The sequence below is a fragment of the Nelumbo nucifera genome, chromosome 3 (genome assembly GCF_055504915.1).
Source record: "Nelumbo nucifera cultivar China Antique chromosome 3, China Antique-T2T, whole genome shotgun sequence".
In the NCBI taxonomy this organism is placed as follows: domain Eukaryota; kingdom Viridiplantae; phylum Streptophyta; class Magnoliopsida; order Proteales; family Nelumbonaceae; genus Nelumbo; species Nelumbo nucifera.
In genome coordinates this window covers 24,224,454-24,295,475 of record NC_142651.1, presented here as the reverse complement: position 1 = coordinate 24,295,475, position 71,022 = coordinate 24,224,454, and the positions used below count along the sequence as shown (strand labels likewise).

General features: G+C 42.6%; 4 protein-coding genes across 8 annotated transcripts; all 4 read left to right on the top strand.

Annotated features, from left to right (window-relative positions):
* The first annotated feature begins 11,392 nt into the window (after positions 1-11,392).
* Positions 11,393-29,400, top strand: LOC104602633 (LEAF RUST 10 DISEASE-RESISTANCE LOCUS RECEPTOR-LIKE PROTEIN KINASE-like 2.1). 4 transcript variants are annotated; one of them, XM_010266400.3, is made up of 3 exons: positions 11,394-12,326; positions 27,857-27,892; positions 28,025-29,400. In XM_010266400.3, the coding sequence occupies exons 1-3, from the start codon at positions 11,507-11,509 to the stop codon at positions 29,281-29,283; spliced, it is 2,115 nt and encodes a 704-aa protein (XP_010264702.1). In that variant the 5' UTR covers positions 11,394-11,506; the 3' UTR covers positions 29,284-29,400. The 4 variants fall into 4 exon arrangements, with proteins under 4 accessions (XP_010264709.1, XP_010264702.1, XP_088758280.1 ...); XM_088902154.1 differs by lacking the exon at positions 11,394-12,326 and adding an exon at positions 12,352-14,264; XM_010266407.3 differs by lacking the exon at positions 27,857-27,892 and having other exon boundaries at positions 11,393-12,326.
* Positions 14,271-27,850, top strand: LOC148801038 (uncharacterized). Its single transcript, XM_088902156.1, has 3 exons — positions 14,271-19,434; positions 19,507-19,937; positions 20,017-27,850. The coding sequence occupies exons 1-3, from the start codon at positions 19,302-19,304 to the stop codon at positions 20,188-20,190; spliced, it is 738 nt and encodes a 245-aa protein (XP_088758282.1). The 5' UTR covers positions 14,271-19,301; the 3' UTR covers positions 20,191-27,850.
* Positions 29,401-37,651: 8,251 nt separating the features above from the next.
* On the top strand, positions 37,652-69,033 carry LOC104602625 (LEAF RUST 10 DISEASE-RESISTANCE LOCUS RECEPTOR-LIKE PROTEIN KINASE-like 2.1). Of its 2 annotated transcripts, none has more exons than XM_088901203.1 (3): positions 37,652-38,904; positions 67,674-67,700; positions 67,800-69,033. In XM_088901203.1, exons 1-3 carry the CDS (start codon positions 38,043-38,045, stop codon positions 68,915-68,917), a joined length of 2,007 nt encoding a protein of 668 aa, XP_088757329.1. In that variant the 5' UTR covers positions 37,652-38,042; the 3' UTR covers positions 68,918-69,033. The 2 variants fall into 2 exon arrangements, with proteins under 2 accessions (XP_088757329.1, XP_010264690.2); XM_010266388.2 differs by lacking the exon at positions 37,652-38,904 and adding an exon at positions 41,794-44,293.
* On the top strand, positions 44,348-48,734 carry LOC148801037 (LEAF RUST 10 DISEASE-RESISTANCE LOCUS RECEPTOR-LIKE PROTEIN KINASE-like 1.2). Its single transcript, XM_088901204.1, has one exon. It carries the CDS (start codon positions 45,699-45,701, stop codon positions 46,539-46,541), a length of 843 nt encoding a protein of 280 aa, XP_088757330.1. The 5' UTR covers positions 44,348-45,698; the 3' UTR covers positions 46,542-48,734.
* Positions 69,034-71,022: the final 1,989 nt, after the last annotated feature.

Sequence of the window (71,022 nt, the reverse complement as noted above, 5' to 3'; positions counted from 1 at the left end):
CGAAGAATGTTGACCAACATATTGTCTAAATCTCAACTGCCTAATCAATACACAATTATTGTTATTGGGAGTTTGGCATCCTCAAAAATAATCTTAATCCTTGTCAATTTATTCACACACGGTGCACATCAGACCCCACCATCTGGGTTTCCCATTTAACACTTTTCCACATGATCTCCACTATTGTACTGTGACACCATATCATGTATCTCTTTATTTATTTATTTATTTTGCAAGTGAATGGCAAATATATTGAACTTGATCAGTTAGTACTTAGCAGAGTAATTAAACAGATGGTTATGAGATTATTTATCATGTAGGCAGAGCTGGGATTAGTCAAATAGTTTCATATGTTGGTCGAATTTGGGAATTGGTGTTGTAATTTTTCTTTTCTCTTTCTTTCTTTACAAATTTCTTTGTTTTTTTTTTTTTCTTTTTTCTGATGGGTGTGTGTGGTTTAAAGACAGATTGCTTGCTTGAGAAAACGGAAACCAAAGTTCTAGAGTCAACCTCCAACTTGGATTCTTTGTCTCCCTGTTTACTCACTGTATCTTTTTCTGTATATGTAACACAAGGTCCCCCCTCCCAAAAAAAGAGAGTGGGGAAAAAGCAGAGAAGAAAGAGCCTCTCACAGTGATACAGTTACATAGGGGCGTAGAGGGTCCTCACTTTATTTTGTATCAGAACAAAGGCTCCACTCAACTCCCCAAAATATCCTCAGCTCTTGCTTTATTTTCTCTAAAAATGAAGCTCTTAATGGCACCCGTTTTTCAATAAAGTTACAGAAAATGAAGGTGTCCTTGGTTCCTTTTTTTGAGATGGAAGCCTACATCACATATATAGACATACACATACATGATGTGATCTAAAATAAAATACATAGGGTGGCCTCACTGATGCACCCATTGGGTAATGTTTCTCTTGTCATTCATGGGGAGAGTTCTAGCAAGTAACAACTCAGTACACACTCTACAAGTACAGTTATCTAATTGTACATTTGAAAACATCTTCCTATAATTTCAACACACATATAAGGCAGGTATTCTTGATATTCAAATTCATTTTGATTTTACCAGATTTGGATATTCTCTTGTTGATTTTTTTTTCTATCATTAGCCCTTCAGCATATTACCAGATCTTATTTGAGCGGTTGCATTTGTAGCTTATTCCTTGTTAGAGGTGGAATGAGGAGTATTGGATTTAAGGTTATTGAGACGGACCTAGCAGAGTATTGTGTGGTTACTCCAGACACTGACATCTTTTGTGAGGGGGAGTTAGTAAGGAAGGATGAAGATGGGTTAGATGAATTAAGTTATGATGAAGTTAGTGGAGTCAGAAAGCAGATAGCTCAAATACAAGAACTAGTGGAACTTCCTCTGAGACACACAACTTTTGTATGGCTACCAAAAGGAATTCTTTTGATATGTCTGTCAGCAGTTATATTTAGTTATTGTTATAATTCCTCTGTGAAGGTTGATTTGGAAAGGATTGCCAAGGATACATGCAAATATGTTAGTGCTGACCTTGCAGCTTTGTGCACTGAAGTTGCTCTTAAGTGCATCAGAGAAAAGATGGATGCCCTTGATTAAAAAGACGAATCAATAGATGCTGAGATGCTCAACTCAATGCACATTACAGATGAGCACTTCAAGACTGCTCTTGGATCAAGCAATCCCTTAGCTCTTCGTTAAACAGTGAGTACAAAGCTTCCAAATAGCTTGGGATTTCTGCTTTGAGGCACTCCAGAAGTTGAGATATCTTAACCTCACTCCAGAAGGTTAAAGTACAAACGCTATCCAAAAGAATAGAAACTATTTGTTGATGATGGAATAGCTCCCAAAATGGCATTTGTGAAGCGAACATATATTGTACAAGCAAAAGAATCTATCAAATTTGAAATTAATATGTATTTATAACAAATTACAAGATTGTATTGGTTGTTACATTTATATGATCACCAACACGAATGAATGACCAATTTTGTTGGATACGTAACATGTAGCAAAGACCTGGCAACTAAGAACCCATAGAGAAATATGGCGACTTGACCAATACATATTGTGAGCTTCTGTAATAGTGTTTCAGCTTGAATTATGTGGTTCTATGTCCATTGAGTTGAACATACTCATGTTTCCATTCTGCTATGGAGCAATCCCAGTTTGCAATATAGAATAGAGTCTCATTCTTCTCCTACGATTATAAATAACACCCAATAGATGATTTCAATGTACCATCGGTGAAAGCTTGGGGAAAGTAATCCAGACAGAATGATTGGAGAGTACCTTCTCAATATCCAATGACCATTTGAAATAGCTGAATCCTAGGAGATTAAGCTTCATATGGAATAAGTGGGTTCCTTTGACAATGGGCAGTTGGGCACATTTAAATTCAATGTTCACGGGACCTCTAGGGGTAACTCCAGGGAGAGTGTTGGGGGTGGTATTTATAGAAATCATGAGGGAACCTTTCTTTTTGATATTGCCCGCTACTTTGGCTTTTGTTCAAATATGAAGGCCGTGCTGATATCCCTTCTACAAGTTGTCTTATATGCCAATGATCTCAACCTGAGATCCCTTTGGATTGAAAGTGATTCAAAGTTTGCTGTAGATATTCTAAACAAAAATTGTTCATGTCCATGGCAGGTGCTAGGCATTGTTGATCAAATTACTAAGGCCACTGAAGATTTTGAAATCAGGGTCAATCAATATTCTGAAATAAGGAAATATAGTGGTTGATTCACTCACCAACTTAGGTTGTGATGAGAGAAACGAGGGTATGTTCTATTTGAACAAGAGTTGCCTAGACAAACAAGACGTGTGTTAAAGTTTGGGGTTAAAAAAATTCTCCCCAAATCAATGGCCTTCCATATGAACATTTTCCCACAAGGGCTAGGTGAAGATCAACACAATTTTTTTGCATTTCTTCATCATAGAAGAAAATTGCAAGCTCCCCCCCTGAAGAGAAAATGCCTCAGTCACGCCTGATCAACTTCCAAACCAAGGAGAAACACAATGAATTTGTAAAGGATCAAGAAGGATCCCCAAGGGATCAGGTTTGACAGTTGAGGCTTCCTCCATTCTTTAGTTGACAAATTTACCTAGTTTTTTATAATCAAGAAAAGTTGACAATGTCTTACATGCCCTAACTAAGCATATCCCCAGCTTATCCGATGATGGATGTCCTAGTATGCGGGGGTCGAGTGACCACTGCTCTCTTCACATTTCAAGAAAAGTAACTTGAATAAAAACCTCAACCCCTTAAGAAGCAAGATTACTGCACAACTGAAAGCTATTAGAAAGCTCAACATATTTTCAACAAAGTCAATAACACCTATAACGAGGAATACTTCATCCACTTAAGATGAGCTAATCTTTTTTTTTAAGGTATTGTATTGCAAAATAAAGATAACAAATTGCCTCAACCCTTGTACAATGAGAGAATGTACATTTGGAATATACAAAAAGATCTATAAGTCAGCTAAGAAATGGTCCAACTTACAAAAAAATAAAAGTTGGACACCATTAAAAGCCCTTTGTACAATTGACCATTAACACAGAGATCCTATAACTTTGTTCAAGACTGAATATACATCATTATACATATAGATAAAAATCTGGTTGTTCCTTCACTTCCCAAGAGCCCATAGGATAGTAACAGGAAAAATCCTCCGAAGCACCTTGCCTCGAACATTAAAACCCTTGAGAGTCCACCATTGCAGAAACTGAAGGATTGAAGCAAGCACACAAAACAATTACCAAAAAGAAAACCAAGCCATTTCCCAAAGCCGATGACAAAAACTGCAGTGGATGAAGATGTAATTACAGGAGTTAGGCACTTCATTGCAGTTGTACAACCGAACTATAATATGTCAATTTCAAGAACTTTCATGAAAAGCCTTATATTTTGATTTTTTTCAAGTGGTGCATTAGATAATAAAGGAAATGAATTATATGAACTCCATTGATGCTCTATCAACATTGTATGAATAATAAAAAAAAAAGAATGATAAGCAACTACTTTACTTGTTAGTAAATTCAATCTTTGCAACACCCCCTAAGGGACCAAGCCACTATATCTGGATCCATTAGCCAACCGGTTACTAACATAGAGTCACCAACAATTAATAATCCATTAAAACCAACCTAACTGGCAATACAGTAATATTATCACTCATGCGTGGATAAACACCCACTAATACTAGAGGGCCACATATTGCTTAGGTTGTATCCATTAATGCATACCTTGACACTAATGGCTAAGGTGATAATTCTTTTTTCTAATGTACTCACATTTGGGTTCAGTAACTTTTCTTGGTTTTTCAAGACCAAGAAAGGTTCTAAGCCTTCAATCCTAAGATGTAGGGGTCAAGTGAGAGTATCTTTGTTTGTACTTTGGTTACTAATCTAGGTTATTTAAACTTCGACACCGATGGCTAGATTGGTGAAAAATTAATCTAACTTGGCCTCAGATGGGTTCCGTAAATTTTCTTGGTTTTTAGAAATCGAGAAAAGTTCTCAACCCTAAACCAAAGATATAAGGGACAAGTGACACTTACTCTCTATTCATTCAGGTTAATAATACATATAATGCGTACCTTAAGACTAATGGCCAAGGAGACAACTTTTTTTTTCATATGGCCACTTTGGTTTTCAAAAACCAAGAAAGGTTCTGAACCCTAAATCCAAAGATGTAGGGGCCAAGCGAGAGTTTCTTATTATGTGCTTTGGTTAACATTCTGAATCATGTAAACTTCGACACTGGTTGCCAGATTGATGAAATGTTGGTCTAACTTGGCCTCAAATGGGTTTGGTAAATTTTCTTGGTTTTCAAAACCAATAAAAGTTCTCAGCCCTAAACCAAAGATCTAGTCGATAAGTGACAATTTCTCTCTACTCATTTGGGTACTAATCTATATAATGCATACCTTGACACTAATGGCCAATGTGGTAATTTTTTTTTTCTGATTTAATCACATTTGGGTTCGGTAACTTTTCTTGGTTTTCAAAAACCAAGAAAGGTTCTAAGCCCTCAATCCTAAGATGTAGGGGCCAAGTGAGAGTTTATTTGTTTGTGCTTTGATTACTAATCTGAGTCATGTAAACTTCGACACCGGTGGCCAGTTTGAAAAAAAAAATTAGTCTAACTTGGCCTCATATGAGTTCAGTCCATTTAGGTTAACAATCCAAGAAAAGTTCTCAGCCCGGACAAGTGACACTTATTCTCTACCCATTTAGGTTAACAATCCATATAATGCATACCTTGACACTAACGACCAAGGTGATATTTTTTTTTTTCTGATGTAGTCATATTTGGGTTCAATAGCTTTTCTTGGTTTTCGAAAGCCAAGAAAGGTTCTGAACCCTAAATCCGAAGATGTAGGGGCCAAGTGAGAGTTTCTTTCTTTGTGCTTTTGTTACCATTTTGAGTCATGTAAACTTTGGCACTGGTTGCCAAATTGATGAAAAGTTGGTCTAACTTGGCCTCATATGGGTTCGGTAAATTTTCTTGGTTTTTAGAAACCAAGAAAAATTCTCAACCCTAAATCAAAGATCTAGACGACAGGTGACAATTTCTCTCTAATCATTTGGGTTACTAATCCGTATAATGCATACCTTGACATTAATGGCCAAGGTGATAATTTTTTTTTGATTTAGTCACATTTGGGTCCAGTAACTTTTCTTGGTTTTTGTTTGTGCTTTACTTACTAATCCGGTTCATTTAAACTTCAACACTGGTGGCCAGATTGATGAAAAATTAGTCTAACTTGGCCTCATATGGGTTCGGTAAATTTTTTTTGGTTTTGAGAAACCAAGAAAAGTTCTTAGCCCTAAACTAAAGATCTAGAGGACAAGTGACAATTACTCTCTACTCATTTGGGTTACTAATCCTTATAATGCATACCTTGACACTAATGGCCAAGGTGACAATTCTTTTTTCTGATATGACCACATTTTGGTTCAGTAACTTGATGTAGGGGCCAAGTGAGAGTTTCTTTCATTGTGCTTTGGTTACTAATCCGAGTCATGTAAACTTTGACACCGGTGGCCAAGTTGATGAAATATTAGTCTAACTTGCCCTCATATAGGTTTCATAAATTTTCTTGATTTTCAAAAACCGACAAAAGGTTCTCAGCCCTAAACCCGAGATCTATGGGACAAGTGGAAATTTCTCTCTACTCATCTGGGTTAATAATACATATAATGCATACCTTGACACTAATGGCCAAGGAGACAATTTTTTTCTAATATGGCCAGATTTGGGTTTAGTAACTTTTCTAGGTTTTCAAAAACCAAGAAAGGTTCTGAACTCTAAATCCAAAGAGGAAGGGGCCAACTGAGAGTTTCTTTATTTGTGCTTTTGTTTCTAATCATGGTTTGTTAACTTTTTTTGGTTTTCAAAACCCAAAGTTCCCAAATCTAAATCTAAACAACAGCTTGTGTAGAAATATCCCTACTAGAAATTGGTTTTTTATGCGAAGCTTGTTTATAGAGAATATGCACCTATGACCTCCTTCAAATGAAAAGCTTGTGAAGTCTTTACATTTCTCCCTACTCCTATTGGTTTTGTCTGCAACAATTAGTATTACATTAAAACCTATCTCTATAGAAACTTTTGCCCCTATTTTGAATGTATGGACTTTGATATTAACAACTTCCCTCACTGCAAGGGGGGCCGAGGGTAAAGCAAGAATCAAACCTGCATTTATAAACACAAGCCAATATCAAATGGCTCCAGATTGACTAAGTTGCATCTATCAAGGTTTAACTTGGTAAAACCTTCTTCATGGGACCTCCAATATACTATATATTTATCCCTCAAAGTAGAGCTTTTTGCAACTAATGACCAATTCCTCCCTATATCATTAATGAAAAACTATGAAAACAAACCTAGGGCATTGACCTAGTTTCTCTTAAGAATACGATCACAAACGGTAGCTAAATCTCTCTCCTTGTTAGTGAGTGCAAGACTTTCACGAAGAAACCATCCAATTAAGCCCTGTTGGTAGCCAAATCTCTCTCCTTGTTAGTGAGTGCAAGACTTTCATGAAGAAACCATCCAATTAAGCCTTGCAAGTACCCAAATCTCTCTCCTTGTTAGCTTGTGCAAGACTTTCATGAAGAAACCACTTTTTACGCCTTGCATATAGGAAGCAATGGAATGAAAGTTACCAAACCCAAAAGGATTTAATATTAGCCACTTCTCAAAAAGGGCTAATATCATGGTGGATTTCAACCTTATGCCTTTTATCACACCATCTGCAATTCTCCTCCAATCCCTTTGTGGTTTTTTAGTAACCACTATTTACTTCCTCTCCCAATCAACATTGGCAACATTTTTTTGATAGATAACATTGACAACATTGATGGTTAATTGGTTATCCTATCATCACTTTTAATGTATCCTAATGTCAATAGCGCTCCCATCAAAATATTCTTTTCGCCATCTGAAATCTATGCACCACATCATGTTAGGCTTCCTAAACTATGAGAACTAAACAATCCCTCCCCTCCAAAGCAACTTATTCACTATTTCTCCCAATAGTTTTATCAAAACACCCGAAAAGTTGTGAATGATTTTAGAGAAATAACTAAAAGTATTCGACATTCTTGAACACTCCAAAAATAAAATATATCATTATCCCTAGCTGTGAGAAAAATAGAGATATCGACATTCTTGAAGAACTCAAAAAATAAATTATATGATTAGCCCTAGCTGTGAGAAAAATAGAGATGTTGACATTATTGAAGAACTTAAAAAAAAATAACCCCAATTGTGAGAAAAATAGAGAAATCAACATTCTTGAAGAACTCAAAAAATAAATTATATGATTATCCCTAGCTGTGAAAGAGAGATGTTATTGAAACAGATGTCTCGATAGAAGGTTAGAAGAAAAACATAGTTACCTTCCCGAAGTGCTTTGTGTCTAAAAGAGCTATTTCTTGGTACTCGGTTGTACCTCTACGCAACAATTTGTAAGAATTATTATCACCATTATTATAAACATTTGAAGAGTGCTAGTTGATTTATATGTAGCAAACATAACCAAACTAATGTGTAGAGCTACAAAGCTACCACTATCGGTAATTCTGATGATAAAGCGCTTGGGGTCGAACTTTAGAAGAGAAGACTTACATCTTGTGAATCTCTTTTTTTTTTCTTTTTCCTAAATATTTGCCATCTTGTTTTAGTCTTACAAGTATCACTGTATAACTTCCAAGTTAGAAAGGAGAAGGAAAGGAGGCAATTTAATTTAAAGAAAACCCAATTGGCATAAAACCTAATTAAGGAAAGGGAATAGAATGATCTCATCGATTGTGTATATATAGTTTTATGTAGTATTATATGTACAGTAATTTCAAAAGTAAACCCATTTGAAACTAAATAATGGAGATCCAAATAAAAGAATAAGGCAGTGAAATATCATTATATTTCGTAGAGTTTTCAATCTCCTAAGAGATGAAAAAAAATAAAGGAACAAACAACCTCTTGAGTCTTTAACGTAAACAATTCCTAGACCTGTTCACGATTATTTTAACCATTATTACTGAATACATTGGAATGGAAAAACCCTAGCAGTTGAAAGCAAGGCAAATAAACCTTGAAAAGTAGCGAAGTGAGGCAGAAAAAAGAAACTGATAAAAGAGAATAAATAAATATCTTACCAGGCAGAGGTGAAGAGAAACTCCCGAGCAGAGAACCCAAGTGTGCAGACGTTCACTCGAACGAGCGATTAAGAACTAAAAGACGCAAAGAGAAGCAGAGATTCACTCTCATGAATTGAGAGCGATGGAGGGAGAGTCGAGTGATTACAGAGGAGAGAAGATTGGAGACTCGAGAGAATGAGAGATGTAGAGAGATTTGAGTGATTACAGAGTAGGGAAGAGATGGATTCTCGAGAGAGAAAAAACCATTCCCACACAGGAGGGGAAGATTTTGTTCGAAATTAATAAGGGGCAATTTTGTCATAAAAAAGGAGATACGAATTGTATCTCATACGATGCTCTCCTTTCGTATACAACTGCTCTTTTTTATATTTCTTAAAAATGTTGCCCTCTTTTAATTATTATATGAAGTATGTTTCTTTTATTGATATTAAGGGCCGAAAAGCTACCCTTATCGGCTAGAATCCCTTTCCAATATCGTTTTCATACAATAAAGTCAAATCAATTACATGGCTATATATATTCTAGGGACAACCTACTTGGAATATCCAATTCTCTTGATGACTTTTTAGGTTGGGCCTTCTGCCTGTCGTCTGTTCTCCTGCTGGCTGTCAATCCGTCCTCATTGAAAAAATAAAAAAGAAGAAATGATGTGTCATCCATGAAATTTTCGTTGGTCAAGGCACCAAATCGTGTGAATGGCTTAAGAATGCGAGGATTCTTCAGCTCCTAAGTGTGCATCGCATTAGTTTAAGTTAAGTAAAACACTCTTCCTCTCCTCTTTTCTCCTCTACTCACCTCTCCTGTCGAGACAAGACATTTCTCCTCCCCCTCTCTTCCTATCCGTCCGACGGCAATTTTACAACCATTACCGATGGCGACAAACAAAGAAAACTAGTTAGCTATCCAAAGACAGTTGACATAACTAGAGAGGCAATAAGTTCATCTCATTAAACATGTTATAGGTTGGTTGAGTAAGTTATGTTTGAAAAATGCTTTTTCGAACTGGTCTTCAATATTCACTAAAATATTTCCATATTGTAGGATTTCATGGGCAGGTCCCATGACAACATGGTTACTCTAGAGAACAGAGTGAGGGGTTTTGAGAGAATTGTTAAAGACATGGCGCAGGACCTGACGGTGTCATCAGGAAGGAAAGGTAGTACTTTTATGGTGGGTTATGAAGGATCCTCGCCAGATTGGTTGGCAAGTAATATGGGCTCTCTGATTACTCTAGTAGCAAGTTGGGCAGGGGTGGCAAAGGATGGGTTCCATTTGCAGAGAGGTCCCTTTTACCTGATTGTGGTGTTTCAGGAGTGAGGGGAAGGGACTCATCTCGGAGATGTGATGTATTTGATGCATGGCGTTCTTATGCATATGTTTCTTCAGGAAATGGGCATATCAGTTCTAGAAGAGCTCTAGGTGGTGATGATAGGTCATCTAGAGAAGAACATGACAGTGATCAGGTTGTTAACACAAGAAGTGTCTGGCAAGCATTAAAAGATGAAGCCACTCTGGAAGCAATTCGAGTAGCTGGGGAAGATAATGAAACATCATGAGTTGTTGCAAGAGTTTCTATTCCTAAATTAACTACTGAAGCTTTGGGCAATGAGATTATGGAGCAAGACCGGGACCCAATCTGGGCTTCTTGGAGCAATGTTATGGATACGCTTAATGTAGGTGATATTTGATGGTGCACGATCTAGATACTCCTAGCTAGAAGGTGATCCGAACTCCAACCGGAAGGTGAGCTGGACCGATCTGCAAAACAGTGGATCAGAGAACCCGGGTTAGCTAGCCCGGCAAGGTCGCTCCGATGCTTAAGTCAGTACTTATGCTGTGAATGCGAGCTGAATGCTTGAGAGCTTGAGTGCTAGTGATTATTCTATTCACTAACGATAAGACTCATCCTACCTCTGCCTGAATCGGAGGTAAAACGATAAACCTTATCAACATACTGCTCTCCTTAAAAAACGGAACAAAACTTATCTACATAGCCTGGAGATCTCGGAGATCTTTCGTAAGGCCCATGACTACTCTAGTATATAAAGACATGAAACCTTAAGGCAAAGGTATGTGTGATTGTTCTATTCACTAGCACTCAAGTTCTCAAGCATTCAGCTCACATTTACAGCATAAGTACTGATTTAAGCATCGGAGCGACCTTGCTGGATTAGCTACCCTATGTTCTCTGATCCACTATTTTGCAGATCGGTCCAGCTCACCACCCGATTGGAATTCGGATCGCATTTCAACTAGAAGTATCTAGATCGCACACCATCAATATTCATTCAGCATATACTAAAGTTTTATTTACAGGGAATGATTTTTTGCTTTTGAAGTCACTGTGGTGATAGTTATAAAATTGCTGCCGGGCGGATGGAGAGAGAAAGTGGGAGGAGAGATGTCTCATCTATGACAAAAAAAGGAGAGAAGGAGAGGAGTAAAATATTCATTTTACTTGACTTCAACTAACGGAGATATACGTTAACGGAGCTGAAGAATATTCTTCGCATGCTGAAACCATTCACAGATTCAGAGACGCATAAATTTCAGCTCAACCAATGGTTTGGAAGCCTGCGGCAAAGTCCATAATCCAGATCAGTATGTTGATTTAGGAAGCTCACATTCTAAATAAAAGCGGCTCTCCATTAATAAAAATTGGGATGTCTCCAACTCACACCCCAATGTTTAATTTCCTTAAAAATTTTGACTAAATCAATGTTACCAACAAAAAAAAAAAAAAGTCAACACCGTGTTTTCTCTCTCGGAGATATTATTTTCTCTTAATTCGGACCATAAAGGAGCCGGCGTCTCCATCCTCTGGATATCTCGTCCACCAAATGTCTCGGCAGGAAACTCTCCATCTTCACCTCTTTCTCCTAGCCTTGCTGTCCCTCAGCCTCCTCTTCTCCCAAACCAGATCAGCGATTATCGAAACTAAATCAACTTCGGATATCTGTCCTTCATACGTCTGCGGCGGCGTTCTCATTAAATACCCTTTCTGGTATAACGGCAGTTCGACTCCAAATCCACACTGTGGCTACCCGAGCTTCGGGCTGTCCTGCTCAGATGACAACAAAACCACACTCAAGGTGTCCACAGATACCTACAACGTCGCCGGCATCAATTATGAAACAAAGACCCTCTCCCTGATCGACGCCGACGTACTTACCGGTAATGCAATATGTCCAAGGGCAAAGCATAATGTCACCCTCACCAGCGCACCTCAATTACGCTCCAGTGACTCCACTAAAAACCTGACGTTTTTCTTTGATTGCTCCACCCACTTTTTTCTTTATCTCAGTTCTGACTACCCTTCAGTTCTAGTCTCAACTAAATACACGAATTTATCCTGCCTTGCATCCGGCGGGAACCAGACCTTGGTTTTCGAGACAGACAAGATTCCGGAGGGGCTTGATTGGCATAGGGACTGCGAGGCAAAAGTGGTTACCACGGTCATGGAGGAAGCGATTACGAATGTTTTCAGTAGGACGGATGGGTTTGCGGGGGCCTTAAGGAACGGGTTTGAGTTAGATTGGGGAGGCATTGGAGATTGCGTTGGGTGTGAGGAATCTGGTGGCTATTGTGCTTACTCTTCCAATTCTACAACGGACTTCTTCTGCTTTTGTGAGGATGGAAAGAGCGGGAATCGTTGCTCCGGTATGTTCTCTCTCTCTACTTTCTTCTAATTTTTCCGAGAGAACTTTTACTACTATTACAACTACTATATCGTTCAAATGGTAAGTAGTCCATAGGAGAATTTTTACACCCTGTAAATAGCTCTTGCAATCTTACATTGTAAATATTTTTCCATAAAATAAAATATATAAATATAGGGATATTCCCAAAGCAAGTGTAAAAATTATTCCAAAAGTGGTTAAGATTTCCCAGAGGCTTTGTATAACCGGAGAAGTGTCGTCTCTTGGAGGGAAGACACCGACAGAGGAAGAGGATCGATCTCATGGGGTATAGTCATGGTTTTATTTTTTAATTAAAACAAAGAACATTTGAAAAGTAAATGGATTGGTGGGAGGTGGAAGTTTTATCTGATGTCAGTGTAAATTGACGCAGAACCAATATTATATACTCCAACATAAATTCCTTTCCTCTTTGAATCCAAAGGATGGCATTGCTGCCCAAGTTTTTGACGCGTTCATTTATGCAATTATGCCTACACGGTTTTCTGCAATAAACCAAAAAGTCGGATACAGAGAATGGGAATGGGAATGGGAATGGGAGGTGTACAACTTTGAAACCAAGTGGATGCTGCATGCTAGACAAGTAGACATCATAGCAGTCAAGTCCACTCCTTTTTCTTACTTCTCTATTTAATACGTGGAGCACAGCTGTCGATTTTTTTACATTCCGGATTAGTGTTTCCTCCGTGCAAATCACCTACTTCAGTATATACAAATAAAATTAAAATAATTAAAAAAATAATTTTAGGTTTCAATTAAGAAATAAAAGAACAAAAAATTGTCAATGGACCATATCCTCGGGCTCGGAGAACTCACTTTTAAATCTCTGTAATCAATCGGGAACTGCTGACCACGACACGTTGCTGCTGACCACATTCATCTAGCCACACATCAGGAATATCATGTGTAGAAGAACTTGGACAGAAATACATTGTGGTCAGTCAAACCTGTCGTTCATGATAAAGGGAAAATTTGTATGTACCAGTTCAATATTCCTCACATATTCTAAATTTCTAATCTTATTTGTATGTACCAGTTCAATATCCCTCACATATTCTAATCTTATTCTCTGAGATATCGTCTTAGATGCATCCCCACCTCTTTCCTTCTTCTTACCTCGTCTTCTTCCTCCTCTTCATCTGTATAATCCACCTTCCCCAATCTTTGTGTGACGATGATTGGAGGTACTCCAACTGTAGTCAGATGACATTTAATTGTGGAAATTTCAAAGACATCGGCTATCCTTTCTGGGGAGGTGATCGACCCGACTATTGTAGTGGCCATCCCGACCTTCGGCTCCACTGCCGAGATGGTTTCGCAGAGATGGATCTGCCGGTTGGTTCTGCAGGCGATTCACTGACATTCCGTGTTCTAGAGATCAATGAATTCTCCCCTGTTCTGACGATAGCAAGACTAGACTTCCTGGATAAAACCTGCCCGGACCAACTCTATAAAACCACCACTCTCCATTTCGGTGTCTTCTTCAACTATACCGACGCCGATGTGAACCTCACCTTGTACTATAATTGCTCCTCAGATTGGTTAAATTCAATTCCACCGGGCCCTACCTTCAAATATAGTTGTTCCACCAACGGTCTGAATAGCGAATTTTATAAGTTGGTAACACCCAATTCCATCCTGCTTGATGCGAGCCAAGCTGCTGAGGAATGCAATGCAAATGTCACGGTTCCGGTTCTTGAGAGCGAAGCTAAGGGAATCGTGGCCACTCTGTCGAATCTGCCGACGATTTTGGAAAAGGGTTTTGAGGTAAGCTACAGTGGGTACAATGATCTGTGTGGGAAATGTGAGGATTCCGGTGGGCAATGCGGGTACAACTCGACTTTGTCGATGCCCATGTGTTTTTGCCCTAACCAGCCTTATTCAAATATGAGGTGCGGAGGTACGTATGAGTATGACCTTCTTTGCCTTTGTTATTGTTGCTTGCTTCGATTATAGTTTATTCGTAGTTGATAACTTACAGTACAAATAATGGTTACTTATGGTCCAGTCTACATAAACATCAATACGGACTCAATGCAAAGAAGGGTAAAACTGAATGGAGAACCTACCGTTCTGTTTTGTGTGGCTTTGAGTTGCAGAGTCCAGTCAATCGTGGGTCGTGGCTCTGCATCATTCATGTATGTAAAAGCCTGAGTTATAGCCTAAATACTGAAACATATCCTAATTTTTCAAGTTGACTTAAAACTCCTGTGTGCGTGATTTCAGAAGACGTGTGTGTTAAGTTTTTCATAATTTCAATATTGCCCTTATTTATCTCTTTGATGAAACGGATTCTTCAAATTTTGTAAGAGAATAACAGGTGGTGCACGAGCTTGGTCATAGGTTCTCTATCTCTTCCTGCAGATGGAGTCATCTTCTTCCTCCCTCATCTCTTGAACTAACATGGCCTTCCGTTCTTCTCTTGAAGGTGTCATTGACAAAAATGATTGCTGGCTTAGAGTGTACCTAATCCAACTAGAAGTGAAAAAACCATGATACTTCACTAAAGCCAAAATTGCAGAAATAGTAAAGGTGATAATACCAATGCGCATTAGTCCCTGAACCACACAGGCTCTCCATTCCAAAGAAACCCAGTAGAAAATAAACTTTCAAATTCTAAAATTTTGAACTTTGACAACTTCCAAATTAGTTGACTTTCCCAAAACCTCAAAACTATAGAAGAAGACACATTTTAACAATTTTGGAGCCTTTACTTTTGACATGCAATCAAACCCAAGAATACCCATTCTTATATGCACCATACTCTGTTTCTTCCAAAAAACAAAAACCGTCTCTTAATCCAAAATATGATTTGAGAATCAGTGATCCTTAATTAAAGGAAGAACAGAACAGTTCAGGAGTTTGACGGGTTTAAAAGTACATCTCAAACATTTTTTTCCTTTACTCCCTACTAATTATTAAAGGGTAAGAGGAAAGCTTAAAATGGAGAAAGAAATAAAAAAGACCGACCAAGAAAAGCTAGTAAGCACACAACAACGACCGCTCTAGATGCCATATAATAGCTGAGATACGAGCATCACCACGGTGTGTGGATTTGGGTGCTTATGTGTGTGAGAGAGAGATTTTTTGATAAAGGAAAGAGAATAGAAGTTAGTTAGAGTGGAAGAGAGACTAAACTCAAGCGGGTATCAGGAGACCACCTTTGGTGAGAATAGCACTTAGTGAAAGCAAATTTAAGGAGCATTGAGGTTTCTCACTTTTACTTTCTCCATTATTTATAGTTGAAATTTCTGTTTATATGTGTTCTATTCATTTGCTTATTTACTATCGAATTCTCTCTTTCTCTCTCTCTCCTTTTTTTTCTTCTTCTCTCTTCTTTCTCATTTTACCCAAGGCTACATTTGTTCATAGAAATCCTTAAGACTGTGTTTGGTTGCACTGCAAATAAATTTGCATTGATGCAAAACCATACCAGTGCAAATGATTTGAGTATAAATTCTGACCTATTTTTGTTTCAAATTTCAGTTTATTTTGTTTGATTACAATACAAATGAAGTAAATTAAGACATGAAGTAGAATAAAGTAAAATTTAAAACAAATTAAACAAGAATTTGCATTTTTTACATATGCACCCCATGCAATTTGTACTAGTGCAAATAAATTTGCACTGCAACCAAACACAGCCCTAAAGAACTTTCTTTCGTTTCTTTCTCCTTTTCTGCCAAACAGTCGTAATGACCATTGTAGATAGAGCTGTAAGTATTGCCCAAATTGGAAACTGATGCTTATTAAGGTGATCTAAATCCAATCCGCTATGGTTGAATTAGATATGGATTTGAAACAATCTTACTTTTTAACGGGTTTAAATAAGCTTATTTCGATTTGTCTTATTATTTAGGAACCAATTGATGGGTTTTAACCGATCATGCATGTATACTAAAAGACAGTGCAAATCAAATTAAAATCCGGATTTTGTCCTCATAAAATTGGTCCTAACACCCCTTACAATACTTAGTAGTTGTACATTGGAAACATCTGTGTCATACATTGGGGAGATGTTTCCAGATCTCAGAAAATTAATGATATAAAGTACTATAAATTAGCTATTTTAAATCTAAACTGTCTACAATTTCTAAAATACTCATAAGAACACAGTAAAGATAAAATGATTGAAAATTATCTGATAATACAGATTTTCTGTGTGGCGAACCTCTTATTTGGAAATCACTCAAATCACCAAAATAAAATCAAGTGCTAAAAATATACAAGCCTGTCCACAGAATTTCTGGTACAACAAGAAAACACATTTGTATGGTTAATTATTGCTATTCTTGAATCTCCCTCATATTTCACTAAGAGGTTCAGAATTATTCCCATATAAACAATGGAATTATGATTCACCAAAAGTATAAACAATGAATTGTGGATTTAAATGAAGATACATGAATATATGCTATTTTTGTTTTACTGTGTCACATGTACATGATGAGTATTCCGATATAATGCCATATTTGCATTTATCTAATCTAAACTCTTGAGTTCTGAAACATAATTTTAAATAATCTTTTTCATGTCATATTTTTTCCATTATCGGTTCTTTATTATGCTTTAGTTTTCACCAGTCCAGATTTACTCCAAAGAACCTACTATTGGAATTATACGCTGATGTGAGACCATAATCTCAGTAGCAAAGTTTTTTTGTGTAAATAAAAAAAAAAAAGTTAGTTTTTATTTGAAATTAAATCATTTCCCTGAGTTTCCCAATTTTTGGCTTAACTTGGAAAATATATTTAAGGATTTGAATCCAAAAAAAAAAAAAAACTCTTAAAACATTAAGAATAATGCCATTTCATCTAATGTTTGTTTGGTCCAATTATGGTGCATTTTGAAATTTTTACGACACTTTACATCAAAGTTTCAACAGATTACATTAAAAATGATACATGATTTATTTATAATCATTCGTTCATGATGGTGCACAATCCGGTAGGTCCTAGTTGTCAATGACCTAGCCTCTGAACGGAGCTACAGGGAACCTGAAACCAAAGGGTGAGAACATTCCGGGGGAGACCCGGTGTGGAGGCTCCGAAGCTCAAGTTAGAATCCTTCAAAGGCAAGATTAAACCAGATAGCGCAAAGTTTACATACCTTGTTCTTGGGGGGTCGGGAGCCTTTTATAACCACCTCGCGCACTCACTTCTGAGCTCTGTCAGATCGAGCATGATTATTTCTGAATTCCTGCCAGTTCGGATGTCATCCCTTCTGGCTAGGCAGAACCGCCACTGCTCCCTTTGTCAGAGCCATCTCTGTGGCTGGTGACGATGGTGGCAGGAGGCCGTTTGAAGTGCGGCTGTCAAGCGTCAGATCCCAAGTCAGTCAGGTGCGCCGCCCTCGGATACGGACTCCCTCGGTGTCAGGTGTGGTACATTCGGTCAACTTGGCGTCTGGGAGGCGAGGTGAAGTCTTGAGTTTGGATAGGGGAGTGCCCCGAACTGCCATGAGGTGGGCCAGTTCGGGTCATTGCCTTGTGAGGCTCGAGCTCTTTTGTAAGGAGCTCGGGTCTCCTAGAAGGGAGCTCGGACTACTGGTTCCTTAAATACCCGTGCCTTGGGTGCATTGTTTGTCCCGAGCTGTTTTGATTTTGCCACGTGGAGTGATTGCGAGGTCGGGCCAAATCTCCCTTCATCAATTGCCCCCCACTCCCTGCGCTAAGGGTCCTGCCTTGGCACGGGGAGTTTGCAAGGTGGCAGGTGGATTTGCCCCGTACTTTGAATTTTATTTGACTGATGGCGCGAGGTGTGTTGTCAGGGTTCCTGTCTGAATGCTGATAGACGTGACGGCGCGCGCTTTAATTCGAATTTTCAAAAAGCGCGCCGCTTGGGAGACGTGACGGCAGGCGTCTTCTCAACTTCGAGAGTTGTGCTGCTGCTGCCTTTATTGTGAGGAGACATGCGCTGACATCCCGTCAGTTTCGAAAAGACGTGCGCTGACACCCCATCCGTTTCAGGAAGACGTGTGCTAGTCACGTCTTGGTTTTGGAGGACGTGCAGTCAGCGCGACTGTGGGCCTTCGGATTGGCTTTGATCTGAGCCATCGCTTTCCAGTCACTGTGGATATAAATAGCGGGGGGGGGGGGACCCCAGTCGCTGTTACTTCTGTATCTCTCGAGCTCGCGTCCAGGTTTTCAGCTCGCGTCCAGGCTTTTCAGTTCGCGCCCAGGTCTTTTCAGTTCGCACTCCTGTGGTCTACTCCAACCTCTTTCCGGGTGAGTACTTTTCCTGGAATCCATCTTCCACTCCCCGATGTCTAGCTCGGATGGCTTAGACAGTCCTTCAAGCGGGTCTGATGCAGGTTCTACGAACCGAGTTGCGTCCCCCGATAGTTCTAGCGAGCCCGATGTAGATCTTGAGGAAGAGGTTGAACCCATAGGCCGAGGCGCCTCGGGCAGTTTGGCGTCCACCTCTCGTCGGGGTCGGACGTTAGACAAGTTTGGCCCTTCGACCATGACGCCTGAGGGACTCCAATCCCTCATAAACTATTATAACTTGCCTGGGGAGTATGCCTACTTCATCCCTTCGGGTAGCTTTCCTTGGGAACACGGTCCTGATGAGATCGTGATATTCCGGGAGCAGCTCGCTGCGGGGCTGCGATTGCCTTTCCATCCCCTCCTTGTCGAAGTTCTGAACCACTTCGTTGTGACGGTCGGCCAGCTCCACCCGAACTCCATTCGAAATTTGGTGGGGACAATCTCCCTATTTTGCGAAGAGAGCTTTCCTATAGACTTGGAGGTTTTTTCTTCCATCTTGTGCTTAAAAAGCAAGCGGGTCCCCTCCCCGGGCGTAGGCGGGCATACTACCTGTCTCCTCGTTCGGGCTTTAAGCTTTTACACGAACTCCCTAACAAGGTCCTGGCGTGGAAGCGGAACTACTTCGGGGTGCGAAGTGTGCTAAGGTGGCCGTTTCAGACCGGGTGGGGAATGGCCGCTCCCGACTCCGGCGTCACACTTGACAAAGAGACGGTGAAGGGCCTTCGACAATGGGCGCGGCTTGGGCTGAAGTGTCAACAGTATCTGACAGAGGTCAAGCTTATTGCGGCCGGCCTGAGTTCGGGTAGGTTCTTCCCCTAGCGATTTTGTCTTGCTCTCTTTTGTTTTTTTACTGATGCCGAACTTTTTTTCGTAGGTATGATGGACTCTCGAGGGACCTGTGGTGGGCACTTGTTCCAAGGCATGAAGAGGAGGAAGCGGGTTGCTAAGCGAACTCGTGCCGAGCTGCCCCAGGGTGCGGAGCCCGAGGTGCCGGATTATCCGACGGAAGATTTGGCTAGGGAGCCCGAGATGGTTCCCCCTATGCAGGAGCCGGCGGGGCCCCCTTATGCTGAGACTACTTACACAGGGGCTCCCACCTACTCCGGTGCTCCTGCTTACTCTAAGTCTGCCCATACGCAAGCTGGGCCATCAGGCTCGGGGGCCCCGGGGGACTTCAGGAGCGTGCTGTTGCCTACTCATGCTCTTCAAAGGAGTAAGGAGGCCATTTTCCCCGAGGAAGTCACGGCGTGGACCGATCTCCCTCTGCACCAAGTGGCCTGTCGTGTCGTTACCCATGCCATGGTGGTAAGTGCTCCCTTTTTTAGAGCTCTTTGGCTTTTATTCTTCTATTGGATCCTTTGATCACTTGTGTTTCTTTTGGTAGGTGAACTCTTCTATTCACGCCTTGGCGGCCCAGGTGAAAAGGAGCTCGAGGCAGGCGCGAACTACCGGAGAGGCTCTTCGCGCTGCTGAGACGACTTCGCGAGCTGTTGAAGCGTCTGCTCGTGCTGCCGAGGAGGCTGCTCGTTTTGCGCGGATTAGGCAGGCGAGGTCTTAGAGAGATGCCGAGGCCATGGGAGTGGTGGTAAAACACATGGCGGACTTGAGGCTGGATCTGCAGCATCAGGTCGAGTACCTTCAGGAGGACATCAGGGAGAGGACGCAGATCTTCTCTCAAGGCATCGAAGATGCGAAGAAGAAAGTAGTCAATGACTATATTGCTTCGCCGAGCTTCGATGATCTGATGGTGGATTCGTACAGGAGGGGTTTTAAACTAAGCCGGTGGATGATCCGGAATACGTACCCCGAGCTCGATATCAGTGCTATATCCACTTCGCGCATCACTCAGGAGATGGCCAACGCTGCGGATGGTGAACCAAATTCTGAGGGGGAGGCGGGGCCTTCGGGTATCGTTGAAGTGCCTTCTGATAATGAAGAAGTAGCCCTAGGCCTGTAAAAATGAAATGGCTTTTTTTTTTTCGAATGTACACTTCATTATATGAAATGAAATGGCTTTTCTTTTGTTTAAGTGTTGGTTGTTCTATCTCCAAACTGAGCGTTTTTTTCCAAACTGACCATTCGTCCGGTCTTCCCTGCTAGCTCGTTTTTTACCTCTACTTGGCCTTTGCCTTGTTAGCTCGGTATGTTCGGGGTACTCGCCTTGGTGGTCTATAGGTAGTACCACCTTAAGTTGACGATGTTCCATGTCCGGGGTACTCGCTTACCCTCTAAGGTTTTGAGCTTGTATGCCCCCCCGAGCGCTCCCTTTACTTTGTAGGGCCCTTCCCAATTTGGTCCAAGTTTGCCCATGCCGGGCTCGGGTTTCATGATTTTACAGAGAACCAGGTCGCCAACGCGGAAGCTCCGCTTCTTTACTCTGGCGTTGTAGTACCGAGCTACTTTTTGCTGGTAGGCCGCTGTCCGGATGTGCGCGAGGTCTCGTACCTCATCCAGTAGGTCGAGGTTGGTGCGTAATTCGTCTCCGTTTGCCTGATCGTCATACGCTTCTAGTCGTAACGTAGGTACTTCGATTTCCGCTGGGATTACCGCTTCGGTGTCGTAGGTGAGGTTGAAGGGGGTCTCTCCCGTGGCGGTTTTTTCCGTAGTTCAGTGAGCCCATAGAACGCTTGGTAGCTCATCCGCCCACAACCCTTTAGCTCGTCCGCCCACAACCCTTTAGCTCGGTCCAATCGTGCTTTCAATCCGCGGAGGATGGCTCTGTTCATTACTTCCGTTTGACCATTTGCTTGCGGGTGTGCGACCGATGTGAAGTTCTGACGGATTCCCATGTCTTGGCACCATTCTTGGAACTTAATATCCTCGAACTGCTTGCCGTTGTCGGAGATCAGTACCCGAGGTAGTCCGAAGCGACATACTATATTCTTCCAAAAGAAGTTTTGTATGTTCCGGGCTGTGATCGTTGTCAGAGGTTCAGCCTCTATCCATTTTGTGAAGTAATCTACTGCCACCACTAGGAACTTTCTTCCTCCTGTTGCTGGTGAAAAAGGCCCCAGGAGGTCGATGCCCCATTGCGCAAAGGGCCATGGACTGGTGAGGTACTTGAGGTCGGCAGCAGGCTGATGGTGTATATTGGCGTGCTTCTGACACTTATCGCATTTCCTGACGAGCTCGATTGCCTTTGCCTTCATTGTTGGCCAATAGTATCCTTGTCGGAGTGCCTTTTGGGCGAGGGCTCTGCCCCCCAGGTGTCCGCCGCACAGACCTTCATGGGTGTCACGTAGTACAAGTTCGGCTTCGGCAGGTCGCAAGCAACGCAGGTAGGGGAGCGTGTAAGATCGCCGGTACAATCATTCGTCTATTATGACGTATTTGGCTGCCTGGCGCTGCACCCTTTTGGCTGCATTGCGATCTGCGGGAGGGATCCATCTAGCAAGAAGCTCACGAGTGGGTTGATCCAGCTTGGTTTTGCTTCAAGGATGGGAGCAACCTCCTCTGCCCCACCGAGAATGCTAGGCCGAGGTAAGTCTTCTATGTACACGGTTCTCATGGTGTTGTGACTCGTGCTGGCTAACCGTGACAAGGCGTCGGCCTCAGTGTTCTCTGACCTCGGGATTTGTCTGATGAAGTGTGACTGGAAGTTGAGCAGAGCCTTCTTTACTTTTGCCAAGTATGCGATCATAACGAGCTCGCGTGCTTCGTATTCGCCCGTAACATGGTTGACCACGAGCTGAGAATCACTGTAGATGACTATGTGCTTTGCTCTTACCTTTTGCGCTAGGTTCAGCCCGGCTATCAGTGCCTCATACTCTGCCTCGTTGTTGGATGCCGCGAACTCAAAGCGTAGTGTGTATTCCAGTTTCGCGCCACCTGGGCCGCACAGGACTATTCCAGCCCCGTTGCCCTGCTGGTTCGAGGAGCCATCTACGTGAAGGATCCAGGGCTCCTCATCCCACTTCGCGCTTGGCCTAACCAGGAGAGATGCCACATTGGCTGCTACTTCACGGGGTTTAGACTCTATTGGCTTGGGAGCTCCGGGCTTGCCCGAACTGGGGATCCCGAGCTCAACCAGCCCAGAGGCTTTGAGGCTGAAAGTGCACTCGGCAATAAAATCCGCTAAGGCTTGGGCCTTAATAGCAGTTCGTGGCTTATACTGGAGGTCGTACTTGCTGAGATTGATGGCCCACTTCGTTAGCCGATCGGAAACCTCGGGCTTAAGTAAGACTTGCCTTAGGGGTTGGTCGGTCAAGACCACGACGGTGTGGGCCTGGAAATACGGGCAGAGTTTTCGAGCTGCAATTACTAGTGCATACGCTAGCTTTTCTATCTGTGGGTACCTCGCCTCTGCCCCTTGCAGGATTTTACTAACATAATAGACGGGTCGCTGGACCCGACCTGCTTCTTTTATAAGTACCGAACTGACCACCTCGTCGCTTGCTGAGAGGTACAGTTCTAAGACTTCGCCCTCCTCGGGCCTGGCCAGGGTTGGTATAGTAGCGAGGTAATTTTTTAGCTGGTCGAACGCCAGCTGGCAGTCTTGGGTCCATTCTAACCCTTTGCCTTTGATTGCCTTAAAGAAAGGTAGACAACGGTCTGCTGATTTGGACATGAAGCGGCTTAGGGCGGCTATGCGGCCGTTTAGCCTCTGAACTTATTTTACTTTTCGAGGTGGTCTCATGTCTAGGATAGCCTTTACTTTGTCCGGGTTGGCCTCAATACCGCGTCGGTTGACAATGTACCCTAGGAACTTACCCGAGGTGACACCGAAGACACACTTGTTGGGGTTTAGTTTCATGCTAAATCGACGCACAATTTGGAAAACATAATCTAAGTCTTGTATTAACTCCCGTGAGAATAGCGTCTTGACGACCATGTCATCTACATAACACTCTACTTTCGTGCCAATTAAGGGCCGAAACAGTTTATTTACAAGTCTTTGGAAGGTCACCCCAGCGTTCTTCAGTTCGAAGGGCATGACCTTGTAACAGTATAGGCCGAACTCGGTTATGAAGCTGGTTTTTTCCTCATCGGACTGGTCCATCTTGATTTGGTTATAACCCGAATAGGTGTTCAAGAAGCTTAGCAGCTCATGTCCCGAGGTCGTGTCCACTAGGCGGTCGATCCTGGGGAGGGGGAAGCAGTATTTTGGGCAAGCTCGGTTCAGGTCGGTGTAGTCGACGCACATGCGCCACCTGCCATTTGCCTTTTTCACCAGCACTGGGTTGGCCACCCAGCTCGGGTAATGAACTTCTCTTATGAAGTCTGTTGCGAGGAGCTTTTTGACCTCCTCGTCGACCACCCTCCAGCGCTCTGGGGCTAAGTTGCGTTTCTTCTGTCTAACGGGTCTGACTACAGGGTCAGTGTTAAGTTTGTGAGTTATAAGGCCAGGGTCAATACCGGGCATGTCGACTGCGGACCATGCAAAAATATCTAAATTTTGGAGTAAAAAACTCACCAATTCAGTTCGTAGAGGTTCCTCGACTGAAGCACCGATTTGTATTGTTCGAGCCGGATCCGTAGCCGAGGTTGGTATTGCGACAGTCTCCTCTGTGGGCGAAGCTCGCTCCTCGCCCTGCTCCTTGGGCTGCTCTAGTTCGAGGTCGTCGGCCGCCTTGGTCTTTCCCTGACGGGCAGCAACATAACATTTGCAGGACTCAAGTTGGTCGCCCCACGCTACCCCCACACCGAAGTCGGTAGGGAACTTCATTGTCAGATAGTAGGTGGAGACTACTACCCGCAGAATATGCGTGAATGGCTGTCCTATTATGGCATTGTATGGGGAGGGGGTCGCGACTACCAGGAAATCGTGGTTGAGTCTGACCGCACAGGGCCATGTGCCGACTTCCACTAGTACTGTTATCTTCCCGAGGGGCCTGACTTCCTCTCCGCTGAAGCCTACTAGAGGGGTATTTGAGGGCTTCAGCTCGCGTCTCTACAACTGTAGCTGCTCGAATGCTAACTTGAAGAGGATGTATGCTGAGTTTCCCGAATCCACAAGCATGCGCTTGATTTCGAAGTCGTTGATCCTTAGTTTTATGACGAGCGCGTCAACATGAGGGTAGTGGACACCTCGCGCATCGTCTTCCGTGAAGAAGATCGATTCTTCCGTCTTCAGCCTCTTTGGAGGGTTCTGTTCTTCTCGGGCTGCCTCGCGAACTAACATCCGGGCTGCTGCTGAAGTACATCCTGCCACCACCGAACCTCCCACTATCACATGGATGGTTCCTCGAACTGGCCTTTCTTCCAGAGGCTATCGTAGCAGCGCTTCGGCTGGTTTGCTGCTGGATCCGGGGATATCCTTTTTGTGCTCCCCTTGTCGACCTGCCTTATTATTATTATCATACTGTACAAAATTTCTCAAGTATCCGCGACGGATGAGTCCCTCTATCTCATCCCAGAGATTATTACACTGTTCGGTACTATGACCGTGATCTTTGTGAAAACTACAATATAGATTTTTATTCCTCTCGTTTGGATTCCCCTTCAGGCGAGGTGGCCACTTCACGTATGGGGCGTCCTTGATCGTCATCAAGATCTCAGTCCGCCTCGTGTTTAACGGCGTGTAATCCGTCCGAACTGCTGAGGGAGCTCGGGACGGCTGGCTCGGCTTCGCCTCTCGAGCTGGGTTTCTCCCGTCACTTGGGTTGGTGGGCTCACCTTCCCTTTTCCTTTTCTCGACCCCGGCTTCGGTCCGTTGGTTGATTTCTTCCTCTGTTCTCATGAACTTGTCTACGAGTTTGAGGAATTCAGCCACGGTCGCGGGCTGGCTGGCTACCATGTGCCATTTGAACTCTTTGTGCGTTACTCCTCTCTTGGCCGCGGTGAGCTGGACTGCCGGGTCTAATCGCGGTATCTGTAAGCATGCTTCATTGAACCGCTTGATGTAGCCCCGGATGGATTCTCCTTCTCTCTGGACTACCCCGAAGATGCTTTCCTCCGTTCTGGGGCATCGCTTGCTGGTGGTGAAGTGTGCTGTGAAGACCTGCACGAACTGGGTCCAGCTTCTTATTGACCCTGGGGCTAGGTTCCTGTACTAGGTGCGGGCCACCCCCTGAAGGTGGTGGTGAAGGCTATGCACATGCATGATTCACTGGCCCTAGCGAGGTGCATTTGGGATTGGAAAGCATCGACGTGGTCGTTGGGGTCAAAGGACCCATCGTACTTGTTCGAAGGTGGGAGCTTAAAGTCTCTGGGCATGGGTGCCAGGAGTTCTGATGTGAGGGGAGAAGGAACTGAGAGAATCGGGGCAGCTCTTACCTCGTCCGAGCTCGTCTCTTCCTTTCCTCTGAGCTCGGGCAGGACGCGGGTGGCAGTTCGGCGACTTCGTCGGCGCCTTCGTTGAGTGGGCCTGGTACTGGCGCTGCTGGCCTTTGTGTTGCCGAGCTCGATGGGCCCGGAATGCCGGTAGTCTGCTACTAGGGCACTGAACCGGTTCTCCGTGAGCGGGAACTCGGGCCTGGAGCGCCGAGGTGCTGACCTCGCAGGCGAGGTTCCTGTTCCGCCTGCGAGCTGTGAGGCGGGGGTGATTTTCCTCTCCCTTCAGCCTGGAGATGAGGCTTGACTGTTAGGGGGGTTCTGGAGCTGGGAGGTTTCTCCCCGGTGAGGGTTCCACCCTGAGGGGAGGCCTTAACCTGCTTCGGGGCTGGGTGCCTAGGTGGAAGCAGTGACTGGTTCAAGGGTAGTTGGGGGAACTGCTATTGATAATGATGTTGGGAGAGGTGGTGTAGTACTTGGTGCTGTTGGAGTTGATGTTGCTGGAATTGCTGCATTTGGGCCTGCATCGCCCGCATGCATTGCATCAGGTCGTCCAACTGGTTTGGGCGGGTCGCCAGGGGGACAACAGTTGGTTCAGCAAAGGTTGTTTCGATAGGGAGTGAAGGAGGGATGTTCATGGTAGGAGGGTTCACGGGCGCCACTGTTTGAGGCGCATCCAAGCTGGGGATCCCATCCACAGGAAGGGGGATGGTGAACTGTCCGATGCATACTACGGGGGCTTGGAGTCGTTCCCCGGTGGTGTTTGTCTCTGTGCCACGTCCGGCGTTGCTGGAGGAAGCCATGAGTGTTGGGGTTTCTGGAAGAAGAGGAGGTTATGAGAGTTTTAGAGGGAGGCTTTTAGAAGCGATATCTCACAGACGACGCCAATTGATGGTGCGCAATCCGGTAGGTCCTAGTTGTCAATGACCTAGCCTCTAAACGGAGCTACGGGGAACCTGAAACCAAAGGGTGAGAACGCTCCGGGGGAGACCCGGTGTGGAGGCTCCGAAGCTCAAGTTAGAATCCTTCAAAGGCAAGATGAAACCAGATAGCGCAAAGTTTGCATACCTTGTTCTTGGGGGGTCGGGAGCCTTTTATAACCACCTCGCGCACTCACTTTCGAGCTCTGTCAGATCGAGCATGATTGTTTCTGAGTTCCTGCCAGTTCGGATGTCATCCCTTCTGGCTGGGCAGAACCACCACTGCTCCCTTTGTCAGAGCCGTCTCTGCGATTGGTGACGATGGTGGCAGGTGGCGGTGGCAGGAGGTCGTTTGAAGTGCGGCTGTCAAGCGTCAGATCCCAAGTCAGTTAGGTGCGCCGCCCTCGGATACGGACTCCCTCGGTGTCAGGTGTGGTACATTCGGTCAGCTTGGCATCTGGGAGGCGAGGTGCAGGAGTGGCGAGGCGAGGTAAAGTCTTGAGTTCGGATAGGGGAGTGCCCCGAACTGCCATGAGGTGGGCCAGTTCGGGTCATTACCTTGTGAGGCTCGAGCTCTTTTGTAAGGAGCTCGGGTCTCCTAGAAGAGAGCTCGGACTGCTGGTTCCTTAAATACCCGTGCCTTAGGTGCATTGTTTGTCCCGAACTGTTTTGATTTTGCCACGTAGAGTGATTGCAAGGTCGGGCCAAATCTCCCTTCATCAGTTCACATTTCACAAGATGTATTTATCATTAAAGACTTTTAACAATGTTAAAAATCTCATTATGATGTGTTACTTTATCACTGCTTCATTTACTGGTTTACATTTGAGCTATTTTGCAGTGATTTCCATAGAATGCACACAATAAATTAAACTTGCCATCTTTGTCTTTATTGCACATTACATGCAAGTAAATGCCATAAAATAGTATTTTCCATGGAAATCATTTATTAATTTTCTACTTTACATAACCCAAGTAAAATAAATTACATATTTCCCGTTGAAATACAGTGTCTTATAGTTTGTTGATGGAATTCAATTGATCATGATGATTCGTTTCTGTTCAACTTATAATATGATGAATATATTGCAGGGAAAGCCGAACCGTGGGTGTTATTTATTGCTTTAGGTAGGTAATTAATGTTGTAACCAAAGTAGTTTCATTTTTCATTTCTCCTCAAATCCTATCGTTAGTTTCTATGTTTCTTCCTATATTGTGCATTTATTACTATCATCATCTTTTCTCCTTTTGAATTTACAGGTGTGTCAACTTGTGGATTAATTTTGGTGGTGCCAATTTTATCATTCTTCTTGAGAAGGAAATTCTTTTCAAGTAACTCAATAGGATATTGGAAAACAAACGCTGAAAGCCTAGAAGAATGCTTAAAGAATTTTGGGTCAATGGCACCAACAAGATACAAGTATTCGGATATCAAGAAAATTACAAATGTCTTCAAGGATAAACTAGGACAAGGAGGCTATGGTGGTGTCTACAAAGGAACGCTTATTGATGGCCGCTTAGTTGCCGTAAAGGTCTTAACTGAATCCAAAGGTAATGGGGAAGAATTCACAAACGAGGTTGTAAGCATTACCAGGACCTCCCATGTTAACATTGTGACTCTTCTGGGTTTTTGTATTGAGGGCCCCAAAAGAGCACTTGTTTATGAGTTCATGCCCAATGGATCTCTTGAAAAATTCATTTATGATGATGATGATGATGATGATGAAGCACTAGTAGAAAATCATCCTCGCCTTGGATTTGAGAGGTTATACCAAATAGCTCTAGGCATTGCTCGTGGGCTGGAGTATTTACACCGTGGCTGTAACACACGAATTGTACATTTTGATATAAAGCCTCATAACATTCTTTTGGATGAGGATTTTCGCCCAAAAATTTCAGATTTTGGGCTTGCGAAACTATGTCCAAGACAAGAGAGTATTCTCTCAATGACGGGTGCAAGGGGGACTGTGGGGTACATTGCACCAGAAGTATTCTCTAGAAACTTTGGAGTAGTCTCGCACAAATCAGATGTGTATAGTTACGGGATGATGGTTCTAGAAATGGTTGGGAGAAGAAAGAATGTCAGTGTAAAAGCAGATCATACAAGTGAGATTTATTTCCCACATTGGATCTACAAGCGTCTGGAAATAGAAGAGGGTTTAGGGCTGCTTGGGATTAAGAGTGATGCTGAAGAAGAAATTGCCAAGAAGATGATTTTAGTGGGATTGTGGTGTATACAGACAGATCCTGCAAAGCGACCACCAATGGATAAGGTGCTAGATATGCTGGCTAGAAGCATTGAATCCCTCCAAATTCCACCAAAGCCTTTTTTATATTCTCCTCCTAGATCACCAACAGATTCTCCCACTGTTAGAGATGAAGAAGACTCCGCCACCACTTCCATCTCAACGCCCATAATTGAAGAGATGTCAGAATCTCAAGAGATAGACTTGCTTAATTCTGTCAAGACATCAAGGTCTCACTCAAGATCTCAACATGGTTTCAGCTTAGCTATTTAGATGATTTAGGCCTATCTATATCGTCATGAATGCAATTAATTAATCCAACTGCATTCAGTTTTGTTAAAGGGCGCCATTTGTAAATTTTATGATAAAGATGGAAAAACCCTTTTCTTATATTTGTCCTAAATCTTATGTTAGTATGATTCACAACCTAAATATTGAAAAAGAAACAGAGATAAATTGTAAATGAAATTAGCAGTTTGGAGATGCGGTCATCTAGACTTGTGCACATGCAGCTATGGTTAAATAAACTTATACTTGAAAATAGGAAACCATAATTATGGGTTGATCACGTTCTATATAATACAGGCACACAGCTGGATTATAATTATGGTTTTGAAAACCGGATCGGACCGATTGAATCGGGACCGGTCAGGCAATCATTTCCGTTTCACTTTAAAACCGCTCTTGGGCCAAGAATCATTGATCTGATTAACGATCCGTTGATTCAGGTGGTTAAACAAGCCACCCGTTCAAACCAAGGTTTGAACGATTCCGTGTCTAATCCGGTTTTTACAACCTTGATTATAATAGTCTCGAAGTATTTGTTGCAGAACCCAATATTATAATAAACAAACATCGTTCATCCTGACTGTTGGACCGTTCCACTCGGAAATCGGTCATGTTCCTCAGTTTTATTTATTTTTGGGCTGCTTTCTCTAAAAAACCGTCGAATTGGTTATAAAATCATTGACCCGAATGGTCTGACCATCGAACCGTTTGACCTGAACAATGGATCATCGGTTGCCTTTCAAACTAACTTAAATTAATTTAAAACAAAAAATAAATAAATTAAAAAAATTTCATTTGTGTCCTGTTGACCTATTCAATTATTCCAAAATTAGTGACCGCAACGGCAAATAGAACCAACGGGTGGTGACCACCTCTTAGTGCAGCGGAGAAAAATTACAACCATCTTGGGCTGGATGGACTGAATGCTTTTTGCTTAAAAATTTTGGTCTATAGTACGGGAGAAAATGTGCAAAGTTGTACAAGCATTTTTTTTTTTAGTCTGGAAAAATGTGTGGGGTTCTGAACAAAACTTATATTGTTTTAGTACTCAAAAACAAAAGCCTGGAGACGTTCAATTACTATAGATCAATTAGTCTCTGTGATTTACAAGGTCATATAAAAAATCTTTGTAAATAGAATTAATTCATTATTATACAACTTAATTTCCTTGTAATAGAGTGCCTTTGGTTTCAATAAACAGATAAATGATAACATTCCTATTGCTCATGAGATACTTCACACAATGAAGAAAAAAAGGAAAAATCAGAAATGATCGATATAACAGCTTTGATTGCACAATTAAAACTGTCTTTCATTGTGTAAAACTTCCCTTTTTTCTTTCATTTTAATAAATGAATATTTTAACTTTTCTTTACACTATAGATTTCAAACCGGTTGAAGTGTATTTTAGCAAAATTACTGGGCTAAGTTGCCTATACCTTTTGCACCTTGCATGTGAAAGATAAGCCTTCTAGTAAAAGTGTTCTTCATCCTAATGCATCTCTCAATAGTGTTCCTTATTTTCCAAGGGGGCTTCATCTCTGGTTGAGGGACGAAATCATCAACTTTGAGTCGCCTTCGATAATGATTGGAAATTGTTGGAATTTCAAGCAGGCCATCTTAATGGCCTCCTAGGCTACCCATGCTTCAGTTTGATTAATTATATAAAATCCAATCTTGACAACTTTAGCATCCAAGACATGACTAAGATGGTTACGAGAAATATACACGCAGCAGTACAAGGACCACTAAGATACGAGAAGCATCAAAATTGATTTTAATGCTATCTTGGATGGGCTTTCAAATCTCGTGAAGGGAATCTATGTCTCCACCTTTTTCAAATTCCAAGAATTCCAGAAAACAATGAAGGGGCTTGATCATGAATTACTTGAAGGGGGCTCACAATATTAGTAAAAATTTTCTGATTTCAATTTTTCCAAATACCCCACAAAATGAAAGCTATTTTTTCTTTAACAAGGAGCCTTTTGCTATTTTTGTTTGACAGTCTGACCCACCAATCAAGAAGGGTTTGGTCACTATCCAACGAACTCACTAACGGGTCACAGAGGATAGCCCAAATTTGGTAGAGGAATGGGCAATACTTGAAAATATGATCTAAGTCCTCTTCCTCTCTGTAGAAGCTACAAGATCCATCAATTTCAAAACCTCTTTTCTTCAAAAGCATATTAGAAGGAAGCTTATTTTGAAAGAGAAGGAAAAGAAAAGTTTTAATCTTTGGAGGGAACTTGATGTTCCAAATGATGTCAAGCCAATTTGTAGAGTTATTTGCCCCAAGGATTGTTAAACATTTCAGCAAATAGGTTGATTTAATAGAAAAATCAATAATTCTATCTTCAAATTGTCTAGGAGATATAAATATGGATTTGATTTTTTCCATAAATCATTAGGAACAATTGCTCAAATTCTGGGTTCATCCCAACACTCACCATCAAAGTATATCAAATATGATACCATAATATTTTCATTCTCCTCATTTTCAATAGAAATTATTTCTGATAAAGGTTTGTTGGTAACCCATTTCTCTTGCCAAAAACTAATTGTTCGGCCATCCCAGTCCCCACGAAATTCCCCATCCCCATCCCCATCCTCATCCTTGCTAACAGGGATAAGATTATCCCCATCCCACAAGGATCTCCATTCCCCATAATTTTTTATAATGTTAATAATTTTGTTTTTGTTTTTTTATTTAATTTAAAAAATAAAAATAAAAATAAAATAATTAAAATTTACAATCTATTCAAAAAGATTTAAACATATTCAACCATATTTTTTAAACATTAATATATAGACGTATGTGTACATATATAACGTATACATACATATATACATATATATTAGTGGGGATCCCACGGGCAAGGATCGGGGTCCCCGCAGGGCGGGGAGTTCTCTCCCCATCCCCGCTAACGGAGATGAAAATTTCTCCATCCCCGTCTCCGTGGGGGGGAAATCATCCCCATCCCCGCCCCATTCGGGGCGGATCCCCACGGGGATTGGAGAAATAGGGAAAATTGCCATCCTTATTGGCATCTAATGTCTTTTTTCAGAAGATCTCTGGAATGAAGGATGCCTTTCCATGCCCACGAGGAACTATGTTTTGGGTTAAATATCCCAAAAAGAATTACCTTTCATATATTTTCTTTTAATGAGCTTAACCCAAAGATTATTTTCTTCATTTAATATTTTCTATCCTAATTTTGCTAGGTTTACTTAATTTACCCATTGGAGATTTCTAACTCCTAAATCCCCCCATCTTTTGGGAGTGCAAATACAATTCCATTTCATTAAGTGCAAGGGTTTCTTCCCTTCATTCTTTTTCCATAAAAATTCTCTTTTAACTCTTTCCAGCTCCCTTAAAGCATTATTTGGAATTTTAAATGACCTCATGATATATTGTGGCAGTATATTTGTAGTGGAGTTAATCAGTGTAGAGAATTTTTTTCCAATTTGCTAATTTTGGAGCATTTCTCCTTGACGAAGGCAAATGTATTATTTGTAGCTCTTTTGTTAATTAAAGGAGCACCTAGATAATTCTTTGGATCCAATTCTTTTGCAATTCTTAGCATCCTTGAAATCATTTTTTGAAGTTTAGGGTGAATATTCCTTAAAATAAAAGCTGAAGATTTGTTGAAGTTTGGGGTTTCTTCCAATGCTTTCTCATAATTTGAGAGGATTTCCTTAATTTTCATGCATGCAAGAACTATAGTATTTGAAAATATAATACAACTGTCAACAACTTATAAAATGGAAATCTTTGGACCCCTCTAAAAATTCTGCATCCAATATTATTCATACCAGAATCTGCTTTTTTTTCCAAATTCTTTCCAAGAGCCTTAGCACAGAGAACAAAAATATAAGGAGACAGAAGATCCCCTGCTTGGAATGAATTTAGCCAAAGGTCGTTTCTCCAATGGTATTCCAATATTTCTTAAAATTTCCTCATTTATGACATTCTTAGTAATTAAATTATTTTGATCCTCTACGATGCAATTATTTAAGACATTTAAATAATTGTATCCTGTTGGATGAGGACTTTAGTCCAAAATTTTCGGATTTTGGACTCGCGAAATTATGTACTCAAAAAGAGAATATTCTATCAATGACGGGTGCAAGAGGGACTGTGGGGTACATTGCACCAGAAGTATTCTCTAAAAATTTTTGGAGAAGTTTCACACAAATCGGATGTATACAATTTCGGGATGATGGTTGGGACAAGAAAGAATATCGGTGTCAAGGCAAATCATACAAGTGAGATTTATTTCCCACATTGGGTGTACAAGCGTATTGAGATTGAAGAGGATTTGGGACTGCATGGGTTCAAGTGATCAACAATGATGTTGAAGAAGAAATGACTAAGAAGATGATTTTAGTGGGATTATGGTGTATACCGACAGATCCTGCAAAGCGACCATCTATGGATGAAGTGATAAATATGCTGGTAGGAAGCATTGAATCGGTACGAATTCCTCCGAAGCCTTGTCTATATTCACCCTCCGGATCACCAACAGTTTCTCCCACCATATCTATATCTTAAATACAATTGATTAATTCTTTGAGATCAAACCCGACCCCCACAACTTCCCACAATACATCTCCGTCATCTATTGGGAATATCTCCCGATAATAAAATCAAGAATGATGATGTCATCATCGGGAGATATTCCCCAATACATGGCGGGGATATGCCATATTGACCCTCCAGATCACCAACAGCTTCTCCCACCATATCTATATCTTAAATACAATTGATTAATCCTACGAGACCAAATCAGCCCCCCATAAAACTGCCCCCACAACTTCCCACAGCACATTTCTGCCGTGTATTGAAAACATCTCCCGATAATAATATCAGAAATGATAATGTCATCATCAGGAAATGTTCTTAATACATGACAAGGATGTGCTGTGGAACGTTGTAAGAGGCAGTCTTGTAGGGGGCTGATTTGAACTCTAGTCCTGAAATTAATATAATGTAATAGGTGATATTATAGTGAAATTAATATATTTGTCCTGAATAAAATATATCCATAATTTTCATAAATTGACTTGATATATTTTGTGGGCTAATATACCATCTAAGAAAACAACTGATTCCCACCTGTTCATGAAGGTTTTCATAGTCTATTAACTCTTCACCAAATTCTTAAGGGTAAATCTCATAGGTTCTGTTCGTTTTTTGGTAAGTATTTATTTAGGTAAATGTAGTTATCTAGGTAAATTTTTTTTGGAAAATAGTTATCCGAGTAAGTATATTTATCTATGTTCTTTTATTTCTCATAATAAGATAATGACCATTTTAGCCTTAAAAATCTATTATTAAAAAGGGAATTTTTGTCCCATTCAAGTGTTGCCAACTTTTCCCTTAGTGGGAAAGTAATTTACCCACCTAAGAGATGTGTATCACTTACCCAAGTAAATAATACCCAAGAAAATAAACTTTCCTGGTCCCCACATAAATCTAAAATAAGAGCATGGGATTCTTAGTCAATGGGAACCAAAATCCCATTGACCAACTTTCCCCCTCTCAAAATCCGAAATAAGAACGCTCCCTTAAAGTACCTCCTAAGGCTCCATTTGGAAGGAGTACAAATACAAATATGTAGAGTGCAAAATCTTGTATTTTGTATTATTTTGTATGTATTTGTACTGTACATATTTGTATTTGTACTCCTTCCAAACTGAGCCTTATATGTATTTACACTATATATATTTGTATCTATACTCTTTCCAAACAAAGCATAATTAGGCTTGGTTGTAGTATTTAAAATTAGGCTACAAGTTGGTCCAAAAACCATCAAAACTCTAACAATTAGCTCCACATTTCAAATTATAAAAACCCTTGCCATGTCATTGAAGGGCTTATATGGTTGTTGCTAACATGAGACTTAATCAATGTTGGACACGAAAGAAAAGATGTTGGGTGATTGGAAAATAAAAAATGGTTTTTAGTTTATCTTACGCTCCCTCCCCCCCCCCCCACCCCCTTTCTTACACACTTATACGGTATTAATCAAATCGCATAAAAGAACATGAGATCAATTTGATATGGTTCAAAAATCATTACACCAATTTGATAAAATATTTACAAGAAACTCTTGGTTATGAAATTTACACCAATTTGATAGAAATTTATAACTTGATTGTACAAGTGGTTGGTCCCTTTAGGCTAAATTTGGTTTGAAGGAAAAGGTAGGGAAAGGAAGAGAAAGACAGGGAAACCTATACAATGTTTTTAAAGGTTTCCCTTCCTTTCCCTGCATTTTCCTTCAAACCAAACATAGCCTTAGTTCTTTTATAGGGTCTTAATTAATATTGTATAAGTTTGTAAGAAAAAAAAAACGAAAGAGGGATTGGGAGAAAGACTAAGGGAGAACAATAGAGAGAGAGAGAGAGAGAGAGAGAGAGAGGTTTTGATTTGGCTACAAACCGAATCTGAGAGAGTGGGAGAAATGGAGGGAGTGGGAAATCGAGAGATTACTATGAGAGTGAGAGAGAAGGGTGGGAGATCAAAAGACAGAGGAAGTGGGAGAGAAATTGAAAACCTATTTTCAATATGGGCTTTTTGTTGTACCCAACATGGATTCAGAGTCCCATGTTGGCAATATCCATATAAGCCTTTGATGACATGGCAAGGGTTTTTATAATTTGAATGTAGAGCCGGTTGTCAAAGTTTTGTGTTTCTAGACCAACCTGCAACCTAATTTAAAATGTACAACTAACTATGACTATAATTTTCCCTTTAAATTATATATTTCCATTTGCATTATATAAAAGAATTTTTACTTATTACACTTAATTTTTGTTTGTCTATGATATCTTTGACCCAAACTACTAAACCACCACCCAAAAAGAAAAATAGTTTGATTTCTAGGTTGACATTAAATTTTGTTTTTCATTTCCATCATTGATAAAATTATTTCTTATGTATAATACTTATTTTCGTTCAATAAAATGAATACACAATATTAGCGATATACCCAATATTTTATTTTTTATAAATATATAACATTAGATATGTGCCCAAATTTTTCTCCATCTTTTTTTTTGTGATTCTTTGTATTTTCTATATTTATAAATTGTATTATTTGACTATGACACCACTTCATTTCTAGGAAAATTTTAAATTTGGCATTCCATTTTCATCATTAATAAAAATACTCCTTATATTTCATACTTATTTATTTTATTTTTTATTATTTAATTATGACATTATTTATTAATCCATTCGATCCCAAATGGTCGAATTGCTTGCCCACCACCGGGAGGGAAAAAAATGGTTTTGTTTTCAAATTACTTTTCAAAATATTTAATTTTATAATATTAAAATTAATATTATGGATTTAATTACAATAATTTAACGATGAGAAAAAAATATTTTAAATATATGTTTTAATGAAAGAAAATATTTTTATTTCCAATTGATTTTAAATTTTATATTCCATTTCCATCATTAATAAAAACATTTCTTATTTATCATATGTATTATTGTTTAATATGTATTTTAAAAATGCTCCCAATTTTTTTATTTTTTATTTTTTTTTATTTTATCATTTAATCATAACAACAATATTCTATTTCCATCATTAATAAAAGCATTTCTTATTTATCATACTTATTATTGTTTAATATGTATGTTAAAAATGTTTCCAATTTTTTTAATTTCTAATGTTTTCATTTTATCTATTTTTGAATTTCATTATTTAATCATGGCAACATGGATTGATTAAATAGGTTGAGGTTAAACAATCAAAAAATTATTAATTTAAAAATCCACTAAACTTTTACTAAAAATAAATATTAACATAACTTAGTAAGTACTAAAAATGTGTTTCAGTTCCTCTTAAAAATCCAACTTAATAAAAACTAATAAAAATAAGAAATTTAAATATAAAATATTAATTGATAGTTTTAATAATATTGTTAGATAACTTATGAGTTGAGGACCTTAATAAATGCTAATAAAAATATTAATTGATAGTTGTAAATTACCAACAATTAATTAAAAATCCACAAGGCTCAAAGTATTGACACAGGCCAATACATCGGTAGGGTGTATAGACTCTTTCCATAACAACAAATCTGATTTTTAATTTAATACTTTTAGTTAATAAACAACAAATTTTTATTTTTATTTTAATATTAATTAAAAATAAATAAAATTATTAAATCTTTTATCCGTGCATCGTACGGGTCCCCGCTAATTTCTATAAATTGATTTAGATATTAAATCTTTTCCAAGCGACGACTTTGTGGCTTGGTGAAGGAACATATAAATATATTTGTTGTGGATATCAAATGAGCTGACAACTTTGTCATCTTATCCACACCTCTTCAAATACTCTACCATGGTTATCGGCCATGCGACTCATACTCTAGAATTATACTGTGGTTGTGGCCACATGGTCTGCAGTAAAAACTGTTCAACTTGTGGGTAGAAAGAATCTCTAAGTCAACTCTTGCATTGACGAGGACTCCACGTTTTTCTTTGTTGGGAAAAATCTTGGAAGCTGCTTGCTTAATTGCGCCAGTGCTGGCTGGCTTACTTGGTCAAACGGTTTTGTTGATGATTTGGGTTACTTATCAGAGACTCACTCATTCCTAATCTGCAACTCCTCCAACCCTTTTTCCCTCTTTCTGATCAGTCGCAGATAGATTATTATCGAAATCGAATCTCCCTTCTCTCATTCATTTGTTACATTCTGGTGATCTCCACTCATTAATGAGTAATGACGCCTCACCTCTTCCTCTTCTTCTTCATCTTTGTCATCCTCCTCCTCTCGCTTGATCTGCCACTTTCTAGGTGCGAGTATGTTGTTGATTATTCGAGATACTTCGACGACTGCAGTCAATTGTCGTTTAACTGTGGAAACATCCAAAATATAAGATACCCCTTTTGGGGAGATGAGCGACCGGATTATTGTGGCCTTCCGGGATTCAAGCTCCACTGCGATGCGGATCATCACCTTACTACCACCATAGAGATAAACTCGGTAACATACAAGGTTTCGAGCATGGATTACAAGAATCAAAATCTCAAGGTCGCCCAAGCAGATTTGTTGGATAGTATTTGTCAGAAAAAACAAAAATCTATCAACACCACCAGCCTCATTTTACCCCCATCAAGTCCTAGTAGTGAGCGTTACATGGCTCTGTTCTACGGTTGTTCCCCAAGCCCAAGCTCAGGGGTTATGGATGGTGCAACCAAGGTCAGTGTTAGTTGCCCCAGCAATGGTGATCCTGCTGAGGTTTACTATGTCCTCGATGATTCATTTGCATACGAAAATCTAGCTAGTAAATGCCAAGAAGGTAATAGTGTTATAGTCCCAATTCCCTCAATAGCTAAGGCTGAGATAGAGAAGAACTCATCGAGATTCGGCGAAATTATCAGCCAAGATGTGGATTTGAGGTGGAGTAGTAGTATTGACGTGGGATGCAGCGGATGCTTATCATACAAAGGGCAGTGCGGTTGGAATTGGGAATTGAATACATCCACCTGCTTTTGCGAGTTTGAGACTTATGAAGGGCGATGTGCTCCCCCGCACGCTGCACCGGATTCCCATTTAGATCCATCTCCGAGTCCGAGTCCGGGTACGTACCAATTTTCTGGTGCCTCTCCTGATGAGTGATGATCTCCTCTGCTTCTCTTATGTCGTACTTGTTACTTTTTGGAGCTAGGAGGAAAACATATATAGATTGTCATTTCAAGCTTAAAACTGTTGAATTTAGAAGTTTAGAATTGATAGGAATAGAGTAGGCATCACCTCACCTGTAGTGTATTTATTTTGATAAGTTCATCTATAGGGCTTAGAATATGGTCTGCAGGGAGCTAAGTTCGTCTTCATTTAAATCATTTTTCTTTGAAATATACAGCTTGTCATTCTTATTATAACAATTAATGAAGATAAAATAGCAGCAGCACATGCAGTACCGTTGTCCTAAAGAGGACTCCTCTACGAACACGATTCATGATAGTGGGGTAGGCAGCTGGATGTATCGATGGTTGATTAATAGTTTTAGTCTTCTAGAGGCCATAGTTAGGTGCTGTACTTCCACCAAATGCTAGCTAACCCACCTTACCCCGTCATTTCTTATACTTTCATCAAAATTCACGGCGGGTTTTGATTAGTCAATCCTCTTCAGGTATCATACCTTGCCGGCATTCATAGATTATTTCACGGTGTCCATGTACCCCTGCTTCCCTAACACCACTCATCTGCTATGTAGGCAGCTTATAGCACGGGCCTATGCATTTATATTTGAAGCAGCCGCCTGATCTAAATCATGATGTTGATTTGCTACGTTGAATTTGTGCTTTCCTTATTGCATTTATGCTACTGTGTTAATGAACATATTTTCCATCCATGTCGGAGATAGAGCCCTTTGTTCACGCCCACATCGATGATCTTTTTTCTTTTTTTTTTTTTTTTTGGGTAACTACTATTCTTGTGTTAGTACCATATAAATACAGTTCTCCCAGCATGTGAAAGGTAATTCTGGATTTCCACTCTTCAAGTTTGCGTTACATCGTCTCCTAGATAACATTACATTGGCTCATTTAGTTTCTTCATCTGCAGTTCTTCACCCCCAATAAGTTTGTTAACCGTCTCCTATTTCTTCTGCGAGTATTCTTACTCAGTAGCATAGAAGACTTGGCATAATTAAGTGGATGACCAGACCAGCCACAAAAGAGAGATAAACCATTTGAACAAATGGATTAGTGGTAAATACACATGGAACAATTGGGCTCGTGACCATCATCCCAATAGTCTGTACAGCAAATATTTCCAGCATCGGGAATTTGATTAAACATACCGAGGGTTGGGTTGGGATCCATTTAATTGGTTATTGGCTGGGTAACACTTGTATATATCCTAGCTAAATGGGTGTTCATCGGCGGGCTGGGTTGTTGGGTCCATTCCCTATTAAATGAGGTCCTCATCCTCTAGAGTCTAGTCTACACTCTTCATTCGTCATTTGGTGATGTAATCATCTCCTGACTTTTTGTTTGGTGACGACCATTTGAAATTTCCAAGTCCCAAGTGTTGTTTGCTTTTTAATTAATAACCATTTTAATTTATAAATGAAATTAACCTGTATTTGGTAATTAACACAGACAGAAGATTTTCAAAAAACTCATCAAAGAAAAACCGAAAGATTTTCAAAATGAACCTTTACTTTTACTTGGGTGCTGATCAGAAATCCACTCAAGTATTTTTCATGATTTACTTTGATAGGGATAAAGGGAAAATAGTAATACCTTCGCAAGGTTTGAATTCTCTGTTAATTCTATGTGAAAATTAACAAATTCTAATATATGTATCATATCGCCTGGTATGAGTCACACTTAAGACTTAACTCCCGTGAGTAAATGGAGTGCAAGGAAAACCACTCCAATTGTAGGAAGCATCTAGTTTTGGACTGACGGGGACCAAATGTTTCTTCTTTCTTTCCCTTTCATCACTTTCTTCTGGAAATAACATAGAATCCGCCAGCCAGACTTTGTCAAAGGTTTTGATGTACGTATTCCTGTTTACCGCGGTTATTAGGTGGTTACTACTTATTAGCGTACTCCAAACATCTACAATTTCCCCTATTTATCTTTCCACCTTAATTAACCTCCTCTTCTGCAATGGCTTAACTTCTCTGATCATCGCATGCATTAGGGGGAAAACAAAATGATTCCAACACACCACTTAACCTTCCTATTCACCCTCATCCTTGTCTTAGTCGTCGACGTTCTACGATGTCTGTCTAATGACGATCCACCATACTTAAGCTGCCGTCCCTTTAACTGTGGAGATATCACCGGAGTCCAATACCCTTTCCGGGAGAAGGGAAACCTGAACGACTGCGGGCATCCCGGGTACGATCTGGAATGTGGGGAAGATAACGCCACAATAGTGATCAACTCAGAAAGATATCGCGTTTTGAACATCGATCATGGGCACCGAGTTCTGAAGGTGGCCCGAGTGGATTTATGGGATATTAATATTTGTCCTCAGAAGTTGGTTAACACCACCCTGGATCTCAACTTCTTTGGTTATGCTCCTGGTACCATCAACCTTACCTTGTTCTATGGTTGCTCCCTACTCTCTTCATCGGCCTATATTAATACAATTATTTTCCTGTCCCAAGATAGTTGCCGGGCCAGCACTAATAATGGTCTCTCTGGTCCCATTTTCTATGGCCTTCTACCAAATCCTTTCACAACACCATGGATATGTGGAGCAAGCATGGTGGTTCCTGTAATTGGAAGTTCGGAGGTGAAGTACTACTATGATTTGGGAGGAGTTTTTAAGCAAGGTTTTGAGGTGCACTGGATTGTAAACGATTCATTCTGTGGGGAATGCTTGGACTCGGGTGGAGGATGCGGATATAACTCCACCTTGGAACAACCCACTTGCTTTTGCCCTGACGGGGCTTACCCAACTACGTGTCCGCCAGGACCCTCGGGTATGTAAACACCTTTTCTTGGATATTGCTTTTACTATTTTGATACACCCGCTGGCCGCTGCTTTGAGGGATGCAAATGGATTGGATTCAATCTGGCGAATCCGATTCGTTTAAGTTTGCAGTTGGATTGTTCATTCAATCATAATCGGATCAAATTCCAACACATACACAAAATACTAGTTTTTAGTATCAATCAAACCTTTTAGAATTAAGTAGGTTCATTCTTATATATGTATGCTGACTTTTATACAGATTCACTAACACTACAATTCAATTGGATTGGAGGAGTCAGATATCAAATCGAAATTGAATTTATATTTTGCATATCTATTAGCTATCGAATTTCTTGGATTCTAATCAGATCGAATTCAAATATATCCTTGGTGAATTTGATCTGATCATTTTGCAAAACCCTACTTGATCCGTCTGGTAGTGCTGGTGCACTCCAGCCAGCAAATGTAAAATTCTAGTTGTGTTAGGGTCCTCAATGCCCCGGACTGAGTGAGTGCAAACTATGCAATGTGTTACACGACGCAGCCCGGGGGAAAAGAGTTTTCAGTGTACACATATCATCCTATTAGTCAAAATTGAAACGTGGACCCGTTCATTTCAGAGTTGTTGAATGTTGGTTTCAAGCCCATCTTAATCATACTCGCGTCATCTGTAATTTGATTTTTTTTTTTTTGTTGTCATCTAGAAAAGAAAAGGAATTGAAATCAAAGAGAGGATTAAGGTGATATCCATTTTATTTTTCAATAAGAGAATTGATATTCCTTTTCAAGTGTGCCATGTGTACATACTTAAAGTCGATCGGCTTGAATATGCAGCAAGCTCCAAGGAGAGGATAGAATAACTTGTACGTGGAAGCGAACGTTTTGCTGGAGTTTTACTTAAGATAATATAGACATGGGTTAGGAGCACAATTCTTAGTGAAATTTGTATTCATCATCCAAAAACTTTGGCATAGAAACAACAATTAATGGTATCCAAACAACATTTGATCAATTTAGAATTTTATAAAAGCATTGGAATAGGAAAGGAGGAGCATTGTAGATTAGATACTGTTAACACTTGGATTTAGTTTTTGTTTTATAGAATGGGACTACACATACCTGTAACCTCCAACCAAATATTAATTGAGCCACCACCAGTTGGTATTATTGACCTCTGGGCAAGGCAACTCTGCCAACTGTGTTTCTTTTCTCTAAAATTCTGGGTTCTCCGTCTCCATTTGTATAAATAATGACGGAGTTTTGATTTATCTGCTGTTCTGTTGTTCCCAGATGGCGCCTAACCAAGTCCCATGACATGGTTTGGAGAAATCTAGTATTCCGGTAATCCGTATGACCTTTAAAATTTGGTGAGTGATCTCAGAGTATCACCATTGTTCATTGGGCCGGGTCATATTCAACGGCCAATAAGGATGCGTTTTTTAGTTGTCGTCACTCCTCAGGTTTGGAATCCCTCCACAATCCACATTAATATTATTCCGTGATCATGTTTTGTATGTACCGGTTTAATCAATCAATATGAAAAGTCAAGGTCTTTTTTTAAACTTTTGGTCATTCGCCGCCGCCTTGCCTTACTCGGTTCGGTCGAATGGAATTCCACCCCTTTCCCTCACATATTCTAAATTTCTAATCTTATTTGTATGTACCAGTTCAATATCCCTCACATATTCTAATCTTATTCTCTGAGATATCGTCGCAGATGCATCCCCACCTCTTTCCTTCTTCTTACCTCGTCTTCTTCCTCCTCTTCATCTGTATAATCCACCTTCCCCAATCTTTGTGTGACGATGATTGGAGGTACTCCAACTGTAGTCAGATGACATTTAAGTGTGGAAATTTCAAAGACATCGGCTATCCTTTCTGGGGAGGTGATCGACCCGACTATTGTAGTGGCCATCCCGACCTTCGGCTCCACTGCCGAGATGGTTTCGCAGAGATGGATCTGCCGGTTGGTTCTGCAGGCGATTCACTGACATTCCGTGTTCTAGAGATCAATGAATTCTCCCCTGTTCTCACGATAGCAAGACTAGACTTCCTGGATAAAACCTGCCCGGACCAACTCTATAAAACCACCACTCTCCATTTCGGTGTCTTCTTCAACTATACCGACGCCGATGTGAACCTCACCTTGTACTATAATTGCTCCTCAGATTGGTTAAATTCAATTCCACCGGGCCCTACCTTCAAATATAGTTGTTCCACCAACGGTCTGAATAGCGAATTTTATAAGTTGGTAACACCCAATTCCATCCTGCTTGATGCGAGCCAAGCTGCTGAGGAATGCAATGCAAATGTCACGGTTCCGGTTCTTGAGAGCGAAGCTAAGGGAATCGTGGCCACTCTGTCGAATCTGCCGACGATTTTGGAAAAGGGTTTTGAGGTAAGCTACAGTGGGTACAATGATCTGTGTGGGAAATGTGAGGATTCCGGTGGGCAATGCGGGTACAACTCGACTTTGTCGATGCCCATGTGTTTTTGCCCTAACCAGCCTTATTCAAATATGAGGTGCGGAGGTACGTATGAGTATGACCTTCTTTGCCTTTGTTATTGTTGCTTGCTTCGATTATAGTTTATTCGTAGTTGATAACTTACAGTACAGATAATGGTTACTTATGGTCCAGTCTACATAAACATCAATACGGACTCAATGCAAAGAAGGGTAAAACTGAATGGAGAACCTACCGTTCTGTTTTGTGTGGCTTTGAGTTGCAGAGTCCAGTCAATCGTGGGTCGTGGCTCTGCATCATTCATGTATGTAAAAGCCTTTTGACTGGTTGCTGAACCGAACCGCGTGGATTACATATTGATACATTCTTGTCTTGCCCAATATCCCGCCTAATCCCCACCAAGACGCCGTTGTCTGACCGCTCCCTATATTCAATGCCAGCCTTGACGCAAGATGTTGCCCAAGACATCCAACATCCAGCTCAACACAACTTTCCTATAATATATAATCCCATTAATCTCATCATCATCATCCCATCCCACCATCATCTCAAGGCTCTTATTGAATCCTAGATTTCTGTTTCTGAATTCCGATAACGCCAACCTCTGCAACAAGAGCTGAGCGTGGGTCATGTCTTTTGCCCGGCTATTTTGTCTAGTTCTTGAGACAATCTCTACAGTCATGCATCACAACTGATTGCCATCTATCCATCCATTCAAACAAAGTGGCTTCCGTGGCTTAAACTTGTCTTGTTTGATTGATTTTCTTCTTAACCAGGAATTAGAAAAAACGGGTTACGTTCTTTCCGTTTTGGGTTGCTAAGCAATAGAAATCAAGTAGCGTTTGCTCCTATTCCGATCTACATCTCTCCCTCCCTCCCTTTCTCTCCCTCTGTGCTCTGGTCTCCAAGTGCTTTGTACGAACCATTGTTTGAATTAATAAAAGAAAACGATAACAAAACAAAAAAGCATTACTCATAAACATCTTCATTATCTTAGTGATAGCGTCATGCGTCCATGAAGCTAAGTGGAGACGGGGTTTCCCCTCTTCAAACTTTCGGTCTCACAAACCACCAAAATAATATCATGTTCCACATTTCTCTTCCAAATATGCCACAAATGCCCCCATAACGTACAAATGATGATGTCATTAGTACGTAATCCACACAAAAGTTGTATAGTCCCTTAAATCTGTTAAGTTGGACATAGAAAGAACAAAACTGAAGCTTAAGCTTCTTCAGTTCTCGCTTGCACAATCAATCTTGTGCTTTACTGTGCTCTATTTTTTAATGTTGCCCAACCTCAATTACCGCCAAGTGGAAATAAACCAATTCGCAAGCCCAAGTCAAACTCCAACCAACCACGAAAGAAAACCGCCCTGAATTCTCCCTCTCATTATCATCTTCTTTTTTTTTTTTTTTTATCTCCTCTGCTCTCCACTCTGTCCTGTTTTCTCCCATCTTTTCCTCCTAAATGGATCAAAACAACTCGTCCTCGGTCAAAACAGTTTTCTCTGTATTGATCAATATCATCTTTATGATGCTCAGCACCTTGGCACAAGGAACTCGATCAGCAGACCCACAGTTCGAAGCTTGTGCGCCTAGAAATTGTGGCAAGGGCCCATATATAAGCTACCCGTTTTGGATTCCTTCTCTCCAGCAATCCTACTGCGGCCTTCCAAGATCTGAGGTCACCTGCCAGAACAGTGAGCCCGTCCTTAAGATGCCAGATGGCGATTACCTCATCCAAGACATCTTCTACTCAAACAATTCATTCTGGGTGGTGGACATCAGGGCATTGAACAACGAATCCTGCCTGGCCCCCCTCCACAATTTTACCCTCCACGGCACTCCCTTTGAATTTGGCGATAATCACTTCAATCTCTTCTTCTACTACAACTGCTCCAATTCCCCTCCTGCAAATCACTTGGTATACCCAGTGACTTGTGCTAGCAATAACACCAGCCATCTCTCCTTCGCAATGTTTGTGTATGATGGGCAGTTTGGCTTGAATCTTTCTTTAGCGACATGCCAGTCAGTTGTTAGAGCACCCATAGACACAACACGTATTCAATTTAAAGAGCAAAATAACTATAGGGAGATTTTGAAGGAAAGATTTCTTTTGCAATGGAAGCCGAGTAATTGCATCAAATGTGAGGGCAGTGGCGGCCGTTGTGGACTCTATAATAAAAAATTCGTATGCTTTTGCCATGATGGACGGCATCGCTTAAGCTGCGGTGATGGTAAGCCAAATGGACATCCATGTGCTCTTCAGATTTCTTCCCTCATTCTTTTCAATAATTATTTACCAATTTAGGCTCGGAGGAAGAACATAGAACAGCATGGTCTCTGTGTTCTCTCTGTCTCTTCTTTACTTTTTCAATTTACTTTCTTTCTATCTTGTAGCTAGGAAAATTGATTGTATTGTGTTGTGACTTGTGGGAATCATCAATTTAGAGTGGTTAGAACTTAGAACTGACCGCGCTACAGGGCCCTCTTTTATGTAGTTCGCACTTGTCACTGATATTGAAGCTTTCTCATAGTTTGGTTAACGAGTCCCCCTAGCGTATACCTCCTTCTTTTGTCCCCAGATATCTGTTCCATCGGATGAAACTGATGTCTTCCTTATGGAATCATTATGACTTCTTGCTCTTGTGTCATCTGAGAAGCCAGGAATGAAATTGACCCAAATCCAACTGTTTGATATACAGATATTTTTCTCGTAGGATCATATCCCACAAAACATTCTTAGATGTGATTCCTTTTCTTTCCCTTCCTTTCCTTTTCAGCATGTAATTTGAGTAACAGTTGCCCGAACACGATTTAACTGGTTTGAGGCTTGCATTGAACTTTTGGAACTAGAGGTAGGCTACAAAAGAAGACACAAGAAAATTGCAAGCCTAACAATAACAGACAATTTCAAGAGTTGAGAAAAGAACTGAAGGGAGATAGAGATACATTATCCATCTGAACCCCAAAACCTGATTGTGCTTCTAGAGTACTTGGTGATGGGTTATACTGTTGGCACCCAGGATCTGCATTTGCTTCAAACGTGTTCGAGTCCTTCCCTATTCTTTCCTTGATCGCTTATTGTGGAAACAACATCTTTGGCTTTTAGGTACGAGTACCTTTGTTTCATTATGAAAAATTACGTAGGAACTCCATGAATTAGTGATGTCTGATTAAGAATGGCAAGAGTGCGGGTTCAGGGAAGGCTTTGTAAATTCCAAACTCTACCCGTTTAACTAAACCTCCTAATTCATACCCTCCCTAAAACCCCTAGATTGGATTCTGATAATAAATTCAAACTCTCCCCCACACTTGAAAATGCAAAACCCTCTCCAACCGTACCCTCCCCTCCCACATTCAAGGGTAGGACAGGTTGGGTTTAGAACTCACATCTAATTTTTTATTACATATTTCTTGTTATATATAAGTAATAAATAAGTAAAATAACATGAACAAAAAGCAAAATTTCTAATTCTTTGATTAAGACATAAATTTCAAATATCCTTCACATAAAATTCAAAATATTATTAAATTCAACACATAAAGTCAGGAAAGGTCAGGTTTAGCCTAATACTATACCCTATTTGTACAAGAATTGTAAAATCTCAAAACCTATCCCTGCCCCAAAACCCGTCATTCAAGCAAAAAAAATCCAGCACGGTTGAGGCCTGTATCCACTCGGTAGGATAGAAATTGTCATCCCTATGTCTGAAAATCAACAAGAGACTTCTCATCTTTGCTTTCATGTATCCGTATTTTGATATGCTCCTTCTTCTACTCCATCTAAGAACACGCTCCAATTATCTCACACTTTTATAATTTTTGATGTTATTTTGTTTGTAGTGCCCATTGTTTTTTTTGGGTAAATTACTGTACCCTTCCTCGCTTCTTGTATTTCTTTTCCTTGGCTTCATCACTTCTGCAGAGGACTATGACCGAAAGTCTGGTCTCTGCCAATCCATATCCTCGCGATTTTCCTATATACTTTCTTCTACGCTACCTTGTCTTTTTCTTCGTGTTAATTAGAGGATGCTACTGTTTCTGGTCATTGTGTTCATACATACCACTCTAGTTTTCGTTTTCTGGGATCAATGTAGAAACAGGAGGGGTTGCTTCCATGATAAACGAGTGCTGCGTATTTTTCATCGTTTGGTCATCATATTGACGTGCATTTCAAATAAGCGGAAAGTCAAGACTTGGCTTCTCAACTTTATTTGATTTGGGATGATTATGGAAGGTCAGTCTTTGCTAGTCATACAAGTGGGAACAGATATATAATATTCTTGTCGAAGTCAACTGACGTGTCAACGGGGCCCGTATTAACTCATCTTTCTTGTTTTCTCTTTTATCTGTCTGCTTTCAGAGTAGAAATATAAAAGAGAGAAGATTCCGGTTGGAGTTAGGGTGAGTGTTGATTAGTTAATTATAAGGTCAGATCGATCAGATGGGTTCCCATGGCTCTGTTGTTATTGTTGTTGCAGTCATCTTCCTTCTTCTGTTGCACCACCTTGCTTTGCAGTTGGAGTCAGCCGAAGATGACTTGTTCTTCGCAGCACGATGCCATCCGTTTGAGTGTGGGAATCTCAACAACATCAGCTACCCATTTTCCAATTCACAACATCCCGAATGCGGGTTAAGCGTTATCCATTGCGATGAATATAACAGACCTATTATTTATTTTGATTTTGGTGGTGAAAGCAAACGCTACGAAGTTGAAGCAATCCATGACAATAATAACACTATTGTGATCCGTCACTTCCCAGATGGTGATCAAGACGGAGGAGTGGAGGAGGCAGCCTGTCACTTACACAGTTTCACGACACCCACTTTCTCCAATTTGGTCACTACTCTCTTGTTTCAAGTAATTAGCCCTAACCTTACCTTGGTCACGTGTTCTTACAACACCGAGTATTCCCCACCAAAAGAAATCGTGAATCAATTTTTCGAGTACACCTATTATTGTCCGGGGCGGGGGGGCCTTGCATGCCTTCTACCAGAACGGCGATCCAAAGCAGGGTCGATCACTCTCCTATGTTTCAAAGGATTTTTGTTCAGTCTTCCAAATTCCCGTGCACAATCTGTTGCCGCCTCTATCTGATTCTGTCAACAAAACGGATGATCACCTCTCGCCTCTGTTGCACGCCGGCTTCTCTCTTAAATGGAGCTTTCCCCCGGAATGCCACGAGTGCGATGTCAAAGGAGTCCCTTGTCGACGGGATCCACTGACTTCAACTGTCGAGTGTGCAAATATAAACAACTGTCGACGGGATCCACTGACTTCATCATTTGCCCCCCACTCCCGAGCCGAAAGTAACTTGACGAAGGGAGTAGATTTCTCCTTTTGGCCCAGAATGAATAATTCGATGAGCTCGTAAGCGTCATTTCAATTCCTTAGGCTCTGGGAGCAACTCGCAGTCCGCTCCTTGATTTTGCCCATGCCAAAGAGGCGACTGGGTCTTATATGGTGAGGAGGTATTCGCTAGTTTGGTATTTTGGCCCTTAGGCTCTGGGAGCGGCTTGTAGTCCACTCTCCTTGATCTTGCCCATGCCGAAGAGGCGACTAGGACTTGTATGCCCATGCCAAGGAGGCGACTGGGACTTATCGTAGTGTCGAGGTCTTTTATCAGTTCGCCAGTTTGCGCCTGGGCCAGGCTGCCAGGTCACGACTGTGCCAGGCCGCCAGGTTGCGCCAAGGCCAGGCCGCGCCAGGGCCAGGCCACCAACTCGTGCCTGGGCCAGGCCGCGCCAGGTTGGCTCCTTAGAGCTACGGCTGCGCTGCATCAGCCTCGTTAGTGACGTCGGTTACCCACTCCTACAAGAAGCTACTAGGAGCTCAACCTACGGGGGCAGCACTACTAACTTTAGGTCACCAGCTCGCAAGGGAGTCTTGGAAGGCTCAACCGGTAGGGGCATCCATGCAGTCTGTAGGCCGCCTACTCCCGTGGAAGCCACGAAGAGCTCATCTTTGTAGAGAGTACCTCGCAAAGAGGACTGATGAGGCTTTATCCAAGTTGAAACAAAGTTGGTAGAGCTGCTTAGTCTGTTAGTCATCAACTTCCTGCATAGTCTTTGAGTTCATAAAAAATGGAAACTAGAAAATGAGAGCTTTTAGTTTCTAAAAGGTGAGAACTTAGCTTTCTGGAAGAAGAGGACTTAGACTTTCGGAGGATGAGAACTTAGCTTTTTGTAGTGTTTCCCACAAACGGCGCCAATTGATGAATCAATTTTTGGTCATGTATCGATCTTTTGGCTAAGTACCTCTACATTTAGTCTGCTTCCAAGTAGCTGATGACTCAGGCCGAAGTGAACTTTGGTTGCCGAGCTGAGTCGAGCTGGGCAGGCTAGGTGGCGAGCTGAATATAATGTCGAGCTGCCTATGAGGTGCCGAGCTGACCAGGTGGCGAGCTGCCTGTGAGGTGTCGGGCTGACCAGGTGGCAAGCTGCCTATGAGGTGCCGAGCTGACCAGGTGTCGAGCTGCCTGTGAGGTGCCGAGCTGCCTGTGAGGTGCCAAGCTGACCAGGTGCCAAACTGCCTGTGAGGTGCCGGGCTGACTAGGTGCCGAGCTGCCTGTGAGGTGCTGGGCTGACCAGGTGCCGAGCTGAATTGATGAGCTTCGTTGCTCTTTAGAGACCTGCAAGGAACCAAATGTCAGAAGACCCGAGGTGGCTAACCCGATGAGGTCACTCCGATGCTTAAGTCAGTACTCTCATAGTAGACTGCGAGCTAAACTCACAAAGTCTGAGAGCTAGAACTTGCTTACTTGCTTGCCTGCTTGCCATTGGGGTTGGTGCCTTTATATAGGAATTGTTTGGCGTGGGCTTCACGCACCATATCCGAGATTTCTGTGAAGTCGTCTAAGTGGTTCAAGATTCGTAGAGGTAACCGCCATGCACGTTGACCACCCTCCGGATCGTTCGGCACGTGGGCCAACTTCCAAGGCTCATGGGAGTATTAGGATATGCATGTCAAATTCGTCACCGAGCACATCTTGCAAGTCGCTAGGTCGGCGCATGTGCCAGGTCGCCAGGTCGTGCCTATGCCAGGCTGCCAGGTCGGTGCCTGTGCCAGGCTGCCAGGTCGCACCTGTGCCAGGCTGCCAGGTCGCGCTAGGGCCAGGCCGCCAAGCTGCGCCTTTGCCAGGCTGTGCCTGTACCAGGTCACGCCTGGGCCACCAGGTGGGACACCATCAACTTGGCTAAGACAAGTTATTGCCAAAGTGATTCCGGGTGTCACCTATTTATTCTCAGGTACCATGTGTCACAATATCTTTGAAAGGCCAAATCCGCCCTCATCAATAGGGATAAAGGGAAAATAGTAATACCTTTGCAAGGTTTGAATTCTCTGTTAATTCTATGTGAAAATTAACAAATTCTAATATATGTATCATATCGCCTGGTATGAGTCACACTTAAGACTCAACTCCCGTGAGTAAATGGAGTGCAAGGAAAACCACTCCGATTGTAGGAAGCATCTAGTCTTGTATTGACGGGGACCAAATGTTTCTTCTTTCTTTCCCTTTCATCACTTTCTTCTGGAAATAATATAGAATCCGCCTGCTAGACTTTGTCAAAGGTTTTGATGTACGTATTCCTGTTTACCGCGGTTATTAGGTGGTTACTACTTATTAGCGTACTCCAAACATCTACAATTTCCCCTATTTATCTTTCCACCTTAATTAACCTCTTCTTCTATGCATTAGGGGAAAAACAAAATGATTCCAACACACCACTTAACCTTCCTATTCACCCTCATCCTTGTCTTAGTCGTCGACGTTCTACGATGTCTGTCTAATGACGATCCACCATACTTAAGCTGCCGTCCCTTTAAGTGTGGAGATATCACCGGAGTCCAATACCCATTCCGGGAGAAGGGAAACCTGAACGACTGCGGGCATCCCTGGTAGGATCTGGAATGTGGGGAAGATAACGCCACAATAGTGATCAATTCAGAAAGATATCGCGTTTTGAACATCGATCATGGGCGCCGAGTTCTGAAGGTGGCCCGAGTGGATTTATGGGATATTAATATTGTTGGATTTTAATCTCATACGAGATTAAATCCAATGGGTTTGATTGGTCATGAGAAATTGCACCTGCACACTTGATTGAAAATCAATTTTTCTCTTATAAAACCCAGTTTTGAACTTGCCCCACATTGAAAAATTATAAGTTTTGAACGGTCACGATTCGATCGAGTGTGATCAAGAGGCACAATTCAAAGTTAACAATCACTAACTGTTAACTACTTTTTAAATAGTCACAATGTTTGAAATTGTGACTGTTCAATGTGCCTTCTCTAAACCAGCACCTACCTTTTCTTCATACCTCTTCACAAATTATTTAGGGAGCATGAATCAGACTCCAAAACACACAATTTCGAAATTCACTCTCTCTCTCTCTCAGTCCGGTCTGCTACAGTCTCACAGAAGGTTTCTTTGAAGACTCTTCAACTTTGCTGGTTGCACATTCTCGCCCAAGGTTCTGCTATATCCTGGGAATGAATTTTCCTGTAACCCAACAACAAACTCAGAAAAACTGAGTGGGGGCAAATAACGTTCTAAAGACAGTGTCTTCAGACGCGCCTCAGAGCTTCTCCTCCAAAGTTACAGTGACCTCGTTTTCTCCCTCAGAAGTTGGTTAACACCACCCTGGATCTCAAATTCTTAGGTTATGCTCCTGGCACCATCAACCTTACCTTGTTCTATGGTCGCTCCCTACTCTCTTCATCGGCCTATATTAATACAATTATTTTCCTGTCCCAAGATAGTTGTCGGGCCAGCACTAGTAATGGTCTCTTTGGTCCCATTTTCTATGGCCTTCTACCAAATCCTTTCACAACACCATGGATATGTGGAGCAAGTATGGTGGTTCCTGTAATTGGAAGTTCGGAGGTGAAGTACTACTATGATTTGGGAGGAGTTTTTAAGCAAGGTTTTAAGTTGTAGTGGATTGTAAACTGATGTTGCGCGATCCGGGCACATCTAGCTGGCGGAAACCTGGCTCCTAGCTGGTGACAGATGGTACCTGAGGCAAAGAGGAAGGTGAAGAATTCCCGAGGGGTTTGCTGGGCGGGAAAACTCCGATGATTAAGTTAGAACTCTGAGAGAACTGAAGAATACAAACAAAGAGCTAAGAGTGAAGATAGTGCAAGTTCAATACCTCTTCTCTTCGAGGGTTGGGGCCTTTTTATATTGAAGATTTCTTGAATCAGGTGTAACCGCCTCTGCCACAGCCGTTACTGCCAGAGCCAAGGTGGCGGATGTGGGCAGCCGTTGCAGGGTATGGACCTGTCAGGCATGCCACATCTGGCAAAAGTGGCAGGCACAACGCCGCCTGACAAGAGACGTGGGCACAACCTCCAAATTCGGCAGGTACTATTGTTAGGCAGATGTTTTCTGCAGGTTGCCGAGCTACTTTGCACCGAGCTGCCTTGGTCCGAGCTACCCTACACCGGGGTGCTAGGGGTAGCCGAGGTGCGAGTGCTTAAGGCGAACCTTAGAAAAGTATGGGCAGGAGCGGTAATGGAGCTATCCCAAAGTGTCCCCACTTCGGGATACTTCCCATAGATCGAGGTGTTCCCTTCTCAGGAAGGAAGAGTTCGGGGCCCAATGGGAGGAGCTCGGGAGTCCTCCTCCCTTAGGGAGAATTCGGAGTATGCTGCATGTTTCTTCTCGGCGAGATGCCACATCCGCCGAGTTGTATTGCTGGACTCCAGCGAGTCCAGTACGTCAAGTTATGGCCAGGCTGCCACGCTGAGTTGTCACCTATGCCAGGTTGTACCCACGTGTCCCCGTGCTACGAGGTCGGGCCAAATCACCCTCCATCAATTGCCCCCCACTTCCCGTGCTGGGGGTTCTGACCCAATGCGGGGAGTCCGCGGTGTGCCGGGTGGATTTGGCTCGGAGCTCTGGCCTCCTGGTCAGGCGGCTTATTGGTCAAACCAGTTCACTGTTCGGCTTGATCAAGGGCAATCCGGGTGGCGTATAGTCTACGCACGGACGTCACGCAATCCATGAACTCCGTGGACGTCAAAAAACGCGCTAAACCGATTTTGCCTCGGGGGTCGTATAGCCGGTTTTCTTGAGAGCCGTCAGATCGTCTTGATCTTGACCGTTGATGCCCGAGTACAGTGGCTATAAATAGCGGGGGTCCTGGTCATTTTTCCTCGCCAAAAGGCCTCAGCATTTGTCTTGAGCTCGCGTTTAAGGTCTCCAGCTCGAGTCAATTCTCCCTAGTTCGGTTGCTTTTCCTTGGTGGGTACCTCGGCTCAGGGTGACCCCACCGAAGTCCAGTCTCACGAGGCGCGGGAGGCCTCGGGTAATCTGGCATCCACCTCTCACCGAGGTTGGATGCCGGATAGGTTCGACCCCTCCACTATGACCCTGGAGAGGCTCCGATACCTCATCCGGCAATACAATCTACCTAGGGAGTATACCTATAGTCTTCCTGCAAGTAACTTCCCATGGGAGCATGGTCCTGACGAGATCGTGATCTTCCGGGAGCAGCTTATAGCCGGGCTCCGTCTTCCTTTCCACCCTCTTATCGTAGATGTCCTGAACCACTTCAACGTCACAATAGACCAACTCCACCCGAACTCCGTTCATAACGTGGTCGGGACCATATCCCTTTGCTTCGAGTACATCCTTCCTTTGAACTTAGATATCTTTTGCTCGATCCTTTCAATAAAGAAGCGCTACAAGCATTCTCCCCGAGCACAGGTGGGCCTACTACCTGTCCCCTCGCTCGGGTTTTAAGTTACTGCACAAGCTTCCTAGCAAAGTCCTGGCCTGGAAGCAGGACTACTTCGTAGTACGGAACACCGCGGGGTGGCCCTTCCCCACTCACTGGAGGGTAGTTATTCAAGACCCCGGTGTTATCCTGGACAAGAAGACAAGGGAGACGCTCCAATCATGGGTTGAGCTCGGGTTTAATTACAAGGATTATATCGCCAAGAGCAAGCTCATACAGGCCGGCTTGAGCCCGGGTAGGTTGTCTTACTTAGTACCTTGCTTAAATAGTTAGTACTTTCGAGTTTACTAATGTTGAGCTATGTTGCAGGGCCCATGGAAGAAGAGAAGCTTAAGGGGGAGAGGCTTTTCCGCCAAATGAAAGGGAGGAAGAAGCGAGCTACCAAGAGAGCTCGCATCGAGTCTCCATAGGCCCCCACTTCCAAACCCGAGCTTCCGTAGGCTCCTACCTCTGAGCCTGAGCTCCCTGATGTACGTCCAATCATCAACTTGGAGGAGATCCTACCACCTCGGGAGCTCAAGACATCGGCAGAGCCTGCTCCACAGGCAGCTGCGAAGCCCGAGGTCACCACCGAGGCCGCTGATGCAGCGGCTGAAGCTTCCACTGAGCCCATCCGCTGAGCCTGAGGTCAAGAGGGAGCCCGGAGCATCCTGATTCCTCAATGCAACATTCGAAAGAGCAAGGGGGCTGTCTACGCCAAAGAGGTCACCATTTGGGCTGACCTCACTCCTGTTCAACTTGGAGCCTGGGCTGCCACCCACACAATGGTGGTAAGTTATAAAGATCCTTCAGTCCGAGAGGCATCTGAAGAGGGCTCTAGCTGCCGAGAACTCGGCTCGCGCAGCCCACACCGATCTGAGGGCAGCTCGTGACCAAATCTATCGGTTGGAGAGCGATGCTTCAGCTTAGAAGAATGTCATCAAGGCGTTGATGGCGGAGAAGGAGGAGCTGGCACGTGAGAGGGATGAGCTAAAGAGCAAGGTTAACGCCCTCCAAGTAGGCAAGGGGGCTTTAGAGCTTGAGGTGAAAGACCTTAAGGAGGATAAAGGGGTTCTGAAGCACGAGGTGGAGTTCCTCAAGGCCGATATTGAGGAGAAAACTGAGATCTTCAACCAGGCCATAGAGGAGACCAAGGTTAAGGCCGCCCTAGACTATGTCAGATTAGACAAGTTTGACGCCGTGCTGACGGAGGCCTATTGTAAGGGCTTCAAGCTTAGTAGGTGGTTGATAAGGCACACATACCCTAAGCTCGACACGAGCGCCATCACCACTTCGCGGATCACGGACGAGATAGCCCGCCAGGCCACAGAGGACTCAGATTCTAAAGAGGAGAGCGGCGACAAAGAGGCAGATGCCACCGACCTGGTAGAAGCTTCTGAGGAGGTCCCGAGTAAAGATGACGAGTCCCCCAAATAGTTTGTGTAGTCCTTGTACCTTGAGCCTGTGAGCTCAGTTTTAGTTTCTCTTTTTTTTTTTTTTTACCGAGCTCATTGTATGGAACTCTCAATCAATGAATTTCGCTTTTTTGCTAGTACTGCGCACTTTATACTTTTTCCAGAGTGACTGCTTTATCCGAACTGTTAAGTGTCCGAAGTAGGGTTTTTCATCTATCGCCTCCCTGAATTGTCTCCCTGTACCTTGTAGGAGTGGTTTTTATAATGTACATCGAGGTGAGCGACATAGTAAGGCATATGCCTGAACTGTCTTCCAGTATTTGACTTGCTGGCTGTCCCTAGCGGGTCCAACCCGTTGTATGCCGAGGTGGCTAAGCGTCGTAGGGTCCATACCTAAGCTGCTTGCGTCCTTGGCATACTATGCACTACAGTGTCGAGGCCCTTGGTTAGCTCGGCATTTTAGCCCTTTGGCTGGAGGGAGTGGCTTTAGTCACTCCCCCCTAGAGTTTGCCCATGCCGAAGAGGCGACTGGGTCCTATAGTGCCGAGGTCATCGTTAGCTCGGCATTTTGGCCCTTAGGCTCTAAGAGCGGCTACGGTCCACCTCCTCTTGGAGTTTGCCCATGCCGAAGAGGCGACTGGGTTCTATAGTGCCAAGGTCATCGTTAGCTCGACATTTTAGCCCTTGGGCTCAAAGAGCGACTTGTAGTTCACTCAGCTCGGCGATCATGGGTAATATTGCCTTAAGTTGACAATGTTCCATGCCCGAGGTACTTGTTTCCCTTCTAGGATTTCGAGCTCGTATGTACCTTCCCTGAGCACCCGCTTTACTCGATAAGGTCCTTCCCAATTAGGCCCGAGCTTACCAACGCCAGGCTCAGGCACCATAACTTTACAAAGAACCAGGTCTCCAACGCGGAAGTTCCGCTTTTTGACCTTGGCGTTATAGTACCGAGCAACTCTTTGCTGGTAGGCCGCGGTCCTGATATATGCGAGGTCCCGTACCTCGTCAAGTAGGTCGAGGTTGGTGCGTAGCTCGCCTTCATTTTCCTTGTCATCATATTCTTCTAGTCGTAGAGTGGGGACCTTGATCTCGGCTGGGATGACTGCTTCAGTGCCGTAAGTGAGATTGAAGGGAGTCTCGCCTGTTGCGGTCTTTATTGTGGTCCGATAAGCCCATAATACATTGGGCAGCTCGTCTGCCCATAGTCCATTAGCTCGGTCTAGGCATGCCTTTAGTCCGCGGAGGATAGCTCTGTTCGTGACTTCCGCTTGACCGTTTGCTTGAGGGTGTGCCACCGAGGTGAAGTTTTGTTGAATTCCCATGTCTTGGCACCAGTTCTGGAATTTGATGTCCTCGAATTGCTTACCGTTGTCAGAGATCAGTAACCGAGGTAGTACGAAACGACACACTATGCTCTTCTAGAAGAAGTTCTGCACATTCCGAGTTGTGATTGTTGTGAGGGGTTCAGCCTCAACCCACTTAGTGAAATAATTGACTGCTACCGATGGGAATCTTCTTTGACCTGTTGCTGGTGGGAATGGCCCGAGTATGTCGATCCCCCACTATGCGAATGGCCACGGGCTAGTGAGGTACTTTAGGTCGGCGACAGGCTAGTGGTGGATGGTGGCGTGCTTCTGACACTTGTCGCATCTTTTGACGAGCTCGGTTGCGTCTGCCTTCATCGTTGGCCAGTAGTACCCCTGTCGCAATGCTTTCTGGGCGAGGGCCCTGCCCCCCAAGTGTCCGCCGCACAGGCCCTCATGAGTATCACGGAGGACGAGCTCAGCCTCAGAGGGCCACAAGCAGCGCAGATAGGGGAGCGTGTAGGATCTTTGGTACAACCACTCGTCTATCATGACGTATTTGGCTGCCTGACGCTCTACCCTTCTGGCGGCATTACAATCTACAGGGAGGGATCCATGTAGCAGGAAGCTCATGAGCGGATCGATCCAGTTCGGCTCTGCTTGAACGACGGGAGTGACCCCCCCCCCCCCCCGAGAATGCTAGGCCGAGGTAAGTTCTCTATATACACGGTTCTCATGGTGTTATCACTAGTGCTGGCTAACCGGGATAGGGCATCGGCCTCAGCGTTCTCTAATCTCGGGATCCACTGGATGAAGTGTGACTGGAAGTTGAGCAGAACCCCTCTCTACTTTGGCTAAGTTAGCTATCATGGTTGGCTCACGAGCTTCGTACTCATCCGTAACCTGGTTAACCACGAGCTGAGAATCACTGCAGACAACAATGTGCCTGGCTTTCACCTTGTTTGCTAGATTCAGCCTGGCTAGTAACGCCTCGTACTCTGCTTCATTGCTGGATGTCACAAACTCGAAGCGTAGTGCATACTCCAGTTTCACACCGCTCGGCCCATACAGAACAATCCCAGCTCTGTTGCCCTGCTGGTTTGATGAGCCATCTACGTGAAGGATCCAGGGCTCCTCATCCCAGTTCGCGCTTGGTCTGAATAGGAGAGATGCCGCGCTGGTTGCTACTTCATGGTGCTCGAGCTCAACCGGCCTGGGAACCTCAGGCTTGCCCGAGTTGGGGGCCTCGTGTTCGACCGACCTGGGGACTTCGGAGCTAAAGCTGCATTTTGCAACAAAATCTGCCAAGGCTTGGGCCTTGATAGCAATTCGCGGCTTGTACTGGAGCTCGTACTCGCTGAGCTCAATGGCCCACTTTGTTAACCTTCCGAAGACCTCGGGCTTGAGCAGGACTTGCCTTAGAGGTTTGTTGGTAACTTGGTAAGGACGAGATGGTGTGAGCTTGGAAGTACGGACGGAGCTTCCGAGCTGCAATGACTAGTGCATAGGCTAGCTTTTCTATCTTTGGGTACCTCATTTCGGCTCCCTGCAACACTTTACTAACATAGTAGACGGGTCATTGGACCCGATCTACTTCTCTTATTAGTACCGAGCTGACCACCCCGTCACTTGCCGAGAGGTACAACTCTAAAACATCACCTTCTTCGGGTCGGGTTAAGACTGGGATGCTAGAGAGGTACTTTTTGAGCTCGTCGAACGCGAGCTGCCATTCTTCGGTCCATTCGAAGCCTTTGCTTTTTATTGCCTTAAAGAAAGGCAGGCAACGGTCTACCGACTTGGACATGAACGGCTCAGAGTGGCTAAACGGCCATTCAACTTCTGAACCTCTTTCAATTTCCGGGGTGGTCTCATTTCTAGGATAGCTTTAATTTTGTCCGGGTTATCCTCTATGCCGCGCCGGTTAACGATGTACCCTAGGAATTTACCCGAGGTGACACTGAAGACACACTTATTCGGGTTAAATTTCATGTTAAACTTACGCAGAATTTCAAAAACCGAATGCAAATCTTGTATTAAATCATGTGAAAATTGGGTTCTGACGACCATGTCGTCTACATAACATTCTATTTTCCTACCAATCAGTGGCTCAAATAATTTATTTACAAGTCTCTAAAAGGTTGCCCCAGCATTTTTCAACCCAAAGGGCATGACCTTGTAATAGTACAGGCTGAGCTCGGTTATGAAGGCATTTATTCGTTAGCTGGATCCATCCTGATCTGGTTGTAGCCCGAATAGGCATCTAAGAAGCTCAGCAACTCGTACCCTGAGGTCGCGTCAACCAGACGGTTGATCCTGGGGAGTGAGAAGCAATCCTTTGGGCAAGTTCGGTTCAGGTCGATGTAGTCAACGCACATGCGCCATTTACCATTAGCCTTTTTTACCAGAACAGGGTTGGCCACCCAGCTCGGGTAATGGACTTCCCCGATAAAGTCTGCTGCGAGGAGCTTCCCGACCTCCCCGTCGATTGCCCTTCATCGCTCTGGGGCTAAGTTGCGTTTCTTCTATCTAACGGGTCTAACTACAAGATCAGTATTCAGCTTGTGAGTCATAATGCTAAGGTCTATGCCGAGCATCTCTGCCGCGGACCATGCAAAAACATCTAAATTTTTAAGTAAAAAACTTACTAGTTGGGATCGTAGAGGCTTCTCAATAGAAGCATCGATCTGAAGTGTCCGAGCTGGGTCCTCTGTCGATGCCGGGATGGAGACAGTCTCTTCTGTGGGTGCAACTCGTTCCTTGCATTGCTCCGTAGGTCGTTCCAGCTCGAGGTCGTCAGCCACCTTAGCTTTCCTTTTAAGGGCGGCGACATAGCACTTGCGAGACTCAAGCTGGTCACCCCGCGCTATCCCAATTCCGAAGTCTGTGGGAAACTTCATTGCCAAATAGTAAGTGGAGACCACAACACGTAGGGCCTGGGTGATCGTCCGACCTACTATGGCATTGTACGGGGAGGGGGTTGCGACCACTAAGAAATCGTGGTTGAGCCTCACTATGCTAGGCCAAGTTCCGATTTCCACAGGTACTGTAATCCTTCCCAGGGGCCTAACTTCCTCTCCGCTGAAACCAACCAGGGGAGTATTTGCGGGCTTCCGGTCGCTTTCTTGGAGCTGGAGCTGGTCGAATGCTACTTTGAAAAGGATATCCACCGAGCTGCCCGAGTTGACAAGGACACGCCTGACTTCAAAGTCGTTAATCATTACCTTTATGACGAGCGCGTCATCATGGGGGTAGTGGACACTGCGTGCGTCGTCCTCTATGAAGAAGATCGGGTCTTCCATCCTTGGCCACTTCGGGGGATTTTGCTCTTCCCTAGCGGCCTCGTGAGCTGATGCCTGAGCTGCTGCCGAAGTGCAACCCGCGACAATTGAACCTCCAACGATCACGTGGATAGTCCCCCGAACTGGTCTCTCTTCTAGGGGCTGCCTCTGCGGTTTCTCTGCCTACCTGCTAGGTTCGGGAGCGTCTCTACTATGCTCCCCCTGCCGACCTGCTTTATTATTATTATTAATCTATACAAAATTTCTCAGGTATCCACGATGGAGGAGCTCCTCTATCTCGTCGCGGAGGTTTTTACAGTTTTCAGTACTATGACCGTGGTCTTTATGGAAATTACAATACAAATTTTTATTCCTTACATTAGGGTCTGCCTTCAACCGAGGTGGCCACTTCATATACGGGGCGTCCTTGATGGCCATAAGGATCTCGGCCCACTTCGCTTTCAGGGGCGTGTAGTCTGCCCTTTCTGCTGTCGAAGCTCGGAAAGGCTGTCCTGGCCTTGCCCCCCGAGGTTGGTCCATCTTCTTCTTACTACCCTGGGTTGAGGGCTCTGTCTTCCTTTTTCTTTTCTCAAGGGCCTGTTCACCTTTCTAGTTGATCTCCTCCTCCGTCCCTATAAACTGATCCGCGAGCTTGAGTAACTCGGTCATAGTCTTGGGTTGATTAACAACCACATGCCACTTGAATTCTTTATGGGTGATGCCTCGCTTGGCCGCAGTGAGCCGAACTGCAGGGTCCAGGTCGGGTATTTGCATACAAGCATCGTTGAATCGCTTGATATAGCTTCGGATGGACTCCCCTTCCTTCTGGGCTATGCCAAGGAGGCTCTCTTGAGTTCTTGGGCATCTCTTGCTGGTGACAAAGTGGGAAACAAAGACTTGCACGAACTGTGCCCAGCTCCTTATCGATCCGGGTGCAAGGTTTCGGTACCATGTACGGGCTACCCCTTTGAAGGTGGTGGAGAAAGCCACGCACATACAGGATTCACTGGCCCTTTCCAGGTGCATCTGGGACTGGAAGGCGTCCACATGGTCATTCGGGTCAAAGGATCCGTCATACTTATCTAGTGGGGGAAGCTTGAAATCCTTTGGCATAGGAACAACAAGGAGTTCTGGCGACAGAGGAGAAGGAACTGAAAGAAGTGGGGTAACTTTTACTTCACCCAAGCTTACCTCCTCCTTACCCTGGAGCTCGGGCAGATCGTGAGTGGGAGCTCAGCGAGCTCGGCGGCACCTCCGCTGCTTCCATGCTGGCTCGGCGTTGGTGCTACTGGCTTCGGCATTACCGAGCTCGATGGGCCCAGGGAGGGGCTCGGACTTCTGCTGGTAGCTGCGAACTGAGGGGCCTTGCCTCAAGTCTATGGCCAGCACAGACTGTGAGTGCTGAGGCGACGCGGGCCTAACTAGCTGGGAGGCCCCTGACTTGACTGCAGGCTGCGAGGCAGGGGTAGCTGGTCTCTCTTTTCCGCCATGAGATGATGCCGAGGTCTCTCCTCGGCGAGAAGGAAGTTCGTTCCGATGGCGGGGCTTAGCTTGCTGCGTGGTCGGATGCCTAGGAGGGAGTGGCTGCTGGGCCTGAGGCAGTAGGGGAAACTGCTGTTGATACTGATACTGGGAAACTTGGTGCAGCACTTGCTGCTGATAAAGTTGAAGCTGTTGGAACTGTTGCATTTGAGCTTGCATAGCTCGCATGCACTGCATCAGGTCCTCAAGCTGGCTTTGGTTGGCCACCGGAGGGATGACGGAGGGTTCAGCGAAGGTTGTTCCAATCGCAGGGGGAAGTGGAATGTACACAGGTGCCACTGTCTGAGGCACACTCAGACTGGGAACTCCGTCCGTAGAGAGGGGGACGGTGAGCTGTCCGATGCAGACAGTGGGAAGTTGGGGTTGTTCCTCAGAGGTGTTTCGGTTTGCACCTTGTCTGACATTGCTGGAAGAAGCCATGAATGCTGAATTTTTTAGAGAGAGTTGTGGAGATTAGAGGAAGGCTTTTTGAAGTGTTTCCCATAGACGGTGCCAAATGATGCTGCGCGATCCGGGCACTCATAGCTGGCGGAAACCTGGCTCCTAGCTGGTGACGGATGGTACCTGAGGCGAAGAAGAAGGTGAAGAATTCCCGAGGGGCTCGCCCGGCGGGAACACTCTGATGATTAAGTTAGAACTCTAAGAGAACTGAAGAATACAAACAAAGAGCTGAGAGAGCAGATAACACAAGTTCATTACCTCTTCTCTTCGAGTGTCGAGGTCTTTTTATATTGAAGATCTCTCAAATCAGGTGTAACCGCCTCTGCCACATCCGTTACTACCAGAGCCGAGGTGGCGGATGTGGGCAGCCGTTGCAGGGTACGGACCTGTTAGGCGTGCCATATCTGGCAGAAGTAGCAGGCACGACGCCGCCTGACAAGAGACGTGGGCGCAGCCTCCAGATTCGATAGGTACTATTGTTAGGCAGATCTTTTCTGCAGGTTGTCGAGCTACTTTCCGTCGAGCTGCCTTGGTCCGAGCTACCCTACACCGGGGTGCTGGGGGTAGCCGAGGTGCGAGTGCTTAAGGCGAACCTTAGGCAAGTATGGGCAGGAGCGGTAATGGGGCTATCCTGAAGTGTCCCCACTTCAGGATACTTCCCGTAGATCGGGGTGTTCCCTTCTCAGGAAGGAAGAATTTGGGACCCACTGGGAGGAGCTCGGGTCTCAGGAGGAGTTTAGGAGTCCTCCTCCCTTAGGGAGAATTCAGAGTATGCTGGATGTTTCTTCTTGGCGAGCTGCCACGTCCATCGAGTTGTATTGCTGGGCTCCGACGAATCCAGTACAAGTTATGGCCAGACTGCCACATTGATCTGTTACTTATGCTAGGTTATACCCACGTGTCCCCATCTTACGAGATCGGGCCAAATCATCCTCCATCATAAACGATTTATTCTGTGGGGAATGCTTGGACTCGGGTGGAGGATGCGGATATAACTCCACCTTGGAACAACCCACTTGCTTTTGCCCTGGCGGGGCTTACCCAACTACGTGTCCGCCAGGACCCTCGGGTATGTAAACACCTTTTCTTGGATATTGCTTTTACTATTTTGATACACCCGCTGGCCGCTGCTTTGAGGGATGCAAATGGATTGGATTCAATCTGGCGAATCCGATTCGTTTAAGTTTGCAGTTGGATTGTTCATTCAATCATAATCGGATCAAATTCCAACACATACACAAAATACTAGTTTTTAGTATCAATCAAACCTTTTAGAATTAAGTAGGTTCATTCTTATATATGTATGCTGACTTTTATACAGATTCACTAACACTACAATTCAATTGGATTGGAGGAGTCAGATATCAAATCGAAATTGAATTTATATTTTGCATATCTATTAGCTATCGAATTTCTTGGATTCTAATCAGATCGAATTCAAATATATCCTTGGTGAATTTGATCTGATCATTTTGCAAAACCCTACTTGATCCGTCTGGTAGTGCTGGTGCACTCCAGCCAGCAAATGTAAAATTCTAGTTGTGTTAGGGTCCTCAATGCCCCGGACTGAGTGAGTGCAAACTATGCAATGTGTTACACGACGCAGCCCGGGGGAAAAGAGTTTTCAGTGTACACATATCATCCTATTAGTCAAAATTGAAACGTGGACCCGTTCATTTCAGAGTTGTTGAATGTTGGTTTCAAGCCCATCTTAATCATACTCGCGTCATCTGTAATTTGATTTTTTTTTTTTTGTTGTCATCTAGAAAAGAAAAGGAATTGAAATCAAAGAGAGGATTAAGGTGATATCCATTTTATTTTTCAATAAGAGAATTGATATTCCTTTTCAAGTGTGCCATGTGTACATACTTAATGTCGATCGGCTATGTCAATCACCTCAGACTTGGAAAGTTGAGGTTAATTTCTGAATTATGATCAGAACTCTAACGCCAATAAATGGTCTACTTTACTTTATGAATGCTTATATATCTAGTTACCACAATCTTCAATTAAACTAATTGATAGGGAGCAAGTTCGAAGGAGAGGGTAGAATAACTTGTGGAAGCAAACGCTTTGCTGGAGTATTACTTAAGATACTCTAGACATGGGGTTAGGAGCACAATTCTTAGATAAAACAGTTTTGGTTGTCTTTGATACCGATTCCCGTCTATACCTTTTGGGTTGATCTAACATAAATTGGTGAAATATGTAGTCTTAAGTCACATCACATCGAAAATCACATCAACTAAAATAATGCGTGTGTGTGGTTGATCATGGAAAACAAAAACAATTTAACTGATATGGCAGTTGTTTTTATTTTCAAAAATAAAATCAACCATGTATTGGAAAGGAACCCCTCTTAAATATGATGTTTCACATAGAAACAATAATTTGTAGTGATAAACTCAAAAGTTTCAGGTAGAAAAAATAATCAACTTTCTCACAAATTTGTATTCTTCATCCAAAACTTTGGCATAGAAACAGCAATTAATGGTTCCCAATACAACATTGAATAGATTAGATACTGCTTTTCTTTGCTTCATTAGATAAGTGTATTTTTACTGTTTGAAAATTGACTGACATTACACTTATTATTTCTGACAATTGTCTAACTCTACCTTATCTTTAGCAATTGTTAATATTTCCTCAAAACCTGTACAAATGTTACATCACATGACATTTAAAATTTTTTTAAAGCCCAATGTTATCCTCATCCCCTTCCTCTCAACAGGCACTCCCTTCCCCCTCCGACCTCTCTCTCTTTCCTCTATCTTCCTCCGACTATCTCCATCAATACCAGATCAGTTCGCAAATCAACATTCTTACCAAGATCAACCCTCCGTTGAGCTCTAGAGCTAACAAACAGAGATTACTCTCCATCAACACCAGATCGGTTCCTAAATCAACAATCTTATTAAGATCAACCCTCTATTGATCTCCTAAGCTAAGAAAGACAATGAACAATTAAACTCTCATCACTCCATTGAGATCCTGAACTAACAACGAAGACAGGTCACCTGAATCCTCTGCTCTCGTCACTTTGTTCTTCGTCGAAGACGATGAACAGTTAAACTCTCATGAAGTCCTCCCTTTTACCGCCTTTTGTCTTTCATTCGTTGAAGTACACGAAGACCTGCAAGGAAGGAAATAGTTAAACTCAGCCTCAAAGGCTCTCAGAGCTTTGCAAATCATTAAAGGCAGATGAACCCATCTCTGTTTCCTGTGCTACAGGCAATCCTGATGTGGTTGCGGATGAATCCCGTCCTGGGTTGGGTCTATTCTTCTGAAACTCTTATTCTGACATAATTCTCATCTTCTTCCCTTGTTTCTTCGTCTTGACACGAACCTAGTCAATGCAGGGTGACTTTCGAGGACGGGGGCTCGGGAGTGTCGAATGTAGAACCTCAAACCGTGCTTAAGATGAGATCTAGTTCTCATCTTCTTCCCTCAAGAATTGGAATGACTCAATCTCCAGCTGAGTCCTTGCCATCACACATCAGTTGATGTTGGTCGCCAGTGGTCTCATAATGGCTAGGGTTCACATGAGAGAAGGTTGGAGGGGAGTTTGAATGAGAGGGAAAAGTCCAACCCGGGTGGGAGCAGCTGGGCATTTAAAGGACTTGGGTTAAGAGTATCGACAACATAGGAGAAAAAGGGTTCCTTGTAGATCGAAGCGGTGAGAAATTAACACCCACCTATCGAAACAAATCATCATCGACAATGAGTAGCTACATTGAAGAAGAAGCAGACGACGGGCCAGATCTCAGATCTGGGTTCCTTGCAGATTTGAGATCTCCAACATTTCTCACCGTCGCACCGTCATTCGGAAATTGCAGCGACAAGCGTCGCGAGCGAAGGCGATGGTGCTCCTCTCTATTCTTGGGTGCTCTATTGATCTCCATCCTTTGGTGGGGTTTTTAAATCCTCTTCTGGTGAAACATTTTGAAAATCCTCTATTGATCTCCATCTAAAGCAAAAGGCAGCAATCTAAGGTTAATCCAGCAGAGCCTAGCGGCAGCTGATGTTGTAGTGTTTCCTTCGAATAGAGATCGGTGGCCATCGGCGGCCACTCATCCATGCTAAGCGAACCCGCACATATAGGTTAAAACAGTAATTTTGCCGATCAAATATTTGAGTTAAAGGGTAAAATGGACATTTTAGACTTTCTGTCCATGTTTAACAACATTGATAAGATTTAGATAATTATAGAAATAGTAGGAGTAGCGTCAATCAATTTTTAAACAGTAAGGATACACTTGGTCAATTAACTAAACTATAAAGATAGTTTAAGAAATTTATCCATATATTAATCATACATCTACAAATAACAGAAAAATTTGAATGGTCTACTTTCATTAATGTGTACTACTTCTTTTCTGTTGGGGCCATTACATATGGTGTAGGGTTTGCTTGATGACAAAAGCATCATGAGTATTGATCATGTGATGACAAGGGTATCCTTTTTACTCAGAGGTCCACAGGACTTGAAGATCTGAAACTGTCTTAGTTCTTGCATTTCTTTACTTTATGGTTATGAGCATCGATCTAAACTCTATATATTGTCACATGCCGAGCCTTTATGCAGGATTATATCATTCATCTGTTATCCCTTGGATTGACAATTTCATTCAACCTGATAGGCTATAATTTTGAGATCTTGCAAAATAAGTTTCAAGTAATCCGATTATGTTTTCTAATGATATGTTATCTCGTCTTTATTCTGCTGCAGGGAAAACAGGAAATTGGGTTGCAATAGGTAGTACACCTAGCAAAGTCTAATTTCTTCTATTCATTCTCCATTCACCCATTGATTTACATCTCTCTCTGTCTCATTATCTCCTTTCATTGCCCACAGCTGCATCAACTGGAGGAGGTTTTGCTCTTATCGCAATAATAATTATATTCTGTTGGATGAGAAAGAAAGTCTCTTCAGATAATGTAATTCTCTCTCGAAGCGGGAAAACAAAGAATATTCAAAATGTAGAAGCGTTCCTAAAGAGTTATGGATCCTTGACTCCAACAAGATACAAGTATTCAGATGTCAAGAGAATGACGAATTGCTTCAAAGATAAATTAGGCCAAGGAGGTTATGGTGGTGTATTCAAAGGAAAACTAAGTGATGGTCGTCTCGTGGCTGTGAAAGTATTGAATGACTTCAAAGGCAATGGAGAGGAGTTCATTAATGAGGTTGCAAGCATTAGCAGGACTTCCCACGTTAATATTGTCACTCTCCTAGGTTTTTGCATCGAGGAACACAAAAGAGCTCTGATCTATGAGTTCATGCCGAAAGGATCTCTTGAAAAATTTATTTATTGTGGAACACCAACAGAAACTCCTCACCTCGAATTTGAAATACTATGCAAAATTGCAGTCGGAATTGCTCAAGGGCTAGAGTACTTGCACCGTGGTTGTAAGACGCGAATAGTACATTTTGACATAAAGCCACATAACATTCTTTTAGATGACAACTTTTGTCCGAAGATCTCTGACTTTGGGCTTGCAAAACTATGCCCCAGAAACGAAAGTATACTATCGATGACAGGTGCCAGAGGGACTGCAGGATACATTGCACCAGAAGTGTTCTCGAGAAACTTTGGAGGGGTCTCGCATAAATCGGATGTGTATAACTATGGTATGATGATTCTAGAAATGGTTGGAGGAAGGAAAAATATTCAGGTAGAAGTCGATAATACAAGCGAAATTTATTTTCCACACTGGATTTATAAGCGTCTTGGGCTAGAAGAGGATTTAGGACTGCATGGAATTACAAATAATGTGGAAGGAGAAATTGCTAGAAAGATGATTTTGGTGGGTTTGTGGTGCATACAAATAGACCCAGCAGATCGGCCATCGATGAGTAAGGTGCTAGAAATGTTAGAAAGAAATGCTGATAGTCTACTAATCCCACCTAAGCCCTTCCTTTCATCCCCACCAAGATCACCGACAAGATTTTCGACCGTGTCAATATCATAGAGTTAGTAAATGTTGTTGCATTTTTAAGCTTATCCTGTAGCTATGGCAAAGTACGTACGTAGTACAGTATTTCTTCACATTATCTTTTACACGTATTTTTCATTGTAGTAAGGCGCAAATATCATGTCGATAAACTGCTGGAAATGGCTGCTAATCTCACGGATAGAATAAGGAATACTTGAATAGTTAATGCATGCCTAAAAAAGATAAGTGAACAAATGAAATCAGAAAAGATGTTGCCTTACAATAGTAGATTATGTTAAAATAAATACAAAAACATGAAATCTTACATGAGTCGTCCTGTTTTAAACTTGCACATAGAAGGACAAGATTATTATTGATTGGTTGTAGAACTTGTTAAAGGTGAATGATCAATTTTAATTTCATGTTATTATTATATTTAATCATAATCAGGGTTTGTTTGGTTCGCAGTTGGAATTGGAATCAGAATTGGAATTGGAATGGTCCATTTCCATAATCCATTTGGTTCAGACAGGAATGAGAACGGGAATTAAAATCAGAAGGAATGAGATCTATCCCTAAGGGGTAGAGAATGGCCATTTCTTCAAATGGGGAAATGGGATTCCGATTCCTCCCAACCAAACAGTTAGAACCGGAATAGCCCATTTTGATTCCGATTCCAAACCCTTATTCTCACGAACCAAACGGGGCCTCACTCATAATGCCATTCATTATACTGTACAGCTGGGTGGGATACGAATGAGTTTTTCAAAGCATATATTCACTTCTAGTTCTTCGTCAAAATCTGAAAGGAAAATGGTTATAGGCTTATAGCCTTCAGGGAATATCCTCAACAGGTTGAGACAAGTCTTCTATGGTTCACTCCAGGTGGCCTTTAAATCACCTCATTATTTGTTGTATGAATCCCACTTTAGAGGTGTGTATCCCCTAGTGAAGTAGATCCATAGTTACCTAATGACGTATTTTCGCATCCTTGAGGCAGATTCACAACTGTGCTATCCCCATATAACACTCTTAGAGCTATAATGTGGGTTGGCCTACTTTTGTGGGCCATGTTGACATGCAGGCCTTGGTGGGTCGTTAATGTTCAGCACAAATATTCTAAGGTTATGTTCGCTTTTTGGTAAGTTATTTACCCGGGTAAGTGTTTCTCAGTAAAGACTTATCCGGGTAATTGCATTTACTCATTTTCTTTTATTTTCCATATAAATAAAGCAATGATCATTTTAACCATAAAAGTCCATTATTAAAAGGGCACTTTTGTTCCATTCAAGTGTTAGCAACTCCACGTAGGAGATGGGTATCACTTATTCAGGTAAGTGGTACACAGGAAAATAAACTTTCCTTGGTCCCCACATAAATCTGAAAAACAAAAACATAGGATTCTTGGTCAATGAGAATCAAAATCCCATTGACCAACTTTCCCCCCTCTCAAAATCAAGAAAAATAACACCCCCAAAGAAGGAAGCCCAGCATGGCCCAAGGCCCAAATCCTAGCTAGCATGTGCTGGCCCGAGCCCACAAGTTTGCCTTTTTGACTTTCTTTGTTTTTTTCTAAGTAAAGATGACAAAGAATTAACAAAAAAATACAAAATAGTAACAAAAATACAAACGCTTAACAAATTAGACAAATTTAAAAAAAAAAAACTAAAAATAATTGGTCATGCCGACATGGTCTAATTATACTGGCCATGCCATGCCAACCTACAGGACTCATGCTCACTTTACAATTCTAAACACACTTTACAGTGCTTACTTTACAATTCTAAACACACCTATAAAAATGCAATTACCTAGATAAGTGTATTTACCTATATGCTTTTATTTCCAGGTAAATAAGAAGATGACCATTTTATCTCTAAAAAGTCATTATTAAAAGGGGCAAATAATTCTCAGGTAAATAAGACCATGATCATTTTACCCATTAAAATGGACCATTTTAAACCCTAAAAAATCTATTAGTTAGAAAATAAATTTTGTTAATCTTAAAATAAATTACTTCAAGGATTTTATCAAATTAGAGTCATTAAAATAACAATAGTTAATTTAATAGTAAATAATTAACAAAAATTAAGAGTAAATTATTACTTAACCACTAACTTAATTGGTGTAAATAGTAAATT

Excerpts from the sequence above, each read along its gene's own strand:
- LOC104602633 (XM_010266400.3), top strand. The coding sequence starts at position 11,507 with ATGTCTCGGCAGGAAACTCTCCATCTTCACCTCTTTCTCCTAGCCTTG. Across the intron at positions 12,327-27,856 it reads GAGCGGGAATCGTTGCTCCG|GGAAAGCCGAACCGTGGGTG; the intron begins GTATGTTCTCTC and ends AATATATTGCAG. Across the intron at positions 27,893-28,024 it reads GGTGTTATTTATTGCTTTAG|GTGTGTCAACTTGTGGATTA; the intron begins GTAGGTAATTAA and ends TTGAATTTACAG.
- LOC148801038 (XM_088902156.1), top strand. The coding sequence starts at position 19,302 with ATGGCCGCTCCCGACTCCGGCGTCACACTTGACAAAGAGACGGTGAAG. Across the intron at positions 19,435-19,506 it reads TGCGGCCGGCCTGAGTTCGG|GTATGATGGACTCTCGAGGG; the intron begins GTAGGTTCTTCC and ends TTTTTTTCGTAG. Across the intron at positions 19,938-20,016 it reads TCGTTACCCATGCCATGGTG|GTGAACTCTTCTATTCACGC; the intron begins GTAAGTGCTCCC and ends TTCTTTTGGTAG.
- LOC104602625 (XM_088901203.1), top strand. The coding sequence starts at position 38,043 with ATGACGCCTCACCTCTTCCTCTTCTTCTTCATCTTTGTCATCCTCCTC. Across the intron at positions 38,905-67,673 it reads ATCTCCGAGTCCGAGTCCGG|GGAAAACAGGAAATTGGGTT; the intron begins GTACGTACCAAT and ends ATTCTGCTGCAG. Across the intron at positions 67,701-67,799 it reads AGGAAATTGGGTTGCAATAG|CTGCATCAACTGGAGGAGGT; the intron begins GTAGTACACCTA and ends CATTGCCCACAG.
- LOC148801037 (XM_088901204.1), top strand. The coding sequence starts at position 45,699 with ATGGATCAAAACAACTCGTCCTCGGTCAAAACAGTTTTCTCTGTATTG.